At 39.0% G+C, this 71,735-nt stretch overlaps 2 protein-coding genes across 6 annotated transcripts; both read left to right on the top strand.

Moving 5' to 3' along the window:
- Positions 1-20,471: 20,471 nt before the first annotated feature.
- On the top strand, positions 20,472-26,733 carry SULT1C4 (sulfotransferase family 1C member 4). 2 transcript variants are annotated; one of them, XM_018083985.1, is made up of 9 exons: positions 20,472-20,552; positions 20,832-20,910; positions 21,387-21,444; positions 23,238-23,375; positions 23,972-24,069; positions 24,392-24,518; positions 25,775-25,869; positions 26,074-26,254; positions 26,410-26,733. In XM_018083985.1, the coding sequence occupies exons 3-9, from the start codon at positions 21,408-21,410 to the stop codon at positions 26,520-26,522; spliced, it is 789 nt and encodes a 262-aa protein (XP_017939474.1). In that variant the 5' UTR covers positions 20,472-20,552; positions 20,832-20,910; positions 21,387-21,407; the 3' UTR covers positions 26,523-26,733. The 2 variants fall into 2 exon arrangements, with proteins under 2 accessions (XP_017939474.1, XP_008920397.1); XM_008922149.2 differs by having other exon boundaries at positions 21,387-21,564.
- Positions 26,734-34,392: 7,659 nt separating this feature from the next.
- Positions 34,393-64,434, top strand: GCC2 (GRIP and coiled-coil domain containing 2). Of its 4 annotated transcripts, none has more exons than XM_018084170.2 (24): positions 34,393-34,429; positions 37,281-37,343; positions 38,055-38,139; positions 39,464-39,531; positions 40,688-40,792; positions 41,559-44,030; positions 44,689-44,758; positions 45,443-45,543; positions 45,623-45,721; positions 46,710-46,829; positions 48,053-48,217; positions 48,514-48,618; positions 49,217-49,379; positions 49,895-49,995; positions 50,102-50,179; positions 50,853-50,990; positions 52,434-52,555; positions 54,327-54,503; positions 55,953-56,170; positions 56,267-56,317; positions 57,514-57,708; positions 58,517-58,656; positions 59,463-59,664; positions 63,499-64,434. In XM_018084170.2, the coding sequence occupies exons 1-24, from the start codon at positions 34,424-34,426 to the stop codon at positions 63,696-63,698; spliced, it is 5,244 nt and encodes a 1,747-aa protein (XP_017939659.1). In that variant the 5' UTR covers positions 34,393-34,423; the 3' UTR covers positions 63,699-64,434. The 4 variants fall into 4 exon arrangements, with proteins under 4 accessions (XP_017939659.1, XP_017939661.1, XP_017939662.1 ...); XM_018084172.2 differs by lacking the exon at positions 63,499-64,434 and adding an exon at positions 60,753-63,489; XM_018084171.1 differs by lacking the exon at positions 34,393-34,429 and adding an exon at positions 34,881-34,921.
- The last annotated feature ends 7,301 nt before the right edge of the window (positions 64,435-71,735 follow it).

Below are 71,735 nucleotides of genomic sequence, written 5' to 3'. Positions count from 1 at the left end.
GATCTGAGAATGCAGCCAAACACCTAAGAAAGGTGTCTTAAGCAGTCAAAGCTTGTATCTCAAGGCTCACTGATGGCATAATGGTATTTTGGTTACTGCTATCCTATGTGTGCAATAAATCTATACCTGTGCAATTACCCCTGACATACTTATTCAGTTTATTGGCAAGGACTAAGGAAGACAGACATAAGATATGCTTCTGATGTATTTGCACAAGTAACTGCATCCAAGGGTTATAAGACAGGGAAGGTAGAAAGACTTACTTTGATCCTTTGTCATTCCTGTGTGCATGGACTGCATGCAAGTCACAATCTATCAGTTGGAAACTATGAGAATTGACATTTAAGGATGAAAAACAATTCTGTGCATATTTTCATATTCACCACTCAGGATGTATCTAAGACAAAAACAAATTGTGCCTAATTACTACCTGCAGAGCCACAGAAGTGCCTCTTATCTTAGTTAACAGCAGCCACAGATGGACAATCAAGAATAAAATTTGGCCAGCAGTCAGGATGAAAACCTGTGGAGAAGTTATGCTTACCACATCACAGGCAATACAGTAGGGTTAAAAACAGTAACCTTCATCAATAATTTAGCCACCAGGTAGATTCACTTCTGCATCAGAAAACTCCAGCAGGACAAATCAAATTCATACTCTTTAATCTGGCATTCAACAATGTTTACTACTTTATTAGAAATGGCAATAGGAAAGTGTTTCCCCTTTTTCATCTCACACTTTTTCATAAGGAATAAACTGGAACACTCACCAGCTGGTTGCAAATTACTGGTCATTAGTGCTGACTAGGACTGAATTATAAACTACAAATTTTCTAAGCTCCTTTAGTTCCAGCATCATTTTGCAATGTCTGCATCCTATCCAAGAAGGTGAGAGTATGTAGCTCTCTTGGTTGTAATGTTTAAGGGGTTTGTTTATTTTTCATGGAACTATGAATAGTCTGCCTCAGCCAGCTCTGCTAACAAAGTTGTGAAGTGCTTCAGTTTGCTGAGGAAAACCAAACTTCCCTATCAGCACTTTTCAGAGTATCTCAAGTACCTGGCAAATGGCTGAAAGAAACAACAGTCATATAGCCACCAGCTGTTGGTGGATTATCCTGCACAGGCATACACAGTACTGGACACAGTGGCATTCATGGAGACCCTGTGAGCCTGGTGAACACTCCACTGCAGCTACAGTTTGTTCATGTTTCAGTTCTTGCATTTGACTTTTTATTCTTTCCCCTTACACAGTTAAATCTTCTGGTGTTTTGTGCAACAAACCAAGAGCTGGGGTTTTATAAGTGATTCCAGTAAGGATAAGCCAGTGAACCAGTTAGCCATCATTGGTATAACTTTTTGTTTAGAAGAATGCCCAAAGAAAAAGAAAAAAATTCTTTGGGTTTCTATTTTTGTCTTTCCTCCTTTACATAAATCACATGGAGCTGACTATATTATATTCTAAATATTCTTTCCTTATAAATAATACGGCTACTTGCATTGTGTCCTAACTTTAACTCTCTCATTTCAAGGTCCAAAGCAGATGACACGTAATGTCTCCACTCTGCTGGCTGCGAGAACCAGAAAAACAGTAACTAATTCAACTTCTTCCTTCCTCTGAAACTTGCCTGCCAGCAGTGTATGATTCAAGGGCCTTATCCTTGCAGAGTGGCAAAGTCAGGGGAAAGACTTCCATCAAACGTGATTAAAGTCCTTCATGGGCTACTGAAAACTATTCATCAAACAGTCGAGCAGTGATTAACGTGTGACAGTCAGGCTGCTCAGCAGCAGCTTCAGAGGAGCAGCCCATCTTCGAACAGCTTTCCTGATGCTGGTTACTCCTGATTAAGCACCTCACTGGCTCAGCCCCAGTATGAGTTCTCTCTCCCTCTCTCCACCCCTGAACTTTGGCATGTTGTTGCCAGGGCAACTTCTTCTGCAGAGGTTTTTGATTCAAATTCCAATATTTACCTGACCAGTGCACATAACTCCTTGTTATTGTCTCTCCCCTCACTAGGATTTCCTCAGTAAACCCATCTGCTAGGTATTTACCAAACCCCTAGGTAAAAGGAACATGACCATGGGTGAGAAGACTTTTTTTTCTAAACCAGAAGAGAGCTGTGGAAAATTAATGCAGTCAGCCACAAAGCGTCAGGCTGCTCATCTCATGTCTGGTGCTCCGTATCCTCAAACCTACCACTACTGCCCTTACAGCTGGTCCCAACCAAGCTGGGTTATTTTGTGGTTTTCTGGGACAGGACAGTTTGGATACACAATGAATATCAGCACAAACATGGTCATTATATGCATGAAAAATTGAGCTACAAAAGTATACAGGTTATAAAAAAGCATTTGAGCCCTGGATAAAAAGGGCCAAGGCCACCAGTATCCTATTGAACAGATGTGATGTTCTACTTCATGCAAAACCCAGGGAACATGAGGTTATTTTGTAATTTGTACGTTCACAGTGATGTACAACATCAAACCTGAATGTCAGGTGGACTTAACACTGAAGTTTTTTTTCCACTTTTTCAGTCCAGTACCTCAATACCGTATACATTGCTGTCATGACCACACACAGATACTCTATAATATTGTGATTTTTTCTTTATCATTTAGTGTTATTTTCTCATCCACAAACCCTATACTGCCAAAATAATAGATAGACCCAGCTCATCCACACATATCACTTACACTTCCAAGCTGCCTTGCACTGTCTCTACTTGGGGCTGAAATGTATGCCCTGGTTCTTCATACAGCTATCTTAAATGAAGGATCTACTCATTTCAACAAAATTTAACCCGGTCTATAATTATATAACCTACTCTGTCAAGCAATTAACACATTTTGAATGGTCAAATTGCACTTGAAACTTGCTCATTCTAAAGAAGACTGGTTTCTGACCTTAATTAAATAATTCACACCTGCTAGCACAACTATAATTGTAGCCTAGTAGCTCTGAAAGTGCTTGTTCCAGAATGAATATCTGATGCTTGTTCTTAAGCCCAGAGGCAAACACATTTATTACATTTTGCAATTGGCAATCACAGACATAAGAATTAAAGTCTTTTTTGAAGAAAACCCTTTTGAGATTCACCTGTTTGTCTGGGAAATAAAATTTTTAAAGAGGAAGAAAGAAGAATGACAAAAGAAAGACATCTGTGTTAGGCATGTTTTAGAACTACAGTGAAGGAGCACTTAAAATGTATCCTGCTGTTCAATTAAGGAGTAGAAGAAAGTACCTATAGGTTTTAAAATGTCATGACATTCTTGTACAGAAAAAAAGTAAGAACAGGGTGCCCAGAAAGGTCTTTGTTTTCAATTTCAGGCAAAATTGTAGCAGACCTTACAAATTTAGACAAGTAAACATTTAATGAAATTGATGATCAGCATTTCTATCAAATATTGAAAAGGAGTGGAAGGTGGGTTTTGCCTTGCCTCTTTATGATGCATAAATTTCAGCCCTGCATTAAACACATTTTATAAAGTGCATTACATTGTGAGTCTGGTCAATGGAGGCTGAGTCTTGATTGGTAGAGTACTCTATTCCCCAGTGGCACTGGCTGCCTTTTTACATCGAATTTCTAAGCCATCCTTTATTGCAGCATATATCTGTGAAAGCATTCAGTCGTGCAAACAATAAAAAAGCACAAACAAAGGGTGTTTGTATTTTAAGCCACACATTGTAAATACAGAAAAGATGACCTCAAACTACTTACCAGAGTAGAAAATGGCAGTGGACAATATTCACATTTACTTGTCTGAAATTTTGCTTTTAGGGAATTGTTTGCCTGGGGAAAGAGGTGGGGGAGAATCTAGTGTTTCCTGGTCCCTGGCTGGCCTTAGTTTGGGTTTTTTGAAGGGTGACACACAGCACAGTAAACCAGCTGTTTTATGTATTTGGAAAACACCAACTCAAATTCCCACTGAAAGTTTTAAAAATAGAAATGTTGCAGGAACAAAGACTGCCCAGTGAAGCCTATTTCTCCTGAGCTTTTAGAAAGCTCTAGGAAAAAAGTGTCTGGGTTATTTTTTTCCTCATGCTCATGTTTACTTCCCCTACAGCTCAGAGGTAGGGAGGGCATCCAGAGTTACCCTCCCTGGAATCAGAGTAAGGCCAGTTCAATAGCCAAAGCCAGCAGTCAAAAAGTGTTCCCAGATCCAAAAACTGTCCCTGTTTTTCACCAGAAAAGAGTGGTGTGGTTAAAGCACCAAACTTCAGAAAGGAACTTATGAATAAAAATAGGAAATAAAAACAGAAAAGGAGCTTTGTCCATTACAAACATTGACACCAAGTCCAATCTGACACCAAAGTCCTCTCATTCAAGGACAGAGGATTTTTCTAGGCACTAAGATACCTGAAACTTAAATTTTACAATCCCCGAGGTCCTTTGTAAAGAGGGATTTTAGGTCCCTGCTTCCCTTTGTGAAAGTAAAACAGCAGCACATACACACATGAGGGTGGACTCAGCCCTCAGCAAAGACACAGTCTCTCCAAAGCACTTCACAAGGCATCGGAAAGGGACACTTCTTATCGCTGACACTAGCAGCAGATTTTTCTGTAGCTTGACAAAGTGAACGTCGAATTTGCCGAAAACCAAAATGGGGAGAGGGAAGAGACACAACGAAGCGAAGAGGGGGAAAGAGTTACTATGAAGCGAAGCAACAGGTACAAGCAGCAGCCAGCAAATCACAGCAGCGGGAACCGATTATTTTTCCTCGCTAGCAATCTCTTGGAAGGACGCAAACGCCTTCCCCGCCGGCCTGAGGGCGGCTGGGGACGGTTCAGTGCCACCCCCGAGCTCCGCAGCGGGCAGCGCCGCGGGGCCGCGGCAGCAGCAGGAGCCGGAGCATCCCGAGGCGTCGCTGGCGCCGGCTCAAATTATTCAGAGCAGTGCCATCTACCGGAGCCAGCTGAGGGATGAAGCCTTTCCCGGAGGCCTGCTCTTTGTTTTTTTGTTCCTGCCTTTAATTAACTTGCGTGTTTTGATAGGCGAGGCGACGGCTGATGGATGCTGAAGATTTTAGAAGTACCCTTTGTATTTCATTAAAATGCCTCACAAAATGTCTTCTAAAGGTCAAAATTCTCTGTATGGTGCTCGGTTTCTTTAGATGTTTTGAATCATGAGGGAGAAAAGGGACTTTTTTTTTTTGATTGATACTCTCCAGCACAATAAAAGCTCAATCAGTAAAGCACTTAAGCAAATCCTCACCTTTAAGCATCTAAGTGGTTTCTCTGATGGCAGAAGTAAATTGCATGTCCTCAAAGTCCTGTAGAGCAAGGTATGAGATCAGGGTAAAAAAGAATATACTTCTAAGAGTATCTGTCTTTTATCTACCAAGGAAAAAGTATCTGTCTCTTATTTACCAAATAATTATTCAGACATATTCTGGATTCAGAATCGTGCATAAAAAAAAGAAAAAAGAATGACTATGAGAAGAGTATATAAAGTAAAAATTTAGTTCTTGTATGTAGAAAATATGTATATTGTAAAATCACTCCATTGTTTGAATTAGAACTAATATAAAATGGGGTATTTAAAGTCATGAACAAGTTGATATTCACAAGTTCAAAAATTCTTATCTTTTAAAATTATTTGTAGACTTTGCAGAACTGGTGCTTATAACCTCAAATGCTTCCTGGATGTTTTAATATACTAAAAATCTCTCCCTACTTATGTGTCTAAGAGCACCAGGAACAATAACAATTCTAATTTTACAGCCTCTGTATTAGCTCTAGTTTTACACTTGAGAAACTCAGATACAGAGCTAGAATTTAAGCAGTACTAATCAATCTTGAATAACCTACCTGAATTATTGAGGGAGTCTGCAGGAGATATAAAAGATGGTTGCCTTATCACTTTATGGACTATACAAAGAAGCTGATGAGGAAATAATTTTTAGAAGAAAAACAAAGGACCTCTAGTGAAAGTATCCTGGTTATATTTTTAAAGAAAAAATTCTTAGAACAACTTGTAATTAAATTGTGGGCTTCGGTGCTATGTTTTATTATGGATATCAGAAGTATAAAAATATGTTCCTAAAGGATTATTGACATTTATGGATGATAACTCCATCGAAGAGTTATAGTGCTATATCTTTGTTTTCCAGAACTGCCTTTTTATGGTCTTATGGATATTCAAAGCACATTTTCAATCAGCTCCTGCATCAGTTGTGAGCATGTTTAGTACCACCACAAACCTTTCCCTAGATCTTTCACACTGTTCTCCAGGCAATGAGATGCACATCATTAGTGGCCAGCTGTGATCATTTTGTCTTGGAGCTTACTGCCACATCTACAGAAAGGTTTTGAGCACCCATGTGTAGTGTCATGGCCTGTGTTGGCAGCTAGGAAGTCTCCAAAGAGCCAGTCAGATCCTTCAGAGCAGTGGAATCCCTGGAGCTTAAATCCCTTATATGCAATTTTTGCCAGAACACTTGCCTAAACCCTATTGGGATGGGATTTCCTTAAATAATGGTGATCCCTCAAACCTCTAATCCAACAGAGAGAATCAGAGCATGTTTCTAGGAGAAGCTTCAAGCTCAGGGTAAACTGTTGCTTTGGAAGAAAAACAAACTTCTAAAATTAGGTTGGTTGGTTCAGGGCTTGATGAATGGGTATAGCTGTCATGGGAAGCTGTACAAAGTGAGGGAGGTAAGGAGCATCTAATATCTGCCCTGGCTGCAAACAGGCCCACAAACCCCCATATCCAGCCACGTAAGAGTCACCCAAAAGCTCTTGTTATCTGTACCAGATCCAGCAGGTCCTGTTGAAGCATTGCAGTTTTGGGGATTGCAAGCTTTCATTTCTTTATCAAGTTCCTACATCAATTCTCCCAGCATCTTTAGAAGCTCTTATTTAAGAGCTTTTAAAGGAGGAATGTGGGTAAAGTTAAGCTGGCAGCACCTGCATTCAGTCAATTGGAATCAAAAGGGAGTGTTTCGGCCTTGGAGCTGAGAAGGAGTGTGTGAATCAAAACACTGAGTTTGCAAAAAGTCCTGGGAATTCTAATTAGCTGAATGACAACACTAGGTACCGTTTACCAAAGAACCCTAATAAAGGGGAAACGCAGGGAGAGCTCTGTGGAGAATCCTGAAAACCGAATCATGGTGTGTGTGCAGCCTCATTTCGTCATTGTCTGTATTTGGTGACCCCGATGTGGTGTGCGTTACAGGAGTTTTCGACAACCATGACCCAGCAGTGGTAATGGAGTTCGTTCTGCCGGGAAAAAGTCTGTCTCCACTTGAATTCATTCGCCGTAGAGGGAAGCAGAGGCTTGTAAACACAAAAGGCTGAATTTCATGATGAAATAGAAAAGTATTGAAAGCACCTCCATGGTTATGAAAGCATCTAGCATAAGCTAGAAGACTCTGGCAGAAAAGCAGAGAGAGACAGACAAGCTTTGGAGACCAGCCAGTCTTTTTTACTTATATCGCTCCCATACTCCATTTGCACTGGATTTTGAGTGGGCATACAATCAAAATTCAACATAAATGTAGCAAGAAAATCTGCTTATGGATTTAACATCACCTATCCAACTGTGATATACTACAGAATCCTAGTTTCAGCAGCCTGCAGTTGGGTTAGCTTCTTGCAGACACCAGGGATAAAAGGTAGCTGGTGGGTGCCCAGGTCACTGTAGATGAGGTGAGATGGAGTCCTCAGATTTGATGTAGACAGAATGCTTCCTCCTGGAACAGTTGTCCTGAGGGTGTTCCAATCCACTGCTGATATGTGGTAGATACTAGAGACACAGTAGGAATGTTAATAAAGTAGTGCTGTCAGCTTTTACGTGCTAAAAAAGGAAACAAGTAGTATATAATCATAGAATCAGGTTGGAAAGGACCTCTGAGATCATCAAGTCCAACCCTTGATCCACCACCACCATGGTTACTAGATAATGGCACTGAGTGCCACATCCAGTCTCATCTCAAAAACCTCCAGGGATGGAGAATCCACCACTTCCCTGGGCAGCCCATTCCAATGCCTGATTACCCTCTCTGTAAAGAATTTCTTCCTAATATCTAACCCAAACCTCCCCTGGCACAGCCTAATACCATGCCCTCTTGTCCTGCTGCTGGTTGCCTGGGAGAAGAGACCAACCCCACCTGGCTACAACCTCCTCTCAGGTAGTTGTAGAGAGTGATGAGGTCTCCCCTGAGACTCCTCTTTCCCAGGCTGAACAGCCCCAGCCCCCTCAGCCTCTCCTCACAGGACTTGTGTTCAAGTCCCTTCACCAGCCTTGTTGCTCTTCTTTGGACCTGCTCCAGCACCTCAATATCCTTCCTGAACTGAGGGGCCCAGAACTGGACACAGTACTCCAGGTGTGGCCTCACCAGTGCCGAGTACAGGGGAAGAATCACTTCCCTGGACTTGTTGGCCACACTGTTCCTGATCCAGGCCAGGATGCCATTGGCCTTCTTGGCCACCTGGGCACACTGCTGGCTCATGTTCAGCTTCTTGTCAATCCAAACTCCCAGATCCCTTTCTGCCTGGCTGCTCTCCAGCCACTCTGTCCCCAGCCTGTAGCACTGCAGGGGGCTGTTGTGGCCAAAGTGCAGGACTCGGCACTTGGCCTTGTTGAACCTCATCCCGTTGGAGTCAGCCCAACTCTCCAACCTATCCAGGTCCCTCTGCAGAGCCCTCCTGACTTCCAGCTGATCAACATTCCCCCCCAGCTTAGTGTCATTTGCAAATTTGCTAATGGTGGACTCAATCCCTTCATCTAAATCATCAATAAAGATATTAAACAGAACTGGGCCCAACACTACACAGTCCTGCTGTATGGCAACAAATTGCCTATAAAAATGCTGGTGGAAGCCTTGGCAACACCAGTTGCTTAAATAGAGGAGAACGTTGGATTCAAATTTTGAGGGAGTGTTAATACAGGAAAAAAAAAATCTTCATTTCTGACTCACTTCTGCACTTGTATCATGAAATGCTCACAGTTCTGGCAAGGGCGAGAAGGCTCCTCATATGAGTGTTTCCTGACCTGACTTTCTAAGTTAGATTTGCTAAGTGTTGGCTGTCAGCTGGTAAATGAGAAGTGAAACCAGGCATTGGTTCCTGCACTGGCTGTTCTGGGACAGCAGCTTCAGGTACTAAGTCTTGAGATTGGTTCCCTGCAGCTTTTGAAGACAATGGAAGGAGTTTAATATATTTTATGTCTATAACTTTAACACATAATTGCATTTCCTACATGCATTGGGATGTATCCACTGTCTTTGCAGACTAAGGGATCACTGAGTTACTTACACAGAGTCTTTCAAACAAGTCGGGTGCTAATTTAGCATATTTCCAAGACATTTCCCCATGGCTGACAGATATGACCCATAGGAGATTTCTCTCCCTCTGGAGATGCAACGGGGGGACAGATGGAAGTGTCCAAGGTGATTAGATTCCTATTGCTTAGGCAATGAAATCCACATAGCCCTTATGCTATGTGGTCCCAGATTAGCCCATCTCTACACCCCAGGACTACATGATGGTGTACAGCCCCTCCAGAGCTTCACCACCAACCACAAAATTCCCTGAAGCCAGCAGCAGCTGCCTCCTTCAAACAGCAATGCCACCCTTACTGAAACACAGGAAATTCCTTTAAATAAATCTCAGAACTTGCCATTTTGTTACAAAGTTTACAGCATAGACAGCATTAGGAGAGCACAATGAACATGCCAAAAAAAGTAATTCAAGTGATGATAAACAAGATAAAGAGGTAGCTGCAGTTATGTAGAGGTATGTCTTTGTGGTTTACAAAAATGAATACTTTTTAATAGAAAGGTGTGATTATTGGTCATGTTCAGCATGAAAGTTTTATTAAAACTCACAGTTAGGTTATGCAACAAATAAAAAAATGAATAGCTTATTTTGAGGGAAAAAATGAGGTTTAGTCTCAAACTTTTGATCCCAAAACAACAAAACACTTAGACAAATGTTTGACTTCAATCATACGCTGAAGTTCCCAAAATCAGCAAAATAAAATGTAATGGGATTTCAGAGTGTTTTGAATCAGCCACAAACTTAATTTCCCTGAAGAGTTCTGTTTCAGTTATATTTCATCATAAAATCTGAAGGTCATGGGGGGAGAGCTCTTAACTGCTTTTGGTATTTCTAAATATATTTCTGAATCAGCCAACTTGTAAAATATGGGTTTGCAGAATTCCCTAAACTTAGTGGCCAGTAAAAGTCACAAACTTTCTGGTATTACAAAATCACAACTCAGCATGTTGGCAAACTCCAGGTCCAGTTTTTGTATTGTTTATGTTAGGGGGTTTTAATAGTTTACTTGAGCTAAGAGATTCTGCTTTCCTTCGAATAACTTAGAAAATCTGTGTAGCTGACTGTACAGGAAGGGTTAAAAAGGCATAATCAGTCTTACATAAAACCTGGAAATAAGCATAGGAACATGTAAAGAGCAAGTAAATTATTTCACTATTTTAATTCACCAAATTTTAAATTTGGCATATATGTTAGTACTTACCTTGTAACTAGTAGCTAGTAGTACAGTAGAAAGAATAAAATTAATGTTGAACCTGCAGAAAATCACCTTCATAGGGTCGCCATTTAGCCATCAAACCCCAGCAGTGATCATGGCTCATTGGTTAAAAGCCATGTCATTAAGGTTCAACTCAAAAAATGTTTAGAAGCATTCTTACATGTGAAAACAACACACCTGAAGAAACAGTGCTGTCAGGTAGGTTACAGTAACATGAAATGTTCAGAACACCGAGACGTGGGCAGGAACTCCAATCTCAGAGCTCCACTATCACATGATAAAAATGATTGATATTCCACAAGTTGCACTCTGAACATCATGTGCAAAGATGGCCTCAAAAATTCAAAGCTTAGACAAGCGTCTTTGCATGTTGATTGATGGCCTTGTGTCACTCTGGTTTATGGGTTATGACCACTGGAGACTTCAAAATGAACTAAGCCAAACATAACAGCATCCTTGCTCAGTGAAGCAAGGATGCAGGACTCAGAAACCAAACTGTTCTGTCAAAAAAAGAAAATACTTAGCTCAAAAAATCTGTCAAACTTTCAACACTTTTGACAGTTTCCATATTCAATGCATACAAAAGAGAGTATGATGAATGCAGTCAAAGCATCCAGAATGTTTCTTTGACATTAAAATACCTAATCTGGTATACTACCCCTAAATAATTCACACATCTCTTTTATGTAGGTTTCCCTGTCTTGGTTGTTCTATGGAAGAAACATCTTCATTAAAGTAAACAAAAACTACTCTGTTTTAAAGCTGTCCTTACACAGCATGAAAGTATGAAAATACTTTAATATACTGGTGAATAGCATATATTAACTGCAATCCTTCAAGCATACAAATATCAAGTGTATTTATCCTGTATTAGGGCTGTAATTTCTTGTGACAGGAGGAATTTTTCTCAGCATGTAAAATGAAATGTATATAAGTGGCCATGATTACCCAATCGTTCAAATTCAGCCATAGTTGTCATAAGGACATCACTTTCTAAGATATTTGTGGTTAATTTGCTATCTTCTGTTCTTTATTTTGTTAGGAATCCTCACATCTCACATAATTCTTGTTGAAAAAGAAAAATCACATAAAACTGGATTATTAATATATTGCTGAACTTTTCACAATTTAGAAAGCTGCAAACAGGATAGAGTTTATGAACTCTCACCAAATTCAACAGAAGAGTTTTAGATCAGACAAGAGACACTTATCCAAAATGATAAAAGGATGTGGTCATAATTTTCTTAATTTTGTACTGAAGGCACACATGAAAGATTTTAACTGAGATTTAATGCTCGATAGTGACTTTCCAGGAGATATTTTTCGAGACAATTAGAAGACTAAAGACTGAACATTGTTAAAAGATAAGAAATTTCTAACAAACCATGCTCTCACACTTTTGTCATTCATACAGTTTAGATCAAGGACAAGCACCTGATAGGTAATTTTTTATTCTTATAGCATTCTCACTTCATATCTGTTTTGGCCTTAAACTCTACCTTTCTGACAGATAGATGCTGTACTTCTCTCTTGCAGGTGACATGTGCAACTGCATAGTTCAGTATCCCAAAGAACAAGGCTGGAGCTACAGGAATAGAGAGTATGACACAAAGTACACAGAGAACCAGAACCTCATGTGCCTCCTTTACAACCTCTGGACAAGAGGATTGCTCTCTATGAGATACACTTTTAAGCAGAGCAGGAAAAATATCTGTTTAGTACAGAATTTTTAGATGCTTGTAAGATTTTTTAAAGTCTTACAAATTACAATAGTTTTTAAGTCTCCACCATCACAAACTAGCTCTTCTCCCATTAAATTCATAGATACACCACCCTACATTTTTATGGAAGCAGGACTCTAGCCACACACTTTAGAAATGAGGCTATTTATGCAGGGGTTTTTTTTGAGACCTTCTGTTCAACACTTGGAGAACAAAGATTTAGACTAAAGAATTTTCTTTATTTCTATATGTACATATATTTATATATAGGTTACTATTCTTCATATATGGATTTGTGGGTGAGATTACTTAAAGTGTGCAGTTCCAAATCCATTATATTGATAGTCATAGTTGAATCTCTATCTAGCTTGCCTAACTTCAGGAACTTGAAAGGGTGCCTACATCAGAATTCTGGTTGCTTTAGCTGCCACACTTGTCAATGAAGAGAGGTAGACAATTCAATGAAGGCAATTCAGCTGCATCTGAGACTGCGGATATCATGCATGTGGAGTTTTACACACACAAAGGGAGACCTTACACGTGGCAAAGCAACCAGGAGCTACTACTATATGGAGAAAAGTCCTGTCCAACATGTCTTGATCAGTTACTACAAATTATAACTGTGTGATACTCCATCCTGATAGTCCATGATAGCTGTCTCACAGCTGTAATACCCTGATGTGAAAAGACAGCTTGTCAGACTTGACCAATACAAACTGGCTGTCAGAAAAGGTTTTCCTAATCATATTTCCACTATATGAGGGTTACACCAGAAGAAATGCAGCCACGGGCTGTGTAAATATAGCATGCAACACCACAGTTGCCATTGTATCTTGACGGAAAGGTAAGCCCAAAATTTTAAGCCCAAAATTACGTCTTAAAAACATGAGAATTTCTTCCCCCTTAAAGCTGCCACAAGGAATAGCGTAGTCCTTAGCCTGTAGTGTAACACTGAAACACAAGTACTGTGTTTCAGAACTGTGTTAATTCTTCAGAAAATGTGAACACTGCTATTTGTTTCTATGCCAGTGACCTGAAGGAAACAGGTTAACTGATTTGTTGACCTATGGGAAGAAAAATTCATAGCAACCTGAACAGATTCATGAATTCTACGTCAACTACTCTCCTCCTGTTTTATACTGGTGCAATTCCATTGATGTGAATGACGAAGTCCCTAGAAGAGTGCCCATACGAGAGGTGAAACACATCCATTAAACTCTGAGCAGATTTTTATCTATAAGATGAAAAAATCTAAAAGAATATTTAAAAGGGGAGAGGAAAAAATCCCACTTAAATATTCTTACCTGCATCAGTTCCACTAACATCACAACAGGCAAGTTCAGCAGGACAGTGAGGCATCTGGGCTCCAGCAGTCTCTAACATCAGGTGTAAGACCTCAAGTCTTGAGCTATGAGCTCACCAAAGGGTTTTACTTTAAAAATACACGAGGCACCAACAGTATTTGCCTTCCGAATATATTAGGAGAGCCCTCAGTTCTTTTGACACCTTAAGAGAGAGCACAAAGGAGAAGCTGCACACGTTTTGTCAGGAGGTACTTTACTAGTAAACTTTAAGAAATAAGAATACTTGGCAAAAGTTTAAAGGGTAACATTCAACCAAAATAAAGCATTCCCCAAAGCATGGACTTAGCGCATGCCTCAGGAAACTAGCAGGGATTGAGGTATGGGATAGAACATTGCCTCACCTCTGTGAAATTTGACGTATCCCTTCTCCACACACACACACACTTGAGTTGATCTGAGCCAATAATTAATATGATAATCCACACCAGATAACCTCATCCTGGTACTCATCCACAGATTTTGAAGTGGTCTTTTGTGATAGGACTAGGAAGGGGTGCAGATTTCAATCTGTTTCAACTTAAGCTCTGTGAATTTTCAACCCCACAAATGTCTTTGTGATTGAAAATGTGAACAGACTTTTAAAAATAAATACATAAAAGACCTTTAAAATATCAACCATTAAGGATCCACCACTCTAAATTAAAGCTGGCTTCCTGGATCAAAACACGCAGACAAGTGAGACATATAGACTTCTTTACTTCTGAAGAGTGTCAGATTTTATGTTGGTAATTAATGTTTTTCATAAAATGTTGGTGGTAATAATTCAAATTTTATACTCACCAGAAAACCTACTAATAATTTTTACAGCTTTGCTTTCCTTCACTACACTTTGTTTAACTGAGTAGGGTCTTTTTACAACCATGCATAATGACAGACATTGCCAAGAGAGAAATTTTTATAAGCCTTATTGGTAAGAGTTTCTTGTAGCTCAAGTATTTAATATATAGCTCAAGTATTTAATATATAATGTTCTTTCTGCTACCTAATAAGAATTGTGACACAAAGACCTATGGTACTGAAAACAATGATAGAATATACATTTGAATTTTTCTTGTTTGCAGCATCTGGATTCCTTTCTTTAAGTAAAGAAGTAGTCATATAAGGATTTCCTAGAACCAAGCAGCACAAGGCTGAAGAAGTAAGATTGTTGGGCTTACAGAATTTCAGAGAGGAATTTGGTTAATGATCACAAGCTCAACATAACATGAAAATTTCTGAAGCTGCTTTCTGAAGCTTTACATCCAAAGGGATTTTCCTGTCTACAAACAGATGTTTCTAAAAACTAAACTGGAGTTATAATTTGGTTGGATAAGCAAATGGCTTCTGAACTGGGAAAGGCAGTCTTCATGCAATGAAGTCCCAGCTTGAACAGCAGATGCGCCACTTAAACAAAACTCCCTTTAATTGTTCCAGATAAAAGGTCAAGATGTTTTAGTGCCTAAGGTATTACAGGGTAGTACTTGAGCATCCTGCTATACCACCACTAATGCCAAGAATTAAATTTTCCATCTCTAGGCTTCATCTGTAATGAAGAAGTGCATGTTCTTCTCAGGAAATAATTGCAAAAAATAATTGTGCAAGTCTGGTTGTGTTTTGCTCTAACCTACCTTCTTATTTTCATATAGCCTCAGGGTCAGGCTGCAGTTGGCAGTAGCTCCAAGGGATCCACATGAAATAGTAAATCCAAGGCAGTGAAGCTATTTTGTCTCAATCACATCCTTGTCTAAAGGGGTATAGAAGATGTATAGGTGTATAGGGGTCTTAAGAGTAAATGCATTTTCCCTGGCTTACAGGCATTTTGCTCTGCTGTTGAGATTCAAATACTCACTAAATGGTCAAATTGGAGCCTCAGAAAGAAATGCCAGTTGAAAGAGGACAGATATGAAATTATGTCAGTTTACACAGTCCCCTTCAAAGAAGTTTTGATCACATTCTTAAAGAAGGGTCAATAAAGAGATCATGCAAATAGACTGTTGAATAACTTCACTTAATGCGAGTTGAGGTATCCACAAGAAGCTGTCCTACAAAGCAGATGTTCAGCTTGAATGGAAATATTTTCACATCAGTTCATCAAGACAGTTGCTAAAACAACCACCACTATTATTGTGGCATGAAGCTTGCATGTGGATCCTTAAATGCAACACATGACAACTTACTCTGTTTAGGAGAACTAGAATCTTGGATCCAGCTTTAAGAATAAGGGTCATCTGTTGATACAAAGAAATCAACACAGAGCTGTGGACAATGTGTATTATTTTTGTAGTGCGTATTTTAAAAGTATTTCTTTCCTGCTGTAATTTGGCAGTTGCAGGGTGATAGGAAAGGATGGAGAAAACAAATTATATCTCAGTTTAGTGGTGCTCTGAGGAAAAGGACCATAGGTACTCAGTTAGCACTTGTTCATCAATTCATGCATGCCTGAAAACTCGGACACATACCCTTCACCTGCAATCTACAGGCTCTTCAGTTACATTTGCTCTTAGTCCACTTCTGTCTTCACCTCTGGTTGCTCATCAGCATGAACTAAGTGTTGGGGTACCAGTCCCACAAAGCATCTGGCACAAATTCTGTGGTTTCCTTTGGGAAGAAACAAGGACACAGCTGTGCCAAGCACCTAAAACTAAGCAGTGCTCCCAAGTTCTCTAAGGTAGACTTTTGTCACACTGATGTTCAAGTTTAAGTTTGACAACATGAACAGCTTCTACCTCATCTCTGTCGAGTAATGCTGCCTGCACTAGTATTGTCCACACTGAGCTTGCTAGCAAAGAGGAGTCTGCAACCAACTGAATCAGGTATCATCATGTGAATTAATATTTTAAACTACACTCCATAATTTATTATATATAAAAGGCACCAAGCTCCGTAAATGTTTATTGAAAATTTCTGTTTTCCTTCCCCTGGCTCTAAACCAAATCTCATTTACAAGTGGGAACGTATTATGTTACTCTGCATAGTGAATACCTGATATTTTATTTCTACAAAAGAATTTCCAGAAACAATGCCAAAAGCATGCAGTGCCACTGATAGGGTGACACTGCAGTACTTTATATGCATATTTTCTTGGGAAAAGTATTTAGAAAAAGCTGCAGGATTTCAATTAAACTTATTCACCTGACTATGCATGCCCACCATAACAAGATTATATATTAATATGAATTTGACCCCAACACATACAGAGCTGGTCAGAGTTATACACACTGGGGGCTCCAGCACTTCCTCTAGTAGGAAACTGCTGGAGCGAGGATACTTAAAGCAAAGAAATTTCTCAAGTGTGATGGTAATGGAATGGAAGTGCTTTACTGATAGAGACTGTGCTTAAATGTGTCGCTGATTTAAATCCTTAGGACTTTTCATTCCATGTTTACACTTAACATTTCCTTAGTACTTACTTTGCTATTACATAAGTATATCTGTGACAATTATCTCACCTGTACCTGGCTGCAACCCAGACATTCATTAAATAACCATCACAAGATTGGTAGTACTGTTCCTGTTTTACAGATACCTGCAGGATGGTTCTCAACAGCATATGGGCTGTAACAGCCATGAGTCTATGACAGGATATGGTTTGTGATAACTCCAGGTGCATCCCACAGCACAAAAAGCTTTCGTTACTTAAGGTTGCTCACCGACTCATAGTCAGGTCAAGCTTAAATCACTCACAAAGAGATGAATGCAGCTTTAAAATTCAAGAAGCCTCAAAGTGAAACCTAGGTCTTTCCAGAGAGCCTTTTCATTTCTCCTAAGTACGCATTTTTCTGAATGAAGAATACAGGTTAGTATCTAAGGATTTCAATAGCTTTAAAATGTAATGCTAAATTCAAAATATTTTAACATCTTTTGGAATAAAGACTGTGTTTTGTCCAGCAGAGGGAGATTAGAGTTTTAAAGAAATGTAATATAATCATTAAGTATAACAAGGAAAAAAATTCACTCAAATGTATCAGATATAGATTTTAATATAGAGTTTAATTTATAAGACATAGTATTCTATATTATCAAGACAGGTAAATATAGGCAAAATCTGATGAAAATCAGACTTAAAATCATATCATAGGGCTTGATACTGATGTAGGATTTGTAACCTTCATTCCATTTCAAGCCTGATCCTGTGCAAGTAACAAAACACAGCAAAGCTAAAATCAAATCAAATAATAAAATAAAATTAAATAAACACGGTGTGTTTTACATGAGGAAATACCTGCCAGCAGTTTGCACTCAGGAAAAGGTTAATGGAAACCTGGAGGAAGCTTTCTGCAGAGTGCCCGGTCTTTTTTTAAAGGAGCCCTGTAAATCATAATCCCAGACCAGAAATCCAGTCCCTGGCCCAGTGAGTTTAATTCTCATCTCCCTGCGGGTTTTGACCTCACTGTAGCTTATCTGGTAGAGTGCACTGTTCAAAGGCTACTGAGATTCACAGCTGCAATAAAAGAGTCATTCAATAAGCAGTTCTTGGGTTTTCTTTGTTCATACCAGCTGATATGCTTTGGGGATTACTGCATTATCAACATGGTTGCATAACTGAAAGGGTGGTGAATAACATTACAAAAGAGCAAATGAACTGCCAGGTGCAGGTATGAGAAACTCAAATAGAACCAGCATGGGTTTAGCACAGAGAGGAAAATGGCAAATCTTCCCATGACAGAACTTGAAAGTAGAAAGAAGAAATATTAAACCTTAACCATATATTCTCTAGTGGTGTCATCCTTCAGAAGAAAAACCTGATGTCAGAGCCAGAAAAAGATCAAGTGGTTGACCAAAGACCAAAGGCATATTTCATACCACAAGACACCTTCTCAGCAATAAAAGCTAAGAGGAAGGAGAAGGAAGAAGGGCAATCATGATATACAACATTTACCTTTTGGAACAACCACTATATGTGTTGAAGCCCTGCTTCCTAGGAAGTGGCCGGACATCACCTATTGATGGTAAGTAGAGAGTAAAATCTCCTTGGCTGATGTAGTTGCCAAGCCACTCTCCATGATATTTGAAAAGTCATGGCAGTCACATGAAGTCCCAGGTGACTGGAAAAAAAGGAAAAATTGTACCCATCTTTAAAAAAGCGTAGAAAGCAGGACCCTGGGAACTACTGACCTGTCAGCCTCACCTCTGTGCCTGGAAAGACCGTGGAACAGATCCTCCTAGAAGCAATGCTAAGGCACATGGAAGACAGAGAGGTGATTCAGGACAACCAGCACAGCTTCACACAGGGCAAGTCCTGCCTGACCAAACCTAATGGCCTTCTTGATGGAGTGAATATGTCAGGGGACAAGGGAAGTGTTACAGACAATATTTATCTGGACTTCTGTAAAGCCTTTGACATAGTCCCCCACAACATCCTTCTCTCTAAATTGGAGAGAGATGGATTTGGTGGGTGGACTGTTAGATGGTAAAGAAATTGGTTGGATGGTCTGATCCAGAGGGTAGTGATCAATGGCTCAGAATCCTGATGGACAGCAGTGGCAAGGGATCTGTACTGGGACAAGTGTTATTTAATAATCTCCATTAATGACATAGACAAAGGGATCGAGTGCACCCTCAGCAAGTTTGCAGATGGCACCAAGCTGAGTGGTACAATTGTCACACTTGAAAGACAGGATGCCATCCAGAGGGACCCAGACAGGCTCAAGAAGTGGCCCCATGAGAATCTCATGAGGTTTAACAGAACCAAGAGCAAGGTGCTGCACCTGGGCCAGGGAAACTCCAAGCATCAATACAGGTCGGGGGATGAACAGATCAAGACCAACTCTGCCCAGAAGGATTTGGGGGTGCTGGCAGATGAGAGGCAATGAGAGGAGATGAGCTGGCAATGTGCACTTGCAGCCCAGAAAACCAGCTGTATTCTGGGCTGCATCAAAAGCAGTGTGGCCAGCAGATCGAGTGAGGTGAATCTGCCCCTCTGCTCTGGTGAGACCTCACCTGAAGTACTGTTTCCAGCTCTGGGGGCTCCAGGACCGGAACGACATCAGCCTAGTGGAGCAAGTCCAGAGGAGGGCCACAAAGATGGAGAGATGGAGCACTTTTCCTGTAAGGAAAGACTGAGAGAATTGGGATTATTCAACCTGGAGAAGAGAAGGCTTTGAGGTGACCTAATTGTGGCCTTCCAGTACCTGAAGGGAGCCTACAAGAAACATGGAGAGGGTCTTCTTACAAGGGCATGTAGTGGCAGGACAAGGGGGAATGGTTTCCAACTGAAAGAGAGTAGGTTTACACTAGTTGTTAGGAAGAAATTCTTTACTGTGAGGGTAGTGAGACACTGGATAGAACAGATTGTCCAGAGAAGTTGTGAATGCCACATCCACAAGATGGAGATAATTTCCCCTTAAAAGCCCTCACAATGCTAGTAATTATGAGTGCAGTGGGCTTGCATAGAGCAACTCCTATGTGGGCTGAACCCCTGCTTCCTGGGTAGTGGCTGGACATCACCTGATGGTGGGAAGTACAGAATAAAATCTTTTGGGTTTTTTTTCCTTTGCTTGTGCACATGTGACTTTTGCAATTTCGTTAGATATTAGGAAAAAAATTAATTATTCCAAGACTGTTGACAATGACAGAGATGAATTAAAGTAATCTTGCTGGAGCTACTGACCAACATTTAATGTTGTTGCCAGTAATGAATCATACTTTAGATGAGAATTCAAAGTATTTTTCTTTCACAGGATTAGAAAGGATTTCACAAAAAAGGATTTCACTCCAGAAAAACTGCTCAGCTATTGGCTGCTGCTGCACTTCCTCCTTCACTCTCCTCACACTGATAGGAACAATGGAATCTCCACCCACCCAAGCTTTCGTCCTACTTATACCTGAAGATCTAACTTGCTGTGTAGTTGTCCATACAGCCAAGGACTGAAGACACCTAAGCAGAAAAAATTCTCTGCCAAGTTTCTTCCTTTTTTTTTTTTAATTTCTTGATTCATTGCCCAGCCACCAATCAAACATCTTGCTTTGCTCAACCGAATCTCTGTGAAATTGCTGTAAGTAAACAAGAAAATGAAAGGAAATAGTCTAGCAATGTTTGCGATTAGGATGGAAATGTCTTTTCTCTTTTCTGGCTGATATTTTTAATTGAGATTAGTTCTATAGCCTCCCCTTAAGCAGAGCTTTCCTCTGACCAGATTTGGAGCTCTGAAAGTTATGGCTAAGAAGGGGCCTCCTTAAAAGAAATTCAAAAATCAATAACTAGTTACTCTAAAACAGATTGATTTAAGTAATTAAAGCCTAACAACCTTTAGTTAATGATCTATTTATTTCAGGTTATTTATATGCAATAAACTTCAAAATACAGCAGAGAATTCCGTGAGTGAAAAGATCCAGGAACAAAAGACAGAAAAGGTCTGTAAATATTTTCGTGAGTATGAAGCACAAAGGGTATTAGTAGGAATTTCTATTTATTTTCTCTGCAGAGGAAGGGTTGGGTCCTGTATGCTGATTTCATTGCCAAATGTTATGCTCTGCTTTCTTTTGAATCACACCTCTTTTTCTTGCCTTTCAAAGGCTTCATATCTACAGTCACAATTTTACATAAATATGTTTGGTATGGGAATAATAGCTTTTTATTTTTTTTGTATCTGAGTAAACAGAGTGATTTTTAGGGACACAGAGAACTATCGGTAATATACCAAGCATTTCTGAAAATGAGATCCAGCTTTAAGGAGTCTATATATGAATCCAGATAGGCCAAATCATGGCCAAAGAAATCAGAGGACATGAAATTCAGTCAACAAGAGAGACCTCAAGAATGGATGAGTAAATTTAGGGTTTTTTTCAGAGCAACCATGTTAATTCCAAGCCTTTCTTTCTTCATGCAGTGCTCAACAGTCGTGGATAAAATGAAAGATTTGAGTCTGAAAGACACAATTACCCGAAGTGAGTTATTTGACATAGAAGGTGTTCCTCTCATAAAACCAATGGGCATCACATGGGATCAAGTACAAAAGTTCAAAGCCAGACCTGACGATGTGTTCATTGCAACCTATGCAAAAGCAGGTTGGTGCATGTCGGAAAGAGAATAGAAAAGTTTGGGCTGATGTTTATTGTTGAAATTGAAAACTGGTTTTTTTCTGTTGTGACTGATATTTGTATAATTCCAAACCAGACACATTTTAAAGACATGAAGCCTTGTCACCTGTGACTAGTAACTTCTGACTTCTTTGGCAGAAATAACAACAATCTGTTACTACTGAAGTACAGATGGTCAAAGTCGAATGACCTATACTTTAACTGTTTCCTTTAATTGAGATTACATACATTTATATTAATGACAACAATGGAAGTTTTCCACCAATATGTAATGATTTAACAATGCCTAGAAAAATGTCATCATTACTAAGAAGTAATAGAAACGGACTGACATGATTATGGAATGAATAATATTTGGGGAATTACTTGGTGTGTAAACGAAACGAAACCACTTGGTGTGTGGTTTCTGAAAATAGAATAATTATTTTAAGGAAATAACCGAAATCACTTAATAATTTCAGCCAATAAAATTAAATACTCACCATTAATATTAGTTATCTGACATTTTATTCAGTGGCTGGCTGCTATTGCTCCCCTTCATCAGACCCTTTATACTTACTACACAGAAAAACTGAATAACAAGCATCAATATTAATCCCGCATGAATAAAAACATGTACAGTTTAGGAAATTCAGGAACAGATACGGGAACACTTGATGATCATAAAAAAATAATTACTAGAATTAACAACAATGTTTAAGGATGGGTTTGTTGTTTTTTTTTCAGTAGGGGAAAAAACACCAAAAAACCCCCCACCATTAGTTTTGTAGAACCAGAAAGCTTTTAATTTATTGTCTGCATACTGAAAACAAAACCACGCTATTTTAGCCAGTCTGGATTAAAACCTCTCGGTCATTGAACTGAAAAAAAGTTGGCAGTCCATTTGACGTTATGTCATATTTGCCAGAGATGCTCAATTCAAGCATCTCAACAGCTGAATTTCCTGCCCACATTGCTTTCCAAGTTATACCTCAGCCTGTTCTCTAGCTGACCTGCCACGATAGCTCAGAGGAGATGTGGTTAACACAGTGATCACAGCTATAAAAGAAAAGAGGCATAAGATACACAACACTGTGACACAAGATTTTGCAGTTGCTCAGGCAGATGAAGTGTTATGTACTGATCTTCATTAAAGTGGTTCAAACGGAAACTTTGCAAATACTGCCACTGTTTTATATTTTCAAACTGTACGAAATTTTTACTCGCTTGAAGTTCAGCTATTACATTTTTTCACTCAAATTTAGAATAAAAACAAAAGTTGAAATACCTGAATTTTTGTGAGGTATGAAAATTGGAATGAGGGAGTTTCATTTCATCTCTGCAAATAATACAACCTCCAAATAATAGTGAGTTTATCCCAGAGCTTTTTTTCAGTACTGGTGTGGGGTTGGGGGCTATTTCTTTTGGCATGAAGAAGCCTGTTGTAAAATGGAATCCCTGAAACTATGCTTTGGGAATTACCTTTGTATTCCTAATTAGGCATTTTCCCCCCATTATCCTCTCTTTCCACTTTGTCCATTATCTTCTCTGCTGTTCCTTCCTCCTTTAATGTAGAGTCCATCCTTCTGGCTTTCAGTTCCCTAGAAGAAGAGACTCCTGGCTATCCTGGAGAGAAATATCTAAACACTTGACATTTTCAGGTACCACATGGACACAGGAGATAGTGGATATGATTCAAGAAAATGGAGATACTGAGAAATGTAGACGTGAAACGACTTACAAACGCCACCCTTTCCTTGAGTGGTTTGTTGCAGAGCCTCCATCTGAACGTTACTCAGGTGAATATTACATAAATAGGTTTGTATTTTAGACAAAATGAAACAAAACAAGAACTTGATGTTGATGTGGTAAGTTTCCTGAGAAAGATCCCACTTACTTTGTTACTGAACTATACTCATAGCTACTAAAAATCCAGTCATTCCCCTAGTTTCTTTTTACATGCGATCCAGAAAGTCTAGTCAGCTAGTCATACTCCTGTATTCTAGAAAGGAGCAAAAATTTCTTACCTGTACAAGTGGGAGGAGATCACTAAATATTGCAAAGGAAAAGCTTTGGTTGGGTAAATATAAATCAGTATTCATCATTATCCCTTAGAATGCACGAGTCAGATGTGGGCCCAAGAAAGCAAGAAGAAGATATGAACCAGTATTTCCCCTTTTAACTTGAATATATAGGCAAAAACTTCCCTAGAAACACTAAAGATGCTTATGTAATGTTGCTTATGTTACACTGTTATGTAACTGCTTTGGAGATGAATGATTGGTGCAAGATGTACTGCTAAAAATCATGGTCAAAATCACATGTATGAGAATAACAAAGAATTGCTAGTGCAATTGAGAGAACAACTCATATCTCATAATTAAATATCCCACAGGTGTAGAGTTAGCTAATGCCATGCCATCTCCAAGAACAATAAAAATTCATCTGCCTGTGCAGCTGGTGCCTCCCTCCATCTGGGAACAAAACTGTAAGGTAAGGCTGAGGAGGTTGGACTCAACTCTACTTCATGGGCAAAGAAAGTGACATAAACTAGGACAGAATACATTTTCCAGAGTGTCCACAAAACCTAAATGTCCCCACACATATTTTCCCTTTAATGTGCAAAGTCTGTGAAAATCTAAAGAAGTCATGACTAAGTTACCTGAGCTGGATTTTAGAAAATGCCAGCTTCAAAGCAATATCTCCTAAAACACTGTCATCAGGGTCCAAGACAAAACTTTAGGATATGCTCAATATCTATATAATCATGTGCAAGTTAATTTTTTTCTCTCTCTCTCTTTTCAAATCAATAAAGATAATCTATGTGGCAAGAAATGCAAAAGACAATATGGTGTCATACTACCACTTCCACAGAATGAACAAGGCTATGCCTGAGCCAGGAACCTGGGAGGAGTTTGTGGAGAAATTCATGTCTGGACAAGGTGATGAACTGAAATCAATTATATAAGTGATTTTGTTAATTTTAAAAATGCATTGTAATGATTTATTTATTTCAGCTATTGATATCTAGTGCTGATTTCACTCTGTGGAATGATATCTACTGAAGATGTTTCAGTCATAATTTATCTTCATTCACAGGTTTTTATTAGTACCTAAGGGATTATTAAATCTATCTTTACACTCCCATTTGGGGGAAAAAAACACCCAACCACTACTCTTTATTCTGTGATCTTTCAGAAACCTATATGATGATTTTCAGTCTTAATCTCTTCTCTCTGACTTTAAAACAAGTCAGCTGAAAAGGAACGGCGGTTTAATTAGGTTTATTCTAACACGATATACAAGAAACTAAGGGTTAATTTTGTTAGAAATGTGCAGTGGGAATTTTAGATACAGAAGTATTTTTACATAAATTAATCTATCTAAAAATAGGGCATATGAAGAAAAGACAGTTATCTTACTAAGGGCAAGCAACCCCAGAAGCTGATTCTTCCTTTTCTAAAAGAGATGCCCATATCACAGAATATCCAAGAATGGTCAGGTGAGTGGCAGTTTACAGTTTGGGTCATTAAAACTTCCTTAGGTCCTTAATATTTTTGCCACCATGTAGGCCTAGAAATAGCACTGTCTGGACCAGCATGAGAGTTTCATGTCTAAACACAATCACCTTGTGTCTGGTGTTTGACAAGCTCAGCTTGAGAGCCATTTGTCCCAGTGCAGACATCTAGAAGACTGATTAGCTACCTCTGTCCTAGCTGATCATCTTGATACTTGCTGGAGAGAAACAGGCACTTCTGATAGAATACCAAATATTTAAACCAGTTAGAATCACAGAATAATACAAGCTGGAAGGCACTTTCAGTGTCCATCTGGTCCAAACCCTTGCTCAAAGTAGGGCCAGTCAAGACCAGCCTTGTCCAGCTGATGAGATGAATCACTGGAAATGTCTGTTTCTTTCCACTGACTGCAAAGGCAGCCTGGATTTTTCATTCAGGAGTAAGAATCTGCATTTGTTGCCCTCTAAAGTTACACATGGATCCTGCTCTGAGCATCCATACACTAGAGGGATTAATAGCACAAATGCTGTGATAAGCACAGAGCACAGCAGTCATAGCCACAGTAATTTAAAACCAGATGGTAAATTCCCAGGCATTGGTCATAAGGGAACCATGTATGCCACGTATGTTAAAGACAGTTAGGGCATTTATAGCTGCTTTTGATGTTACTTCTTTTTCAGTGCTCTGGGGTTCCTGGTATGACCACGTAAAAGGATGGTGGAAGGCCAAAGATAAGCACCGTATTCTCTACCTCTTCTATGAAGATATGAAGGAGGTAAAAGGCATGTTTATAGAGCTCTGAAATCCAGAAGTCTAGTAGATACTGCCTACAAGATAGTTTTGTATTATAATGACAGCTGTATCAGTAAACCTTATGACGACCTGATCTTTTCAGTCTGAGAATTGCAGCTTTAACACTATGTTTGACTTCTTTTCTTTTCCTGGCTCTATATCTTATCCCACGTCATTGTCTCTGCAGAATCCAAAGCGAGAAATTCAGAAGATTGCGAAGTTCCTGGAGAAGGACTTGAGTCAGGAGGTTCTAAACAAGATAGTCCATAATACCTCGTTTGAGGTAATGAAGGAAAATCCCATGGCAAACTACACTAAAGATTTTCAGGGAATAATGGATCACTCCATTTCCCCATTCATGAGAAAAGGTACTGAGGTTTGTTACTTAAATCAACTCTTTTTGGTTTTCATTCTGTTTTGAAATAAACCTTGAAGTACAAGTATCTAGTGAATTGTGGATAATTGGCTTCAGGAAATACTGGTAAATTAATCATTTTTCTTTTTTTGCTTTGCTGTTTCTTAGGGGTTGTTGCAGACTGGAAGAATCATTTCACTGTGGCACAGAATGAGAAATTTGATGAAGATTATAAGAGGAAAATGTCTGATACCTCTCTTGTTTTCCGCATGGAATTGTGATTATTTGCAATGGGAATTAATGATCTTCAGCCTTTTCCATGTTATATATTTTGCCTTCACAAAATGCCAGTGTCCCTAGGATTTCCATCTCTCTTCACACTCCACTGATTATGCCAAAGTTTAAGTCTCCCTGAAAAAAATAATTCCACTGGATACTTCTTATTCATTCCTCCCACAGTAACTTTCAGCATTAATAAAAATATTTCACACATGCTTTGAACTTCTGTCTTTATAAAACTGCAGCTGAAATTGCTGGCATTTTCAAATCAAACTCTAACAGAAACTAGGAACCAATAGGAAAAAAGGGTGTTAAAAGAGCGCACCAGATTGTACAAACATTAATCAACAAATAAAACCAAACAAATTTAAAGGTGATCACTTATAAAGAGGGCAACAGAACAGCATAAAGTAGAATAAATTTCCTTTTCTCTCATTTTAAGGTGGACATCATAAATGCTGTTGAGATGAAAGCAACGTCTCCAAAAACAGCGAACACCCCTTACTTCCTTTGATCAAATTGGCTAAAGGGCTACATAGAGGCATTTATTTACAACCCAGCTGTAGAGACAGCAGCCCTTACTGCATTAAGAGAAGAGGCTTTTCTCACATTTGCCTTCTCAACTGGATATCATATTCTTCTGCTAACATTCAGAGAATTCTGAAAGTTGGTACAAACCAGGTCAAGAGTCAGTGCTGCATATAACATCTCCATCTTCACTGTTGTATCACATTATTTCCTCCTCCTTTAGTCCACTCTTAATCAAATATAGAAACATCCCATTGAGGGTTCTTAGTTGCAATAGGACCTGATTGATATTAGGAAATAAAAACCAGTTCTCTTTAGCATTAGTACCACCACTATATACATGCTTTGAGCTTGTGCAAAATTAACTAAAGCAGTTCATAACCAGTTAATTATAAACAACTGTTACCAATCCACTTTTGGTTTTAAAGTGCCACCATTGAGCTTGGCACATAAGAAAGGCCCCAAACAGTTCCCGCTTAACTGGGTTTGCACTCTGAATGTCAGAGGGAACACAATGTAGACTACAGAATCTGAAGGAAAATATTCTCTTAGTCTCATTTAGTCTAGTTTAACACAAAAAATGCTTGCTGGGGATATTTTCTCTTTGGCCCATGTCAACATGCACAATCCATTTCAGGCAACCTGCTTAATCCAAATATCTAAAATAAACGCAGTCCTCTAAAGGGCAGCAATAATCTTGCATCAAGTTTGAGAACAAACGAAAGGCTTCACGTTAAATGCGGAAGTTACATTGGCAGTTCCCTCCTCACTGAGTTTCCCCCAAAAATGAAGGAATTACTGAAACCAGAAACACGCATTTAATACATTAGCACAAATTTTACTTCTTTTTTTTAAAAGCCTTTAGGTCAACAGATTCCTGCCCACAAACAAAGGATGTCTCTTTAAAATGACTACATGAGAAAAAAATTACCTGTCAGAGGCACTGCTGTTCATCACAGCAAGGCTAAATACCAGCCTGAGAAGCTTTCTGCTACTTGTTTGTTTTTTGTTTAAGATTAACTTGATTTACTATCTCACTATTGCCAGTATGAGGAAAAGGCGTTGCCTCATGGAGCAATCCAGGAGATATATCCATTCTCCTGGATTGCTCTGTGAAACCACGAGTCAGCACACTTTGTCAATCTAATCCTCATTCAGTGCCACAAGAGATATCAGTAAATGGAAAACATGCTTAACTCAGTATCTTGGTGACATTTTATGAGCAGTTCTGTACAAAAGGTCACACAGAAGACATATTTGTTCCTCCTTTAAAATTTCTGAATCTATCAGAAGTGCAAAATGCTGACAGCAGCTGAAGCCTGATCTGAAAGGGAGCTGCACAGCCACCACAAGGGTAGAGGTACCATATAATAAGGGCTTTGTATCACATTGGAAAGTCACCTTTGCTCCCTCACTTGCTTAGGTGACTCTTGACCCAGCTGCAATTCAGCTGCTATGAACAATAGATAAAAAGTAACACAGGTCAGAGTGCAGTCCTAGAATAAAAAAGGGGGGAAACAAACACTTGATGCGTGGCTACATGAAAACTGGCTTTTCTTATGGTACTAATATTCTCCTTCTATATATTCAAAGACAGAAATGTTAACTTTCTTGACAAAATATAGCTGGCAGGGGGATAGAAAACTGGGGTGTTTCTGCTTTTTATGCCGTCTCAAGCCACCACAGCTGATAGAGATCAACTTAAGGGTTCAGCCATGAGTTGCAAAATGTTCTTCATTGTATCAGTGTAAAACAACAGGGAATAGTGAATTGTTACCAGGGAAAATTATTTGATCTGTAGTTACCAGGAAAATTTGGAAAAGAGATTAATGGGCTGTATGCATTCCCCAAATGGGCCTAGAGACTACTGTGGTTTGGTGTCTATTTTGACAGTATGTCAGTAGGGATGTGCACGTGCTTCTGGAGGGTGCCCTCACCTAGAGTGCCTTTAACTTCCATATGTTTAGGTCTGTCAGTTGTTATGTACAGAAGAGCTTTAAATTATGTGTTGGTATATGGAGATTGTTTACTAATACCAACAAAAGTTGGTAAGAGATTTAATGTACTTTTACATAAGATACTGTAAATCAATCAAGATATTGTAAACCTTCAGAAGGAGATTTCAGGTGTTCAGTCAAATTACTTGAAATCAATTAAACTATTGTCAAGCTTCTGGTGCAAACAAAGGACTGTGGAGATAGAACTCTGTACAGAACTATGTTAGACATATGTCCTGAATATACATCTACACTTTATATTCATCCAGTTACCTAGATGCACAATTTTACTAACCTTCTCAGGTGCAACATCATCTATGTCAGTTTAGCTAATGCAATCCCTCAGCAACTTCTTCAATGCTGCTTGTGTCTTCTTTTATAAGAGAGTGTACATGCAGAGTTTTGATAGTGAAGAAACCATTTGCAAAACAGAATGGAAGAAGCACCAAGCTTCAAAAAATTAAAGAAAGAAACGAGCTGCCACAGACCCGCCAAGGTAAGCGCTATGTGCTCACCATGGTGGAAGCAACCACTGGATGGTTAGAGACTTTTCTGGTGTCTCACACAACTGCCCAAAACATCATTCTGGGTCTTGAAAACAAGTACTCTGGCGACACAGCACCCCAGAGCTAATTGAGTCAGACAATGGGACTCATTTCAAAAACAGTTTAGTTACTACTTGGGAAAGGGAACATGGCATTGAGTGGGTATATCACATCCCATATCATGCACCAGCTGCTGGAAAAGTTGAGCGGTGTAACGGATTGCTGAAAACTACTCTGAAGGCATTGGGTGGGGGAACTTTCAAAAATTGGGATCAGCACCTAGCAAAGGCTACATGGCTAGTCAACACTAAAGGCTCCATCAATTGAGCTGGCCCTGCCCAATCAGAGTCCCTTCACACTGTGGATGGAGACAGTCCCAGTAACTCGAGAGGTATGTTAGGTAAAGCAGTTTGGGTTAACCCTCCCTCGAGCAAAGGGGCAAACCCATTCATCGGATTGTCTTTGCTCAAGGACCAGGATGTATCTGGTGGATAGTGAGAGAAGATGGAGAAACCCAGTGTGTACGTCAAAGAGATTTAACCTTGGGGAAAAACTAATTTGTATTCTGAGTTGTATGTTGCAGGAAATGAGTAACCAGACGAGGAAGACCCGAACTAAGCTGAAGGGAGCTGTTTTATCTTCCTAGCTAGCATTGAAAGACAGAGGAACACAGCTTTCCTTTCCACTAATTTAACTGTAGATAATCTGTTTCACGCTTGGATTGAAAGTCACTGTTTGTCCAGTTAGGAAAACAGACTGTGTACAGGAAGAAGCTTTTATTTAATTTGTCCTATCTGTATAGGATATGGCTATATACCCTATAACGTATACTTTGTAAGTTTTTTATAATGATTTGTGACAATATTTTCACAAAAAGTGTTATCTTTACAACAAAGTTAATTATTAATTCTGCCATTTTCCAGAGGTACATTAACATATTTTAAGCCTGGACTGAATCTTCCATATTCCCTCACATCCTCAATGAACGTTGCAAGGTCTGTCTCACTGTAGGTGAGCCCGGAGGCACACTGAAAATGAAAGTTAAGGCCTTCATACTGATAGGTTGCAACCAAACTGTGCTGCCAGACTGGAAGTCATGGGCTTAGGCTTGGATAACAAGGCTCTGTGCCCTCCAGACCAAGAACGGACTTAGGCACTGTGTAGCTAGATCAGGAATGCTGTCATGCAGCAATATCCCATGGTTAATGTTGAAGAGGTAAATTATTCATGGACTATTTTGCAGAAGGGCTTTGGCATAGTCTGCTGCAAGGGCAGTTGATACTTATCTGCAGTGCGAGCTCACACTGCCTTTAGAACTGTGTGAAGGCTCACAGTTGAAGTTGAAGCCATCTACCATGACATGGAGACAGAGGGATTATGTCAAAAGCAAGCTACACTGCGTCCTGCTCTGGTACAGTCCCTATAGGTAGAGTCTTAGGTTAGGCACCTAAAAATGAAGGTAACTAATTTTTTTTTTAATTGTTAAAATTGGGCCTCTTGATTCACAGTAATTTTTGTACCAATAACCTTCACTCATTGTCTAATTGCTACTACCTCTGTGTGCAGTTAAAAGGGCTTTTGTGTTCTATTAACAACTGAACAGGCTTTCACAGCCAGACCCAACCCCAAGTGCATGAAAAAAATTATTCCTTGTTTCAGTTTCACTCTAATTATTCAACAGGCTTTTGCTGATAAGAACACCAAACTACTCACCTGTTTCCTATTGCAGTTTAAGACCAGAATTAAGGCCTCTGTATACAATTTTGATTTTTTAACACCTAATCAAATCCTTCACACACAAATTAGTACTGAGATTAATAACTTTTAACTTTTTTCACTTTACCATTACACCAATCCAACCCAACAAAATGGCCATAGTCAGCCAAATAATATACAGTCCATTTGCACAGAGTAGGGGGAATACTTTAAGTTTCCAAACAGAGAAGAATAGTTAACATACTGCAAATTCATGTTGCTTTCCTTTATACTAATGTGGCATATAAAAAAGCCACAGAAGTAGCTCAAAGCAAGAACTCTGGCCCAGCATGGTTCACAAGCAGGAGTTTGCAATCTTCACAATCTGTTGCAAAGGCAGATTCTACAGTGGCAAGTATTTAAAGTATCAGCTCTTGTATGCTGAAAACACATTCCTCAGCTGCAAAATTACAGTAATTTTCTCATTCTGTGCTCTTTAGAAAATTCTTGCAGGTCTAATAATTCCAATGATAGTGAACAAGCATTTGCACCCTGCCTTGATGTAAGGGCTAATCACAGCCTCGTGGGACTTAGCTTCCCAACGAAAGCAGGATTGAAAGTTTGTTATGCTCTGCCCCAACACATCTCATAAATGTCCTGACAATCTTGTTTCACATAAACGATGCTATTTTAAAAGATTAACTAATTCTCTTTTACAAAGATAATAAAATCACAGGATATAGGGAGCATGTAAATTATTCAAATTATTCTAGTTTTTCTCACTTATCTTGTTTCAAATTAGATGCATGAATTATTATGTATCAACTTACTGGCTCCTTCTAGATATGTAAGACATGCAATTCATAAACTGTTTAAGAAAACTATGTAAGACTATTGCAGGTACGAATTGACACTTTTTTCCCACAAAATATGGAGCAATGTACAGTTTATTGTAACAAACCAAAACAATCAAAGTCAAAATTCTTAATCTTTTTTCTTCTAGTTATTCTAGAAACTTTTTTTAATTTTTGTACCATTCCCTAATCAGGATGCTTTGCACTTGCTTTTGCAATTCAGGACCAGAACAAAAGACTGTCAAGACAATCTCAAACATTAAATATACATAAATTTTATTGCACAAAATGGAGGGGGGTGGGAGGGGAGAACTGGCCTGTCTCTGTCAAGTACTTGTCTCACAGGAACAGGGAATGGTGGGGATGAGTAGTGCCCAGTCAGAATCCCCAAAAAGCCTGGGATGAGTGAGCCAGTCTTCAGTACAAATACATCTGAAAACTCTTTTCTCTCTGCCTTGGATTGTCTCCAAAATCAATTTCTTTATAGGCTAAGACATGAGATGACCCAAGAGCTGGATTATAATACATATTTTCTGAGGACAGATGGAAGGAGCAAATTTGCATGAAACATTGTTTTCTCTAGGGTTTTCCATAGTTTGGTAGAAAAGCTTTAGCTAAGAATGGGTTTGGAAGGACTGGATCTAGAAACGGTCTTCTTGAAATTGTGTCAAACAGCCATGTTAGATCATGGCAGCACAGGTGTAGGTACTCGGTTCAGAGTATCCCAAAGGGGAAGGGGAAAGGAAGAATTAACCTGTTCAGTGCCCTATGAAGCTTCTAAAAAGTGTAACAGAAGTAATGAAAAAACAGCTTCTTGCTGTTTGGTTAGGGACACCTGTTCCTCGCAAGCAACCTGTGTGACCATGGAACCATATGTTCCTGGCACAGTTGTGTACCTGCATAGATTACAATACACAGTAAATATATATAATGTACAGTGAATGCATTGGAGGGGGAAAAGAAAAAAGGAAACAATTTCTGAGGTATATGTGAAAAACCTTTCTGTCTTTTGGCATTAGTTGCCATTTGAAATTTAAAAGAATGACTGTAAGCGGACTTGGAAAAATGTAAATTCTTCTTCTGAGAGCAGCACTTTGACTAACATGACTCTCATTTTTTAAATTAAAATAGATATTCTCTCATGACATTATAATTAATTTGGTGATATTCAGTATTTATCCAGTGAACCATAAATATGCCTAAATTGTTTCTCTCAGGCAACTTCTCATTAAAAATCAATTACTTATCATGAAATGTGAAAAATAATTCAGGCACTACCAAAGTGCATGCATGATTACAATGAAAAATGTGCACCCTTTAAAGTAGTTATCAATTCCCTCAAATACCTACCAAAACTGGCATAAGAAATGTCTCTTAAAAAACACTTAACTACAAGCCATAATATCTGGCTTCTGCTAATTGCTCTGGAAGTCCTTCACCTTCGTTTTTAAATTTACAGAATGACAGAACACAGTGTTGGAAGGGACCTCTGGGGATCATCTAATCTAACCTTCCTGCAAAGGCAGGGTCACCTAGAGCAGGTTATACAGGAACGCATCCCAGTGGGTTTGGAATGCCTTCAAAGGAGGAGACTCCACAACCTCCCTGGGCAGCCTATTCCAGTGCTCTGCCACCCTCAGTGTAAAGTTCTTCCTCATGTTGAGGTGAAACTTCTTGTATTTTAGTTTCTGGCCATTGCTCCTCGTCCTGTGGCTGGGCACCACCGAAAAGAGTCTGGTACCATCCTCTTGTCACCCGCCGCATTTACTTGATAAACAACTTAATCACTCTGTGCTTCCATCAAGATATTAAAAACAGGGTCTTGAATCGTCAAGCTTCTGCCTGAGCACTTCGCTCTTCACGTCACGTTCTCCCGACGGTGACAGCGAGAGACACTCCCGCCTGCAGCACCGTGTTCCCCTCAGGAGCCCTTCAGGAACAGGGAAGGGCGGGTTACAGTGGTGGTGTAGCCGTATCCCTGTGCCGCTTTTATGATACGGAGAACATGATCTCGCCAGCGTTACCTGCGCTTCCCAGTTCACGTCCGGCTGCCAGGGGTACCCAGCCATCGCACAGCCGTGCCCCGGCACAGCCCCAGCCCCAGCTCGGGCCCCCGCCGCCCCGGGGCGGTGCTCGGTGACGGACGCGCGGAGCGCAGCGGGCCGGGAGCCCGCGTTCCCGGCGTGCCGGGATGACGGAGGCGGAAGCGGCCGGGGAGGATGTAGCGCGGCTGACAGCGGCTGCAGGCCGCGACCTGCCGCCCCTGCCGCCGGCCGGCCCCGCCATGGAGGTAACGCGGCTGGGGAGAGGGGGCGGCGGCCTTCGGGGGGACGGGAGCCGGAGCGGGTGGGGAGGGGGCCGTGTGTGACCTTGGGGTGCAGCGCGGCGGGGCCGGGGAGGGTGAGGACCAGCCCCTTCTCCTTCCGCCTCCCCCTCCACGGGGTCCCTGCCCGAGGGGCCCTTGCTTCGCTTCCTCGCTGCCCCCGCGGGCGGCGCAGCCCCAGTGGGCGGCAGCTGTGCGGGGCCCGCCCGGGCCAGGGTGGGAAGGGGCGCTCCGGCCCTGCCCTGCGGAAATGCGAGCGCCGGTGCGGGCTACAAGGGGTTGCTCAGTGCCCCTCCTGCTTGCGGGGTGGGGACGTCGCGCTGTTGTCCGGGTCGGGGGAGCGCAGGCTGTGCTGGCTCCAGGGCAGTGACGCTCAGTGACACGGCGGGTGCGCCGAGTGCTTACTCTGTGAGAGCACCCGCGGGCCAACAGGGGCTCCTGTTCCACTGCGGTGACCCGGTGTGTTAACACTACGTCAGCGGTGAAATACCTACCAACACAAGCAAATAAATCACTGAAGCGTCTGTATCTAGTGTAGCTTTCATAAACACCAAGGCAAATCCAAGTACAGCGTAGAAGAGTTTAAAGTTCATGCATTAAATTGACTCTACTGGTAATTACTCTTGGTAATATCCAAGCTGCTCACGTTCTAATGGAGGTTCAGTGCCGCTGTTGAAGCAATCACAATTCAAAAAGTGTTTCGATGTGACTTGGTATGCTTAAGAGTTGGTGATGCTTAGTATTTGTACACTGCTCAGAAAATTGCTGTTTGTAATGGTCATTAGTGCCACAGTTCACAGCAAAGACTAATATATAGCATTGGTTAGGCTTTCTAAGGCTTTTTTTCTGTGTTAAGCTATTGTAAAAGTGAGGGACAGATAGCAGTTAAAATACATAGAACATGTTGAAGTGTGGCATGGAAACAGCTTAGAGTAGATCAAGTAGGCTTGAAATAAAAAAAAAAGAATGTAGATAGATAGATAGATATCAGTAAAGTATGGAAGCATACCCTGGTTTCAGAATAGTGGACTAAAAACTTAAAAATCCTTGCAGGATTCAGTGTTGGGCTTAAAAGAGTACTTACTGTCTGCTGACTTGCAGCTTGGATGCACCTAATCAATGAGAAGTTTAGGGTCTTCTAGCAGTTCATCTTCCTTGTTGTTCTTCTGTTTCAAATGGGTGAAGCCCTTTACGTGAACTGCTTCTGGGTTCTGTTACCAGAACAGCAAAACTGGATGTGTTGTTTTACACAATATATGGTTCTGCCTCTGTATGTATTAGCTTAAAGAAGAGTAAAAATATTGTGAGAAAAAATTCATCTGACCTTGCTGTAGTATGGAGAGACATGAGCTGTTATTTTCTAAACAGCACATGTGGTTTGCTATACTTAATTATGCTGTCTAGTGACAGTGACTGCTTGTAGTGACAGTGTTTTGCTAATTGCACTGCTGAAATATTGAGTGTAACTATTAACAAAGTTTTATATACCAAGAGAATATGAAACTTAAACCTTATAGCTTTTTTTAGTGCTGTATTTATATTTAATGGGCACATTATTTTTTAATAAGTTTGCTTTTGCCATCTGAAAAAAAAACCCCTTTTGGCCCATGTGATACATACATCACATGTATAACTGCCTTTGTCCTTGGCCTCTACTTGAACTTATATTTCTAATGATGATCCTTTTTATTATCTGTATCACCTCTTCCCCCTAAATTGTTAGTGATTCTCCATTCTCATAGTGTTCAGATCCAGTTTAGTTTTTCCTTAGTTTCTACTATAAGGGTTTTGGTTTTTTTGGCAGAATAAAGAAAATAGCAAAATAAAAGTGAAGGTGTGTGTGTACACGTACATACACACACAAACATGTAGATATGTAAAAATACAAATATTTATATATATACATATGCCTCTTCACTTTCATACTCATGCACATATGATAGTATGAAGGAAGAAGCAGGGTAAAGATCAAAACTTGGAAATGCTACCCTTAATATATTGGAAGTGTCTGTTCCATTTTCCTTTGCACCATCATGGCTATATATGTTTCTTCATGTTGTTGATCATATACAAACATATCTCATATAAATCACAGTAAAATAACAGAGTCCTACAGATTAGATCTGTGGAAGTTTACAGTAGAAGGCATTATGAATTTGTTAGGAATAGGGACCCAGAATTTGCGAGCTTTTTCAGATACATTTGTCAGGCCAGCAATTCTAGCAGTAACTAGTATGTTTAAAAACAAAAACAAAAGGGGGAGTTATAATTTGGGGTTTAAAAGAGTCCTAACTTTGCAGAGTCATTTAAAATATAATTTGTTAGGCCAACAATTTTAGCAATAACCAATGTGTTTAAGAAACAAAAAAAAATATTAGGACTTTATGTGGTTCAAAACTTCCCAAAGTCTGATTTAACTGCAGCCCCTCTACAAGTTTTTTTTTTGTTCATGCCTTTTTTCTAATGTCTCTTTTAAGAATGAGATAGTGAGTCACACTTTTTAAGCTACTTGTAAATAAAATTATTTTTCAGTGCTGTATCAACTCTAGATGTCAATTCAGTAATGGAATCATTAGATCATACCGGTTTGCACATCGAGATTTTTCTATTCTGCTGTTCTAGTAATCGTGGTATCTCTTTTCCATTATGCTTCTGACTAGTCCTACAAATATATATTGGTTTTAAATTTTATTTTAATTTTTTTCTTGTGCTCTCACTATATTCAGTTATTCTCAGTGTTTGAAGACTTTCAATTAGCTCCTTAAGTAATTTTACATTAAAAAGTTAGTTACTGCAGATTGTACTTTATTTTTTATAGGTTCAAGATGCTGGGCCGGAGATGGTGGCGTCTTCTGGCACACCAGGATCAGGCAAATCAAAGGTAATCAGTCCTCAAAAATTTAATTTATTTGGATAGCAATAGTTGAAAGAGTTACAGCTTAGCATGCAAGCTGTGACTCACGAAGACATAAAGGTATTTTTAACGTTTCCTGTCTTCTAGACAGGAAAAATTGATTTATAAACACTAGGATAAGGTGTCTTGGAAAACACGAGGAAAAAAATCTCTTCTTTATATGTTCCTGTCATGGTTTGAGATAGCCCCAAAATCCAATCCCCTAGCTCCATTCCCTAGCTCCCTTCTGTTATATTTGATAAATTATTAATAACATCCAGTTTTGGCAGTAGTCTGTTTCACAATGGTCACACACATCTTAGCATATGTTGGAAGTAAATTTAAAAAATGGCAATATTAGGACAGCATGCTATTTTCAAAACATTATTCAAATTATATTACTGAATTGTAATCCTTCCCAACTGAGTTTTCCTCTCTAACTGATGCTGCCCGATTCTGTGCTCCAGAATTATTTCAGAAAAGTATACAATTAGGAATAGTTTCTGTTATTGCACTTGGAATAACAGAATTGGATGACAGAACGGCAGTAACTTGGACTGTTACTCTTCTTGCATATGCATGGTAAGAGTTTCTTGCCCTAAAATTCAGCTTCTTGGAAGTCAAATGTTAAAATGCCCTGTTTCTGTTAATGTCTGGGTTAGAGAAAACTGATTTCTCTAATATGTACTTTTTTTACAGCTGGACACATTGCCCAAAGAAGACCTCATTAAGTTTGCAAAAAAGCAGATGATGCTTATGCAGAAAGTGAAGTCAAGATGTACAGGTACCTTACTGGAAAGAGAACAATTTCTGCCTTAATGCTTAGTACTATCTTACCTTTTCTAATATCACTGCATATTTTTATAGGTAGATTTAAATTCTAGACAAATATCCTAGTGTTTTTTTTCTGCAGTTTCACTGTTTATTGTGGATGAGTAGAGTCTGAAGTCCTTTGAGTAAGAATGGGAAGAAAAAGAAGCATTGCTTTTGTCAGATATTAAATTAATTTTGATCTGGCAGTATGGACATGATGGAACAGTGTAGCTTGTGTAAAAGTTGCAGTAGGACATGTCATTGTCTGTTTCCCATATTGGTTCAGGGATAAATAGCTGTTGCTTTTCAGGAAGCACATGGAAGGGGAAATGTCTGTGATAGTTTTTTGCATAATTAGTACTGTTGTAGAGCACAATGGCTTCTTTAAGATAGTTAGCTACTTTATATTTAATCAGGTTTAGGTTAGATATTAGGAAGAAATTTTTTACAGAGAGAGTAATCAGGCACTGGAGTGGGCTGCCCAGGGAAGTGGTGGATTCTCTGTCCCTGGAGGTTTATAAGATAAGACTGGATGTGGCACTTAGTGCCATGGTCTAGTAACCACAGTGGTAGTGGATCAAGGGTTGGACTTGATGATCTCAGAGGTCCTTTCCAACCTGGCTGATTCTATGATTCTATGATCTGCTGCTATAACAAGAAATTGTAAACTACACAAAACAAAATATTATGTTAACCACCTAAAAGTATCCTGTGTAAATCTGTGCTGTCATGTGCTACCCTTCTCTGCTCTGCTGTCCCCTTTCCTCCAGTGGTCCATTACTGAGACTTGTGTCACTTCCCCTCGTTTGGAATTACAATTAATTAATTATGCTGACTGCTGGTAGCTGCCCAGTGAAACAATAAGGATATAGGGATGGGCTATACCAGGCTTTTCCTCAGTGGGGTTACTCATAAGATCTTGTTTTTCTGCCTGCTGCCATGTTCAGAGAACCAGTAGGTACTGAGTATCTTTCCTCTGGCTTAAATTGATCATGAAATAGAAGGTAAGATGAAGAAAAAGAATTTCTGTCTGTTGTCCCTCTGTCCAAACAAGGAAGTTTCACTTCCTCAGAAAACAATGCTCAGTGTCAGAACTGGAGAAGTAATACTGAATATTTGTTCTCTTTCCATTAGTCCTTTCTATCACTCAGTAACAAATAAAAATTGATGAAGTAAAAGATATCTCTGATTTGAATAGAAGTGTTGTTAGGCACTAGATTTACTAGGATTTCCTAGAGATTTGCTACTGTGATGGAGCATCCATTCATGCTGTGAAATTTCTTTGCTTTTTTGAGAACTGGAGAAAGAGATTGAAGAACTCAGATCTAAAGCAGCTACTGCAGGAGCTGATGATATTATTCAGGTAGGAATATGTAATGGGTTTCTACTGTATTACATAAAGTTAGCTGAAATAAATCCACATAAATAATTTGGTAAATAGCTTTAAAACTGTTATTTAAATTGCATGGAATCAATTTTCAGGAATATAAGACACTTCCTAAAACCTTTTTTTTTTTTTCCCTCCTCCCCCCAAGTCCTTCCTCCACTTGTCATAAATCCTATTGGCTCTGTGAGGAATTATACAGAATAGTACAATTTCCAGGGAGAACTTATCATGGCCCTTCAGTACTTGAAGGGGGCTTATAAGATGGGGACAAACTTTTCAGCAGGGCCTTTTGTGATAGGACAAGAGGCAATGGTTTTAAACAAAAGGAGGGTCAATTTAGATTAGATACAAGGAAGAAGCTTTTTGCAGGGAGGGTGGTGAAACACTGGAAAAGGTTGCCCAGAGAGGTGGCAGATGCCCCATCTCTGGAAACATTCAAAGTCAGGTTGGACAAAGCTCTGAGCAACCTGATGGAGTTGAAGATACTCCCTGCTTATTGCAGCGGGTTTGAACTGGATCACCTTTGAAGGTCCCTTCCCACCCAAACAATTCTGTAAATGTCCCCAGCAAGACTTTTTCCTTGTGTAGCTGGTTAGACAGGCTTTTGTTTATTTTGGAGTGGTCATTGCAGAAAGACTTCAGCCATTTAGAAAACTTCTGGGCCAGTCATTTGATGAGATTAGAAATACATAATTAAAGTTGCATGTCACAAGAAGTACTTTTAGGAAAGTAACTCGAATAGTTTTGATGTGGCAAGAACATGTCATTTTCAATGTAAGGGTCATAGCTTACAAAAGTAAAAATTGGTAGTGAGGAGGACTTTATCAGTTGGAGAATCGTTTTGAATAATTTGGAGGGACATTTCTACAGAAGGCAAACTTCCCCACCACCACCTGGTGATTAAAAATTAGCTGATCATAAGTAGGATTTTTAACAGAACCAACATCATTGTTTTAGTCTACCTATTTCATATCAGTCTTATTTGGGCTGAAAGTAATTTTTAAAATCAGACTGATGTGTTTAACTGACAAAAGGGGTCATAATCAATATGTGAGTTCCTACATTTTTCAGAAATCATTGTTTCCATTGTTAACAAACCCCTCTTTCAGTGATGTTTCTCTTTTAATATTAGGCTCTCACAGAAAGACTGGACGTTGTACTTCTGGAAAAAGCTGAAAGTCAGCAGCAGTGCATTGCTCTGAGAAAAGAAAATATTCAAATAAAGCAAGAAGGGGAGGTACTGAAATGAGCCATGGAATATTACAAAAATATTTCAGAATTCTGTTTATTTTCTAGGTTTGCTTGTTGCGTTTTTTTTAATTTTGACCTTTTTCTTCACTTACCTGTGTTCGATCTTTTAAAAAATCTAAAAAGATCTAAAGGCTTCGTATATTAAAGCATATTTTCTCTGTACCCCCTAATCCATAGTAATAAATATGAAATTCATATATACATCGTCTAGATCCACACCTGCAAAAAGAATTCAGTCTCTGCATTAGCAGCCTACATATGTTATGGCTTCAATCATTCAGCTCTGTCTTTTCATGGGAGATATAAGGTTTACATTTAGATATTCATGAGAAGGAGCCTGTCAGCCAAGGCACCTATCTTATATCAATAATCTCAATTAGTAATAAAATGAAGAGTGAATTGCATGCGATTGATGAAGAATATTATATTCCAGATACTTGAATTTGATGTACTAAAAGTAATTTGATCTTTAATATGTTATCAGGATAATTGCTAAAGCTGAAGTCTGTTCTGAACATTTTGTGAAATTATTCTGGTAAACATGATTTAGGATGTAGTTTTCCTTTCTCATTCTGCAAATGTTCTTGTACTCTGTAGTGTTTGAATTGTCTTAATATAGTTAGATATTTAAAAACTATAGCAATTTTTAAGACTAAGGACTCCTATATTTTCTAATTTGTTATTGTAAACAGTTCATTTGAAAATTCTGTATGCTAAATAACCAGTATTTAATAACTTCTTTGTTTGTTCAGGCTGCAGTGGCTAAGACAGAAGAATTGCAGAAAATACTGGAACAATCAAGTATTGACTCTCTGGAAGAAATAAAAGCTTTGAAGTGTGAATTAGCAAATGCACAATGCAAGCACAATGAGGATTTAAAAAAGCTGAAAATGGAATTAGATGAACAAGTGAAAAAACAAATGGAGCTGATGGAACAGGTTGAACGTCATAGTGACAGTCAAAAAGAAGTTACAAGATTACAAGATGATGTCCAGAGAATGAAATCTACCTATGAGGAGCAAATTTTGTGTCTGAGCAAGCAGTTGGAAACTGTGACCGAAGACAAAACCAAAGAAGTGACAAGTCTGCAAGAAACTATTAAAAACAACTCTCAATGTTACCATAATGAAATAAAAAATCTGAATGAAGAGCTTAAAAAATTAAAAATTGCCCATCAGGAAGAGGTGTCAGAATTGATGCATCGGATTGAAATATCATCTAAAGAAAATGAAGAAAAGCAAAATCAAATAAATGAGTTACAGCACAATTTGGCAGAGAAAAATGCAAAGGATGAAATGCATTGTCATACTGACCAGCGCGAATACGACTTGGAGCAGCTGAGAGAAGTCTTAAATAAAAATGTAGAAAACAAGATAGATATTGCAGATACACCAGAAGAACCTTACATAGAAGCAAAAATGGAAGCAAAGGTTAGGTACCTGGAGCATAGTTTAGAAGAACTCCAGTCCCAACATAGTATATTAAAGGATGAGTTAACTTACATGAGCAATGTCAAACTAAAGCTGGAGGAGGAAATCCATCGCATAAAGGATGAGTACTTTCATGAGCGGGAAGATTTGGACTTTAAGATAAATGAATTGCAGCTTGCTAAAGAAGATTACTGCTGTGTAATTGAAAAACTAAAATTGGAGCTTAAAGCAGCAAGACAGCACTATGAAGCTGATTTAGAAGAGCATAAATTAGAGATTCAAACTCTGAAAGAGCAACACAAGACAGAAATTTCTGAATTAAATGAAACTTTATTATCTAGTTCTGAAAAAGAAAAGATGGTATTAGTTTTTGAAATACAGGAACTTAGAGAACAACTTGAAAAGCTAACTCAGGAGAAAGAAGAAGCAGTGTCCAATTACAATAGCCTGAGAGAAACAATGGAAACTCTCCAGGCTGAGCTAGGCGAATCTGCTGGAAAGATCAGCCAGGAGTTTGAATCAATGAAACAACAGCAAGCTTCTGATGTCAGTCAACTGCAACAGAAACTCCGAGCTGCTTTCAATGAAAGGGATGTTCTTCTTGAAACTGTAAATCGCCTCCAGGAAGAAATAGAAAAATTGCCATCTAATCAGCTAGAGATAGAAGAACTTAAATGCAAAATTGTTAGTCTTCAGGAGGACAATAACGCAATAAGAAGCTCCATCAACCAAAAAGAGATTACTGTAAAAGAACTGGAAGAGAAGATAGTTGCTCTTACTGATCAAAACAAGGATATTTTAAATGATGTAAAATGTTTGGGTGAAGAGAGAGAAACCCTTCAGGAAAGGTGCAAGCAAGAACAAGTTAAAATTCAGGAACTTCAGCAAGAAGTAGATGTTGCTAACCAGAACAATAATGACCTGACGAAAAAGGTAGAGGAATTAACAGAGAGACTGAATGAAGCTTTAACTACAAAGACTGAAAATGCTCAAATGCTAGAGCAACTGGAAAAACAGATTGAATCTCTGGTACATGATAGAGAGCAGCTTTCATCTGAAGTGTATACTCTTCATGAGGAAAATAAGAAAATCATTCAGGAAAAAGGTGAATTAAGTGAAGAGCTGGGAAAGATTACATCTGAAAAAGATGGTTGGTTAGTGTTGAAAGAGCAGTCTGAAAACTTAGAAAAGAAACTACAAACGATGACTGCAGAAAAAGACCATGTATCAACATTACTCGAAAATGAACAAAGGCACACGTCCCTTGTAAGAACTCAACTGTACCACCTAGTTGAGAAAATGGGGTCCGACATTTCAGAGTCTAATGAAGAATATGATTCTGTTAACTTGTTAAAAATTGCAAATGAATGCCTGTCAAAAATTAAAGAAAAGCAGTGCCTTGCTCTACAAAATGAGGAGGAAGTAATTCATTTGCAGCGGGAAGTTGAGAGACTAGAGGAAGAACATGCTGCTCAATATAGAGAACATAGATCCCTGATTCAGGATTTTGAAAAAGAAAAGGCTCTCTTGAGAGAGGAACTGGAAGGAGTGTTGTCTGAAAAGGAAGCTCTTCAGCATGATATTCAGGAGCTGAAGAATGCCAGTGAGAAAACAAGGATTGAAAATCAAGATCTTTTAGCTAATATTGAAGAGATCACTCAAAAACTTGCTTTTTATGAAAGTCCAATGCAAGAACAGGAAAAAGGATCAGAAAAAAAAGACGACTTAAGTTGCATTCTGGAACAAAAGGAAACTGAACTTAGAAATGTGAAAGACGAACTGAGTTCTCTAAAGGTTATATTTTGTTATTGAAGTATACAGACTAAACCTCTAAAGTCTTCAGAATTAAGGTTCAAAAAATACTTTCAATTCTCTCTTTTCTTCTTTTATTTTTTTTCCCCTTGGCCTGAAAGTGAGTTCCCCTTCTGGAAAGCCCATCTAGCACCTCAAAGTCACCTCCCTCCCCCTGAAAAAAAAAAAAAGAAACAAAACCAATCATAATTTTTTTTTGACAAAAGTTACTTGTACTTGAACCTTTGTTCCTATCAATAGCCCTCAAAGCGATCATTTGACTAGATGGACTAACTGACTTCATCATTTTTCACCTCTTACTTTCTATGACTCCATCTCAAACAAAACTTCTGCTTGATCTGCATTAGATACTCCTAACTTCAGGTCATGGGAATTGCTGGCTGTGTAAAACTGACAGCTGCAGAATTAATGGTCTCCCATTTTTTGTCCTTGGACAGAATGGAAAGCAGCTGTTAAAATGTTGGAATGTTTTGCTTTCAAGTAACTATGCTTTCAACAAAATTTCTCTTAAAGACTTTCTTGGTAGTATGAATGTAGACAGTTTTAGCTGTAGCTGGAACTTCTGATGGCTTGTTAGGGAAAAAAGAGATATCACAAAGAAATTTTTGTAATACTTTTTATGTCTTTGTTTATAATACAGAATTTAATGGAGACAATGACTGAGAAAACTGATCAGCAGTCTTCAGTAGCAGAACTTCAAGAAAAAATTGGTATCTTTCTCACTGTTCTCTTTTATATAAATGGTCTGGGTTCTTTGGATTGTTAGTTTTTCTTTTCATAATTGTCCTGTATTTCCTACAAGCCAAGGAAGATGGGGAAGTACATATCAGTGCAACTTCCTACTAGGAAGCTATTCCTTCCACTAGAGATTTAAAATATTGTTAGCAATTTTAAGTTGGATATGATATGATATTTCTTAAGGCTTTTTCTTCCTGTGTACGTCTGGCTATAAACAGTGTAGTGGATTTAATCTTTATTTTTTAAATATGGGAAGTGCGTGAATAAGAATTCCTAAGGCTGCCAAGAGGAGAAGGAAACAATACTTCACGAAAACTACTCTTGCCTCATTGCAGTTATCCCAACACATTAGCAAGAAAATGGTTCTGAGTTGTTAAAATTTATGTAGAAGTAGACAGGAATATGGCTCTTAATGTTAACTGTGATGGAAAGCCTCTGAAACAGGGAAAGATTGTCCCTAAGCTGTCTGTGTCCATGTTTTAGCTTGAAATTAAATTTAAATGTTTAACTGAATTAAACACTTGAATATCTCCCCTTTATATTTTGTTTGCTTTTAAATTCATGCTGATATTTGTGTTCTAATTGAATTTCATTTCATTTCATTTCTTGGGAAGAAATAGGTGTATTTTTTTAATTTTCTTATTTATTTATTTTAGGGAGGCTGGAAAAAGAATCTGCAGAAAAAGGAGAGAAGCTAAATAAAATTAAGGTGGTTGCTGTGAAAGCAAAAAAGGAATTAGATGCCAGCCGAAAAGAGGTACCCTAACTGTTTCCTAATATGAAGAACATTCTGCATGTGGGGTTCTGTTTTAATGACACAACTTCTTTTTAATAAGATGCAAGCTCTGAACGAAGAATTGGAGTTGGTTCGATCAGAAAAAGATCAGTTGTCTGCTTCAATGAAAGACGTTATTCAAGGAGCTGAAAGCTATAAGGTAAGAATAGTACTGCATTTGCAAGACAGTTAACTGTAAGAAAATACTTTTGGTGTTGAAGCCTAGCCTGGATATTTATTGCTATTTATTTGCACAACTATGTTTGGCAAAAGAAATTGTGTCAGTGCAGTTGGATACCAAAATCAAGAAATGTAAGGTTCTAGTAATGGACTTGACTGCTGTCAGAAGAAAAGAAGGCACTTGCTTTCTACTGGAATGCTGTTTCTAAACCTTTTGAATCTAGCATCATACATCAGACATCAGACATTAAGCAATGTGTTGCTGAGGCAAAACATAAATCCTGACAAATTCTTCAAAGTACATAAAGTTGAAGGTCAGTTTGAAAATCCTTAAGTGATAAAGACATGAACTAATGTTTCTCTGGGAGCATATCTCTGGGCACATGAAGCAGAAGCAGGTGACAGTCAGCATTGCTTCAACAAGAGAAAGCTGTTCCTCGTAAGACTTATGAGGAGGAACATAATAGGAGCCTTCCAGTACCTCCAAAGACATTATCAAGGACAGAGAATCAGGTTATAAATGGTAGTGCAGGATAAGACAGTAGTCCTAAATTGAAATGAGAGCTGGATACATGGATAAACATTTTTAGCCTGTGAGATGCTTGAGCTTTAGAACAAGTTGCCCAGAGGACTGATGCCATCTCCATCCTTGGAAAGACCTGATTGGACTAAAGTCTGAGTTACAGGTTTGATCTCACTGCTGACCCTACTTTAAGCAGAAGGTCAAATGTAGACCTGCTGAGGTCTCTTCCAACCTGAACTATTCCAGAATTTCATTGCCTGAAAAGGGTTTTTCCCAGAGTTTGTAGTGGAATAATAGCATTAATTTCATTGTGATGTTTCTGGTGTTGCAGTAAGACGACTCATACACTGAAATATCAGGAAGATGAGTAGGCCTCTGAGATGAATGTGCTTATGCAATATGTGTATTGTAAAAAATATTTGATTTTGTGTTTGTATGTGTTAAGAATCTTTTGATGGAATATGATAAGCAAGGAGAACAGCTGGATTCTGAAAAAGGCAGAGCAAATAATCTTGAACGTCAGATAGATGACCTCACAAGACAGCTACAGGTGTCATCCCAGCAGGTCAGTTCTGTATGTGGGTCTGATCCATTGATGATTACTGTAAAAATCCTATCTACTGAGTGTAATTTTTAATCATGTCCTTGTTAGCACTGTTTCATAGCCTAAGTCCGTTTTGAATAGTGACTTGTAATTCAGGGTGGTTTGTTTGTTCTTTTTCAACATCTGATATCTTACCTGGGCCATGACAAAGGTAAATATATCTAGGGTGTTTGGCTTTGTCAGTAGAAAGAGTTTAATCTGCTCCAGGTCAACTTACAGGAAAGAGCAAGTGTTTATCTCTGGGTTTGTTTAAGAATACAACTCTTCTGCAAGTATCAAACTTGCACTATTTCTCTGATTGCATAGCTACACTTCTCATGAAGTGCAGTAACCTTTATCTGAGAAATGTTTTTCTTCTGTTTCTTCAACAAAATGTGGGTTTGGGTATTTTTTCTCTTTTTTTTTATTTATTTAATCAACAGAATATTTGAACATACTAAATTAATTATGGTGTTTTGCATTTTTCACAAGGATGAGACTTTAGGATGCATTGTAGAGTACCATAGTATCATTCAGAAGAGTCTAACATGGTAATTAAGCAGCTGTGAGACACATTTTTGCAAGGGTGGCTGCAATGGGTTTAGTGTTTAGGATTTAAATTCCAGGTCCCATACACTGAAGATTTAACTAGGCCACCATTTCCTTATAAATACAAACCAGTAGTGAGAAACATAGGAAGATATAAGAAATTATATTCTGCCTGATTATGCAGGCATTGAATTTTTCAAGTTTGTTAAGAAGTAACAGTTCTTACTATGTACTGATATGATCTCTTGGAAGACTTGGTGGTTCAATCAAGGCTTGCAGTTCAATCTTTTTAGGTGTTAGTAGTATGATCATTTGTTTATAAATACAGCACCTGCATCTGGAGTGGGACAATAAGTATTGAAACGCTGTATTATTGCGAGAGGAAGGTGATTCTTGCAGAAAGCATAAATTTGGGGATATTTTTTTCTGATTTCTTTTAATTCTAGCCATCATACAGAAAGCTGGGCAAATTAACTCTGAACAAAATAATCAAAATGTGCCAGTGACTTTAATTTAGCCTAGTTTTAGCCTGTTTCTTAATCTGATTTAACACAATTAAGCTGGACAAGACTCATCTGTAGGAGTGTATATCTTATCTGACAAAATCACACACAAATTCAGCTATGTTTTTTATCTTTTCATGATTACAATTTCAGCATGATCAATTACGCTCTGCTAATGAAGACCTCCTGGCTCGTGTTGAAACACTGCAAAATAATGCTAAGCTGCTGGAAACTCAGATATTGGAGATGCAAAGAGCCAAGGCAAAGGCTGACAAAGAACTAGAAGCTGAAAGGCTTTTAAGAGAACAGAAAACAAAGGTAGTACTTTGTCGAGATAGTGAATGGGCTGAAGCGTTACTTTCACTGGATGTGATTTCTGTTAGACCTTGGTAACTTGTGTTTTCATATATCAAGTTCCATGCTTTCTCTTTGTGTTCCTTGACTGTGTTTATTGAAAACTATTTTGTGTTTTTCTCTGGTTCCTAGTAATTTCCTAAAAAAAGGAAGAATTATCTTTATACAACCTAAGTGTGTATGTGTGTCTATAAGTATAAACAGATGCTGACATGTATTTTGAAATTGGACTGCATAACTGAGAAGTATTTAAATTTCAGGAACATAGTGGTGCTCTCCGAGAAATGGAGGAGCTTCAGATGCAACTTCAGAAGGAAAAGAAACATCTGCAGAAAACTATGTTAGAACTAGAGCTGGCCAGAAAGGTAGGGCTGGTGTTTTTGTTAGTGCTTAGTGGACTACCAAAGATTTTGGCCTATCTTGCTGTGTTGAATGTCCTCCCGTTCTGTTCAGAGGATTTTAAAGCCTGAGGTGTGTAAAAGGGAAAACGTGAGAGCTTTTGCCCCTGGTTTTGTACTGGAGAGCTGACGTGTACTTTTGGGTTTGGTTTTGATGGGTTTATTTTTTATTTTTGTTTGTTTGTTTTAACTTGGGTTATGTGACCTGTCTTGGGTAGAAATAGGAAGCGAATTTAGATGTCTGGGGTACATGTATAGTGCTTTATTCAGAAACTGCCCTTGTTTTAATGACTGACACTGACAGAAACTAATATCTACAAAATACCTACTGATAAAACTTAAAAGATAGAAACAGGTTTTTCAAAGCTTCTGGTTACTGTCTGAAAACAGATTATTTGCTGAGGATATGGAAACACGATGGATGGGTGGTGTTGCTTGTGGATATGGATAGTGAAAAAATTTTTGTGAAAAAATATAGATGTGCAATATAGTTTTTTATATAATTAAAAAGCCTTAGCAGACAAAGCAAGTTGTAAGCTCTACCTTCATCATGTGTAACTTGCAGGATGCTCAAAAGAGTACACTAATGGATATGGAAATAGCTGATTATGAAAGGCTGGTAAAAGAACTTAATCAGAAGATTACTGATAAAGACAGTAAAATAGAAGATCTTGAGCAAGAAACGAGTATTCAGAAACAGAAGCAAGAGACCCTACAGGAAGAAATAAGTGAGTAAACTATAAACAGCAAGAGTCACTATGGTACAGTAATGGTAAAAAATGAAATTCAGAAACAACTTTTCAAGTCAATGAGTGAGTTAGGTTTGCAGGGAATACTAAACAGTTATACTGGAAAAGTAATTTTGACTTTAAGGAAACTTTACTAGCTTATCATCCAGTATTCAGCAGTTAAAAGCCAATTTGCCTGCCTGATATACTGTTTCCTACCTGATTAAGTTAATCATAAGTTCTGAATGTTGGTGATGGGTTTCATCCTAATATATCACATTCATAAAACTTGACTAGAAATTAAGATTTAATTTCTTCCTATCCTTAAATATAAGTCTTAGAACCATTTCATTTATTTGAAGATCTTTATGATAACTTAGACAAAGCTTACTGTAAGCTACTTGTTTGCAGCTCTTAAGGAATCTGTCAGAATTTGCTTAAATATTTTTCAGTATTTTTAAGGAAATGCAGGAGGGGAAGTTTCCTTTGCATAAAACTGTTGTTTTCTGCATTAGAATTCCTTCAGTCAACTATGCAACAGGATGAGGAAAGAAATGCCAAGATAAAACAACTCCTAGTAAAAACCAAAAAAGAACTGGCTGATTCAAAACAAGCTGTAAGTCCCGATGTTCATGACTGTGTGTTCCATTTTTAAACTAACTTTAAAAAACAGGCTGGTAGCTGAATTAAGTTGCTGAGGTTTGTGTAATTTTATCTTGCAGGAAAATGATCATCTAATGTTGCAGGAATCCTTGAAAGGGGAATTGGAAGCCACTCAACAGCAAGTGGAAGCCTATAAGGCAAGAAACTTCACTTTTTTTTAGTGTAAGGTTTTCTCATTTAAGTAATAAGTGTGTGATTTTTACAGGCACATGGAATATAGGCTGAAGAACAAAAAGGTGTTATTTTTACTACTAGGTTATCATTTCTTAAATTAGTTTTGTCTCTTTGTTGCTTTCCCCAGATATTTTCCCTGTGGCTTTCTTTAAACAGATTTGCAGTCTTTTTCCTCTTTCCCTTTCCAGCAAAGGAGAGGACTATAGAGTTTGAAGCTTGCAACTGGGATATGTTTTAAAATGATTCTTTAAAAATGGAAGTTATTCAGTTTAAAAACAAAATAACATAACATATAGCAAAAATCTCAAGTGTTGTCTGACTGTATAAATTTTGTCAGTTGGGCAGAATAGGAATTGAATGTAATGAAAGTAGCAGGGAAGTGAGAGAGGCTGGCTTTCTTAAATGCTGCCACACCACCATCGTAATTTTATCTTGAATTGTCTCTTTAAGCGACATAATTTTATTAAAAATTATTACATGGTAAGCCATGTCTATTTTTTATTCTATTTTTATTGGATTTTAATTTTCACCAATTCTGTGCAGGAATTACTGTAGTAGATCCTATGGTCTTAGTGGCATGTCCCCTTGGAGAAGAAAACTTTTTGTTACAGTTCAGTTTGCAATTGACTTTTTCAGATTCAAGTGGCTGTGCTGACATCAGAAAAGCATAAAGTTCAGGAACAGCTGCGAACGTCTTCGGAGCAACACCAGCGTATGATGAGTGCTTGCCAGCAAAAAATTGCAACCCTGCAAGAAGAGTGCAGAGCAGCCCAGGTACTCTAGTGGGAGAAGTAATCTTAGAGGCTTTAGAAGGGAGTTTTACTGCACTCACTGTCTGCTTCTCTAAAAATACTTTGCAGACCTTACTCTTCTCCTTTTGTCTGTCAAGAATTGGGAATTATCCCACTGCTTAAGGTATTGAGTGGTGGTATAAAGGACTGTGTCCTGGTTGTCATGTATCACTTGTGGAACATCTGGACTGCACATGTATATTTCCAGTAGGGAAAACCTTGTAGTCATAGTGAGGAGTTGAAGTTTATTTAAGATGATCAGCAAGTACATGTTCAGGGAAAAGAGAAGTCTTTAAAGAAAAGGGGAGAACAAAAAAAAAGGAATATAATTTGCTTCATATAAGACCAGCTAACACAGATACTACTTCAAGAAATAAAAAAAAAGCTGTGAAAAATGTATTTGCCAGCACCTTTTAATATGCTGAAATCTGAGCAGCTTCTTAATTGGCAGCTGAACTACATGCAAAACTTACACTATTGCTGAGGGTTTTTTATTATTTATGGGGGGGTTTGTACATATGGCATTGTGTTAAATGTTCCTAGAATGTAGTGTTTGCGTTGGAGACAGATTCAAAATACAGTAGGACTGCTATGTTCAGACTTCCTTTATGGAGATTACTGTACTACTTTATGGTCTCTGGTGTATGGTAGGTGTGCAACCTGCAGGTCAGTAATAGCTGAACTTTCCAAAATCCTCCTTTTGAAGGTGAGAGCATTTTAGTTATCTTGGGGATGACTACTGAATCCATGAGCTTGTCCTAAGATCCAAGAAAGAAAATGTGCATCTGTGGCCTTTCTAGATTAATACAACATGAGTACTTGAAAGATGGGAATAATTCTTGCTGTATAGTGTACAGTCAAGAATAAAGCTACTATGTTGTGACTCAATTTTCTGAAACTCATGTATCAGCTGAATTTAGAAGACAAGACAGACCAAACACCTTTACAATCAACTAAAATATTATATCTTGTGCTTTGTAATACCACTGCAAGACTGATTTAACTCCTCAGAATTATGCAAAACTTTAAAGCATATTAGATTTTTGTCACCTCAGCAGTATAAGAGGGAAACGGAATTATCTGCCCTTTTTTTCCTTCACATTTGCCTTCATTTAAAGCTGTTGATAGAACCCTTCCTTTGAATCTCTCAGTTGAATGCAGTTTTTGAATGTCCAGGTATTCTTTCTTTTCTTTAATACTAGTATGTTGAAAATTAGTGTCTCTAGTTTCACATTTTGTGATACTCAAAGTCTAAAGAAACATGATCTGTTATGGTAGTCACCGTTTTAATTATCCATTTAAAAGAAGAAAATGCAGCACGTGGTTTTAATTTTTTTTCCCCATGTGAAATGCATTTCGTTTTACAGAAATAAGGGAGCAATACTCAAAAGCATAACTGGTTAAGAGTTTGTTTTCTATGTGATAGGCTGAACAAGCATCTGTTACGTCAGAATTTGAGAGCTACAAAGTCCGTGTTCATAATGTTCTAAAACAGCAAAAGAATAAATCTGCTGCTCGGACAGAGTCTGAAGGAGCCAAACAAGAGAGGTAAAACTAAAATTTCTATATGCCTACAGAAAAATACGGACACTCAAAGTTATTGAGCTTGCCTTTGCTAATTTCTGACCTACAAGGGAATTCCACTGATTAGCTCTTTGCTTCAATATGGAAAATATCAGAAGGGTGGCAGTGTGCTTCCCCAGTTACTTTGGTTTGAATTTTTTTGTTTGGTTGGTTTGGGGCTTTTTTTTTTAATCTAACTGTGGCTCTACCAAGCTGAACAGAAGAAATATCATCCATTTCTACCATGGTGGTACTCTGTTAGTTTCTAATGCCTGGATTTATCTTTTTAACCATTACTTTTGTGTAACCTGTCATTACAGCCAGAGGGGAAGTAAGGTGTTAGGAAGTTTCATAGGAATCTCATGAGCAGAAATTAGCCAGCATATTCTGTGGAGACTTGACATGTCATTTTCTCAGTCATGAAGTATTGTAGCCAAGTGCCATTTGCAACTAAGAAGGAAAGAGCAGGTTGGTACAGTTCAGCTGAGTTCACTTTGAACTTTTTCAGGAATGAATGGTTTAGTGTAGGTAAAGTTCTGGCTGCCAATTCAGTCATCAGTTCTAGCAGATTTATGAAATACTGTTGTCGAATCAGCTGCTGCATGAGGAAAGACTTGGAGGAAAAAGTTACACTTCCAAAAGGTCTCTGAAAATCCTTTTAATTATAGTAATAAGACAGGTAAATTCAAATTAATTTTGGAAAGTGTCTCAATTGACTGTAAAATTCGATCAATTTCTGTAAGTTACTAAGTCATTGATGGCTGCCCTTGGTGACAGACTGGGCGTTTCTTTGTGAGATGCCAAAATTCGTTTCTGACCATCTTCAAACAGTACCTACAATTGCAGCCAAAAATCCACCAGAGGGCGACTTGTGCTTTGTTAGAGGACTTTGGTTTTGCAGTTGGTTTGGGGTTTTTAAAAAAAACTTCCTGTCTTTGAAGCAAGTAAACTGCAACAGTTGCATTTCTGTGTGTCTCCTTTCTGAAGAATTTTAATAAGTTTTAATATTGTTATTTTTTTGTGAGAGAGAGTCACCTTGGAAACAAATTGGTCAAGCAATAAACAGATGAGAAATGGTTCCAAAGAAATTATTTATAAGTATCAACTCTAAGATTAATGAGATATACAATTTATAAGATAATGCAGATGTCTGCATATATAAATACAGAAAGCATAAAAAGAGAATGTATGTCACTTAAGACTCTTTCTTCCTTGTGTATCTAATTTTGATTTGTTTCTGACCAACTGAGTTTATCTGTTTTTATAAATTTGATCTTGCTTCCTAGTACTTTGCTCAAAATATACTCCAACCATTTGTCCCCTGTATTTGGTCTCATTGAACTGATGTGCATTTACTAAACAAACAAAAAAAAAGCCTCTACCACTTCTAAGAAGAAATCTTTTCTCCCAGCTGAATCCCACATATTATTGTCCTTCTGTCTTGTCCCCCCAAATCAGCTTGAAGTAGAAAGTGATATCAGTCACTCTTTCTACCCCAATAGTTGCATTCCCAGCGGTTCAGATGGGATGTGGTAAACCTATTTGTTCCTATATTGAGACAGGATCAGAACTTTGCTAATTGCTTCTTCCATAGTCACATTCTAAGATATTTTGGTCATGGTGCTGTATTGATTTAATTAATAAATAAGCAATTGGGATCAGCTATCTATTATGTTGTTTCTATAGTATAGGTTCTTAATTATTCTGTAATTATTTTAAAATGTATGTCGTGTATTTCTTTTTTTTCCACGTGCAGAGAACAGTTGGAAATGGTGATAGATGAACTTAAAGTTAAGCTGCAAGATGCTCAGCATAACTCACAGATGAATGCATCTGAACTCCAGGCACTGCAGTCTGAACACGACACCCTGCTGGAAAGACATAATAAGATGCTGCAAGAGACTGTTGCAAAAGAAGCAGAACTCCGTGAAAAGTATGTTCTGCTGATGAATAGACACAGATATTTTATTTTGTGTGAACTTTAAGAACTGGACATGTGTGTAACTGTATTTCTCCAAGAAAGGGCATATTATTGAGAAAGTTAAAGGAATTTTCAAAAGGATTGTTTGCTATTTTTCATGAGCCATCAGAAGTTTCAATAATGAAAATGAAATAGTAGCAGGGAATTTGAGACTTCTGCAAGCTTTCTACCTCTTAACTATCAGATTTAAAAATTAACATTTTTTTAAGCACATTGACTATTTTAAAGTCCAGTGCTCAGCACTACATTTGTGTTGTACTGCTCAACTAAATTACAGGGATGTTTCCTATTAAAAAAATAGGCAGAGCAAACAATTTCACTGACAAAATACCCAGTCCTGTGTTCACCAACTGCCTTTCTTGCAGAAAGTATTAGATTTTAAGTCTGTGCTTGCCACAGTCTTAATTTGCTGTTTCTTTCAAAATGAAAGGAATCTGTTTAATCTGTATGACATCACATGAGTACCTAGTACTTGAGCTCCTCACAAAGGGTCTTTCCCTTGTCTGTAGAGGGTACAAAGAAGTTTACATGAAATATTCATTAAAAATTACAGCTTGGTATTAGGAACTGTTGACTTCTTGTCACCATCTTTGTACAGTTTTATCTGTTCCTGGTAGCCAGATGATGGCTCACTATAATCAACCAAATTACGTCCTGCATTTTTCTGGAAACAACCCACTTTACCATAGGTTCCCTTTATACCTAGAGAGACTGCTCTTTGACATGCTGGCTCTATTTAAGTCTTTAGGCTTACAAGGGCAAGTCCTGTGCTTAGTCTTTCCATACATGCACTTGTTTAATTGCTTGTGACAATTTTGTTGTGCTTCTGGAGTACCTCCAAACCAGAAAAAAAACCCAACAATTGGCGAGTTACTGACATTTTTCTTGCTAACAGCTACACTTTTCTGCCCTCTTCTGCACTGAAAGTTGAGGCTTAAAAAATTAAACTTAGCTTCTTAGAAACCTGGGATTTCAGAAGCTCTGCATAAGTATTTCGTAAATAAATGTTATAAGAAGTGAAGTAGAAGGTAAGTGACATGCCCTGTATGACACTATAAACACAGTCATGTTGCAATTCTAGAATTTAAGAAGGTTTACAGCACCATGTCTCTAATACTTTTTTTTTTTTTCCGCAAAGATGTCTGAATTTTGTGTTCTAAAATAGAAATCGAGAGTTTATATAGCACAGTGCATCCAAATGATAGGTAATCAGCATAATGTCTTCAGTCTTAGATTTTCCCTGTAGAAAGAGGAATTTAAATGGAAAAAACTTGCGTGGTCATTCTAAGATAATCATACACATAAAAATTGAAAGCTGCTTCAAACTCTAAAAATTTTGAAATTAAAAATTACAGAGTTTTGCTGTGTGTTTCTTACTGTTTGTGTGTATGCTGTTTTCAGACTCTGCACAATACAGTCTGAGAACATGGTCATGAAAACAGAGCACGCCCAGATGTTGAGTCAGCTGACAGCCCAGAATGAAGCTCTTCGGAACAGTTTCAGAGATCAAGTCAGGAACCTGCAAGAAGAGCACAGGAAAACAGTAGAGACACTTCAGCAGCAACTCTCCAGAGTAGAAGCTCAGCTCTTCCAACTCAAGAGTGAACCAAGTACTAGAGGTAACAGTACCAGGGTTTCTTGAGTTAGTTACAAATTTGTGCACCTGAGTCTGAATCTAAAACCTGCTTACACTGTGTGATTCTGTAAATTACCAGAAACCTTTTCTGGAGACACTGCAGCGTGCTGTATCAGTCCACAGATACCAAGTAAGGAACGTGTCTTTGTTATTACTTACTGTCCCTTCAGAATCTTAAGGTCCTTGAATACATCCACGGGAGGGCAGCAAAGCTGCTGAAAGAGATGGAAAGACTGTCTTGTGAAGAGTGGTAAAGAACTCTGGGTTTGTCTAGTCTGGAGAAAAGGAGGGAGGGGCAACCTCATCACTATCTTAGAGATTCCCGAGGAGGGGAAGCGAAGAGGCAAATGCTGAGCTCTTCTCACTGGTACCCACTGATAGGATGTGTGGGAATGGTTCAGATCTGCCTGGGGGAGATTCAGACTGGACGTTAGGAAGTATCTCCTTACTAAGAGAGTGGTCAAACCCTAAAACAGCCTTCCTAGCAAGGTGGTTGATGCCCCAAGCCTGTCAATGTCTAAGAGGCATTTGAACAATGCTCTTGATACCTTTTGGTCAGCCCTAAAGTGGTCAGGCGGTTGGACTAGATGATCATTGTAGGTGCCTTCCAGTCTGCATCCCTGTTATCTATTCTGCAGTGTCTGCATTGTCAGACAGATGAAGGGAAATTACTTAGGTTGTCTCAGGTTTTGGAGTATACCAGACATCCGCCTCAAGTACGAGAGGTGAAGCTAAAGAAAAGTGTATTGAAAGCTGTTTCAAGAATGTTTGTTACTGGTATACTTGCCATTTGATCCCTCTTCTAATTTAAGATTTTACTGTCTTCAGGCTCAAGTGTTATTTTTGTATCTGTAAAGTTACTAACCAGGATGTAGTTGGACATTTGCCAAGCAGCAGTAACAGTTTAAGAAGTTAGTCTATTACTGAAGCAGAAGGGTCCTGCACACAGTATTAAAACAGAAGACTTTATGCCTCCCACAGGACTGGTTGAAATAAAAGCTGATTCTGTTACGCCTTAAAAATATTTGTCACTCTGATCATAGCTACAACCTATTTTCAGGGAGAGTTGCATGAAGATTTCATAGTCACTGAAATAAAAATTGCCAATAAATTTTAGGTTTAGAAACAGGCTTTGATTGTAATGATCATTTGGAGGTGAAAGGCTGTATTTTTCTATTATAAATGTTATGTATCTGGCTTTCTCTTTTTTCTTCACCTGCATTTTGAAGACTAGTTTGTGTACTGTCCTCAGTCTGAGACAGTCACATCTGTGAAACAGCCCTCCTGATTTCATGCTGATGACAAACATCAGGAAGTATCTTTCAGGTCCAGCTGTTTCAAATCCAGGAACGAAGAACTTGAGAGAACGGCGAAACACTGACCTTCCTGTTCTCGATGTGCACACTGTAGCTAGGGAAGAGGGAGAAGGTATGGAAACAACAGACACAGAGTCTGTCTCTTCAGCCAGCACCTATGTACAATCCTTGGAACAACTTCTGAACTCATCAGAAGCAAAACCTGGTAGGTAGAACGTGGCTTTTAGAAGCACTTGCCTACATAAGTTGCAGAAGTTTCTTCCCTCATATTTTCATGCTTTTAGGTGCAAGACACAAGTCTCCTTAGGTGTCACTGAGTTTACACTGTCCTGAATTTCTGTAGGAGTTTTATTCTTGAATAAGGACTAAACTTGCTACTGTAAAATAAAACATTACTACTGGTTTTAGTAATTTAAAAATGTCATATTTCTGAGTTTCTAAAGGGAAAAGACTGGATGAGCAAGCAAGTGAATAGTTGGCAGAATTTTTGTATTCTGAATGAGTCTATACTAGGGACAATTAAGTGCTGATTTAAGCTGATTAATGAAAGGATAAAATTTCTGTTCTTCTCAATGAGGCTAATTAGAGCAGGAATTTATTCATAGGTTTCTTTCTAGGAAAATGAAAGCCATCATGAAGAACAATGTTCTAAAAATACCCCCAAAGCCAGAAAAATACATGGTAGCATTTAATCATGATTTAAAAATCTACTGAACACTTTGTAGATAACTGTTGAAAATCTCTATCTAGGGGTAGGAAACAACAGATAATTAAAACTATATATCTTGATGTATTCTAGAACTGTTTTGCCAGTCCCCTTCTAATATATAAACAAAAATAGATTAGAAAATAAGCATGCAGCAGCAGTATTGATGCCTGTTAAGTCTGCAGTCTGACTTTGCATGAATTCTGTTTATAAGGAACTACATTAATCAAGTCCTGACGTTAAGTTAGTATGAGGTAGATGCAAGTGCTTTTTCCTTCTCTTAGTTTTCTTTTCCAATTAATTGCAGAACCATCTCAGTGGCAAGCAGAACTGACCAAGGATGAACTGATTCAGAAACTAAACACAACAGCGAAGAGTGCTGATCACTTAAATGAATTACTTCGTGAATCAGAAGCAACCAATGCAATCCTAATGGAACAAATAAAGGTTAGCAGACATGCAAGACATGTGAGGACAGCTCTAATTTCCACGGTCTGTTTCTTAGACCAAATGTTTAACACCCAATACGTTTCAGAAAATCCCAGTCTGCAAAATTTCGGTGATGCATAATTTAATTCTGGAGGAGCTTTTATTGCACAGGTCTAATTAGTGCTTCCAGAGTTGACTTCAGTTTTTTGGTTTGGATGGCTTTTTTTTTCACCACAGTTTCTACTTGGGTGGGAAGGCGGGGTAGGGGGAGAGGAGTGTGGAGTAAAACTTTCTACAAAAAAACCTGAAGAGTTTGTAAGTTTAATGTTTAGTAAAGGGTCTCTACTGTTTTCACTTAGAGAAAAGCAGTAAACCCCAAGGGAAGCATTGTCTGGTTTCTCTTCCTGTAACCCCTTTTAGCTGTCTTACGTTAAAAGAAGATATGTGTACTATTGTATGAGTTTGGTTTGATTTGATTGCACCTCCCTGAGGCTTTCTTTTCTAAAATGTTTCCTAATGAATGATAGCATCAGTTCTCTTGATATATTTAACTGTTCCACTCTTACTACTCTTTATCACTGAAATTGTTACAACTACTGCACAAATTTTATCAAAAAAGGTTATTTTTGATCAATAATAAGTTATTTCTGTACAATATTATCACATGTTCAATTTTCACTGGATTCTTGTTCTGAATACATTGTATGCACACATTCTTTTTGAAGCAATATGTGCAATTAATTTATTAGGTCTTCAGAAGACCTTTGTTCAGTTGCTCGTTGTATGAAGCAAACAATATTGCATATTTTTCCCCTCATCTGCAGCTTCTTAAGAATGAAATAAGAAGACTGGAAAGAAATCAAGAGAGAGAAAAGTCTGTGGCTAATTTAGAATACTTGAAGAATGTTCTACTGCAGTTCATATTTCTAAAATCAGGAAGCGAGAAAGAGCGGCTGCTCCCAGTAATAGACACCATGTTGCAGCTCAGCCCTGAAGAGAAGGGGAAGCTGGTTGCAATTGCCCAAGGTATGTGGTGTTCAAAATATTGTCACAAAAAAAGGACAAGTGGATATAAAGGCAACTGGAGTTGTATGCTTTCTGTTGTGTAGACCTTTGAGGGAAAACAAAACTTAGCAAGGTATGCTAGCAAGCTAGTCATAAAACCATTTTGCTTTGTTGGGAAATCACTATTCAGTGTTCAGGAAACAGAACAAATACCCTAAAATATAAATAAAATTAAGGTGAAATATCATTTCTTCTGAAATATGCACATTTTAGGAAGAATATATAGTATGTTCTATAAATTTAATGTGTTCATGTTTTGAGTAGAGTTAAAAAAATTTTTGTCAAAATAGAGGTTAATATAATTGAAATACTTTCTTGGCAGATGTTCCAAACAGGTAACTAAAGTGGTCCTCTCAAGGCAGTACTGCAGATCTAATATTAGTTTCTATATATTAACTGTAAAAATAACTTAAAGAAAATATGGTTTTTGTTCAAGAAATTAAGGAACTAGGGAAGGAAATAAAAAGAGTTAAGCATTTGCAAGAAATAAACCCAGGAACTATGTGTATAATAATGTTCTGGCTCTGCTTCAAATACTCCCCTTAAAACGCTCTTTAAAGTATTGTTTGTCACTTCTCAAAAGCGATAACTGTAGCTTCCTGTACATCATTAACAACAGACCTATACTTTATTTAAAAATTAATATAAAGAGTAAGCACCATGTGTCTATATTACTTTAAGCACTTACAAGTTATGAACAAAATCACATTAAAAAGAGAAGCGTTTCATGCATTCCGTGATAGGCTGTGCATTTGGAAAAATTAGATGTTTTGATGTTGTTCTGGCCCTCTAATGAAGACTGATTGAATTTTTGTGGAGAAAGGTGATATGGCCTTTTTTCAAACATCCTTAAGTACCCAAAGTGGACTTGGTGATAAATCTATGAACATATCTGTGGCAGCCCAAGAGCGAGTTCCCTCCTCAACAAGTTTGAGGACAGCATTTGAAAAAGGATTGAGGTGGGGAGGGGGGGCAAGGTCATGTAACCAAATAATGCAATGTTGCAATGTCTAACATAATAAACTGAAATGTTTTTCTTCCTCCTTCAGGTGAGGAAGAGAGTACCTCACGGCCCTCTGGGTGGGCTTCGTACCTCCACAGCTGGTCAGGACTTCGATAAAACAGTGGAAACACTGAATCTTTAAACACATTCCACAACTGCAAAAAAGAGAAATCTTATTGTAGAAAATCTGTTGGTGTTGTAGCGTTGAACTAAAGGGTTTTATTTTTGTGTGTAACTTTCAGTTTTCTAGGCTCTTCTAAGAAAGAAGCCTGCAGTAGCCCTGAAAGATGGTTCTACATTATGCTCTGGCAACAGTGAACTATTTTTCTTGTAAATGTTAAAGGTGATGATAAGAACTATGAGAAATGACAAATTAATTGCAAATTGCCTGGCAACAGAATTTAACAAAACTGTAATGGCTCTTTTGATATAAATTCAAAAACTTGATCTAATATATGAACTGGAATAACTAGACTTTAGAATTAAAGCATTTAAAAGGATTTACAGTTGCTTTCACGTATTGTTGTCAGTTAGCTAATCTATATGGTTAGTGTTATACTCTGCATGTTTTAGAAATTTGAAATTATTTCCTCACTGGTGATGGTTACAAAATATAAGATAATTAAGAAACAGAAAGGGCATTTTCTGAACTAAAGTTTTAGTCTTTGTTAAATTATTTTTTTTTTGCAAAAGCTAGATTGAAATATCAAGGCGATGGTTCACAAAATGTAGCGGGTGCATAAATCTCTATGAAATACAATGCTTGGCTCATCTGGGCATGGTACTGTAGTAGAGATTAATGACATTTATGGAGGTCTTAGGATATACTCCAAGATCAGAGGTCTTAAGTGAGCTGAAGCTTTTGGAGAAAGGGCTTAAGCTATGGCTTTTTAACCTGAAGTCGGAAGTTTGTGGAAAAGACTAGGAAGAAATGTTCCATTACTATAGCGATGTCCATACTTAGATGAAAAGACTACCCATACTGACTATTTGAAGACACTAAAGAAAGAATCTGAGTCCATAGGTCAGACTTCTAGCATTAACTTCTAAGAGAACAGGATGGAGCTTTTCTCAATAGGTGCATTTTTTTAAATGGTCTGATGACTGAAGGTATTACACCTTTCTCTCACTTATCTGTGTGTGCACATGTTATTCACACAGATCTTTTGCACAGATGAGATAATCTCTGTTCTGGATTACTCAACAGAATGTTATGGTTTTTTCTGAGAAAAATAAATCTTTACCATCTCTACTTCTTTTATCAACACAGCACCTTTTTTTACTTTCAATTCTCTTCTCCCCTTTACAGTCCATACTACCTTTCACCATCTTAATTTATTTGTAAGTTATTAAAATGCATACATATATGTTTATATCCTGTTTATGTTTCAACTAGAGTCTTTCCATACTTTTCACTCATATTTTCATGCTCTCTGTGCTATTTTGCAGAGAATCATTCTGCAGTACACATACCAATACTAAATAGCATTCTTCCTTTCCTACCTCTCTTGGTTGAGGCTCTGAGGAAATGATGCTTGTTCCTTTAATATTGCCTTATTTAGGGCTGAGATTAATCTGGACATATGAACAGCAGAAAGTCAACACATTGAGAATAAACTGTTCAGTTAGTGTACTTTTGGTTTAATTTTTTGTTTCTTGTATATATTTCAGTACACAATCAACAAAGCTAATGGGCTTTATTTAGGTATTTTAATTCCTTTCCATCTTAGGCATTTTTTTTTTTTTACTTCCCCTCCAATATGTGTTTTAACTGGAACCCTTGTGGTTTGTGCTACCGGGGAAAACATTCTCTGTGGACTTTCAGATCACAGAACTGATGGTAAGTAGTAGTGTGAGGGATGAGTCTTTTAGATGTCTGTAAGTATCAAACATGAGGTTACATTTAGTCTTTCTTGCATTGGCCTTCGGAAGGATTTACCATCTTTAGCATTCACAATTTGCACCAGATCTCAGATGTTGAGTTCTAACGCTGTTCATAGCTGGGTTTGGTTAATGTCACTCAAAGGAATGCCAAAACACAGTGACGGGAGAGATTTGAAGTATGTATAAAAATAAGTGCAAGTCATTCTCCTGCTGTGATTTCAACAATGGAAGCACATAAGTAGAAGAGTACAGCTTTTTCTTACTTAGTTCACACTCCATTTGCAGCTGATCTGATTTAGTCTCTGCTATTGCTGAAGAGCTGTGACAAGTTCCTCTTAAAATGCACATATTTCAGAACTGTAAATTATTTAACATTGTAAGCTGTGAATAAATGTATGCAAGTAACATATATCACTGGTTGTATTAAATACCGGTTGCTTATTGACTTCTTTCAAGTCTGAGTTGCATGCTCACTGTTTTTAGTAAAACTTGAGTACTGTACTTATGAATGTAGTGAACAACTTGCATTACTTTTTTTTTTTTTTTTTACAATGGAAGATTGAAATCTTAATTAATGTAAAAGTATTTTAATAACAGTTACTAAACTGTGTTCTGTTGCTGAGATTGCCAGGACTTACCTTTGTGGTAAGCAAATAAATCAGAGTTTAATAGACATTTGCAGTAAATGGCATAGAAGAATGTGAACTGGAAGCAGGATTATTTTGCATAGAAAACTTTTTATATGTCATATATTTGCATTTGTAATGTACAGCATTGTAGCTGTGATTTGCTTTCAAAAAGCAGTTTGAAGTAACTAGTACTGCTGCTTCTTGATATTCTGTGGTGCTCATCTTTTGGAAGAGCACTGTGCTAACTCTGCTTTCTGGTTCTTTTTGTTTTCTTTACAGTGCCGTGTTTGTTAGAATGTTTCCTAGAAAATGTCACCCTTGCCCAAAGAGTTTATAAGCTTAGGACCAATTTTTATCTTCTATCAGCCTGCCTTCAGCCCAAGCCTAAGGAGGGCATAATAATAATAATAATAATAATAAAGATTCTGCTGTCACTATGCAGAGTATATTTATTAATTAAAAACCAAAAATGGGAGTAATTCAGAATTCCCAGACCTACGTGTGCACTGCGGCTGAATTTTTAACTACCTAATGCTGACTTAGAAACAGGTTGTATACCCTTCATGTTCCCTTTACCCTAGAGAGAGACTCATCTGTGCAAGCAAAAGTGCTCCAGCTGAAAGACAGGAAGACCAGAGCTTGTCAGGCTGTTGTGTAGATGTGGCCAGTTGTAGTTGGGGTTCATGATGGCCAAAGGGAACCCATGGTAGAAATGATACACGGAAAAGTAGAGTTGCTTTTTTCTTTCGTGACCCTCCCTCCCCAAAGTACAACTGAGAATACAGGGTTAGATAATTTTCTAAACTTACATTTTCCCTTGGCTATCTCCCTCCATCCCTTTGCTTTGATAGGAGATGATATATCATGAAATTGTGGAGGAATGCTTAAAAACTCTCCTTAGTTTGTACTAAGTGGCTTTGAACCACCTATGCTTCATTTGACTTATGCCTTGGCTTCACCCAGTGCACCAATACTTCCTCAACTACCTGCTACTTCCATTATTACTGGTACTGTAAAAATATCTCCCTTAGGAGCCTTGTGAATAGCAGTCTCCACCCACAAGCTGAGAAACCAAATGTATGAAGAGGTTAAAATATATTTGTTGTAGTAATTTCAGAACTGGTAGTCTGGATAGATAAGTGTTTTGGTTGGAAATAATGTTTTTGATGGTCTTTTCATGTGGCCATCACTTCAATAAAATTCATCTTTACTCAACAGAGTGCCTTTCTTTTTACCTGAATACCTATTCTTACCTGAGAAAATGTTACAGGTGCAAGGTAGAAAACAAGGGGATGATTACCAATGTATTAAAGATACTTTATGGATCTAGTATAGTATCCACAGCTTTTACTTTAGAAGATTAGAAGAGCAATGAAGTCATCTGGATGAATGGAAAAGAAATTGTTTTGTTATGGGTGGGGGTTTTTTAGAATTTTTTTTTTTTTAAAAAAGGTTCATTTAAATTACTTCAAATGTGTTGCTAGATTGTTACCAGCAATCTGACAATATCTGACATGAAGGAGAGGAGGGATGCAGAAGCTAATAATGTCTGTGTTAAAAGGATTGCACTTAGTATGTTTATTTTAAGTACGAGAGACCTAATAAATCAGCACCCCCTTCTAATAGCAGTCAACTTTGAATGACCTCTTCCCTAATTCCCTGTGATAATTTTTCTTGATCTGCATAGTTGTCCTAGTGCAAAGATTAGATCTTCTATGGATGAAGAAGGAGGTGGTTGGTTTGTTTGCTTGATTTAAGGGAGTTTGGTGTGTTTATCTTCTTACCAACCATTTTTCTTAAGTTGTACATATTATACAAATACATGGTCAGGGAGGGGGATCATAAGCTGCAAAAAGAAAACATAATAAATGGATATAAGAGTCAAAAAGAAGCCTGATACAGTCAACTTCTAGCAGCTTTCACATAAATATATATGCTACAGGGAAGGGAAATAATAATCTGATTGCTTTTAAAACTGAATTTGATTAAAATTTGTCATATGGTTGTGCAAGGTTGAGAAGGTATGTCTTAGATTCAAGAGATTTCTTACTGTCCTGTGTTCTTCAGGCTCATCCTGAGGATCAAGGCTGGCTTGAATAATTAAAACTGAGGATAGTAAAACAAAGAGTGGAAATGTGCATCAGTTACTGCTCCAACAATTCAGTTCACCTTGGTATTAGCAAATCGTTTATTTTTTGCTGTCAGTTAAATGCCTGAAGGCTTCTTACGAATCCAAGGTGAATGTAATCAGTGTAAAAAACAGTATGCTCTTTTGGGCCTGGGCACACTCCCCGTCCTCTTAAAATGGCCTTTGAAAGTGTTTTAAATTCACAGACATTGGATAGCAGCTGTATATGAGTATAGGATTTAAGCCCAGTTTATTGTTTCATTGCTTGAAAATCGAAGCTTGTTCTGAGAGCATTCAGACTGTTTCCGGAGGGGAGGTACATATCAGCTCTTGGATCTCGCCCTTTGCACCATGCAGAGCATCTCAAATATAAAAACCATAGAAACCGTTACAGAGCTCCAGACAAAAGCTTTTACTTAAATACTGCTTTACTGTTGTTATTGCCGTTTGTGGAGTTACATTGCTGATGCTCAGTGTTACTCTCGCCAAGGGAGAATGCCAATCCTATCAGTTTGGCTTTAGCACCCAAATATTTATACAGACTCGGTAAATCCCCTCTCACTAGTAGTCACAGCATTTACTTAGCCCTGCAGCTGCAGCAATCCCGGTGAAGCTGCCTTTGCAGGGGGACAGGTGGGTGGTCCCTTCACTCCACGGGCAGAGGGCTACAGCCTATGGAACAGTGGGAAGAAAAGCAGCTGGTGGTGATAAACACTTAAAACAGCTCATGTTGTTGATGTGGCGGCTTTCTGTCCCTGCCCGAACATTCCCCACCAACCTTTCTCTTGGAAACCGGTTAAACCAGTTGTTTGCAGAGTGGTGGGAGATTGTGGATATATGAAATGTATCTTGCAGGTGGGGGATTTTCAGAAAACACAGAAAAGCTAACAACAGTTTTTATAACGTTCTGAGAAGGATAGGAATTGCAGTGACAAAAAGCTTAAAATAGAAAAATGACACACTTAAATGAAAAATATGAGAATAATACCATGATAGCCAAAAGTCATTAAGTTATTTCTTAAGGGACATGTTTTGTGGTGCTGCTATCAGCTTTTCCTTTAGCCATTATTGTGCCTGTCCAATTACTGACCTTGTCACAAAGCAGAAATTTATGCTGCTAACTATGGAATTTTAATGATCAATTTTGCAGGGGGTTGAGATTGGTCTATAAAAGTAATATCCCTGTTCTTGCACAGTCTCCTTCCCTCTTTCAAGAAATGGTGACAACAAATATACTATGTGTGTCTAAAATGCATGAAGCAGAAATCTAACTGCTTTTATAAAAATAATTTGTTACTTGTGAATTCCTTAACAGCTTTGCTAGGAATATTTAGCTGGACACCCTGTGTTCAAAAATTATTCATACTTACCCGGTCAAAGTTTCCTTCATTGCTGCTTTAACTTCATATCTTTGGAGGTGTGACATGAAGAACACTGACCCAGTTTACAATTTAATTCCATTGATTGTACTAAGATAAACAACCATGGGACTGCTCTGCTAATAGGCACTCGGAGTCAGGGTAGGCTTAAGATTGAATATTAGAAAGAAATTCTTAACTGTGAGGGTAGTGAGGTACAGGAACAGGTTGCTGTCATTTGTAGTCACAGAATCAATTGTTTTGGAGAAGACCTCAAAGATCATTGAGTCCCACTGTTAACCTGGCATTGCCAAGTCTACCTCTAAACCATGTCCCTAAGTGCCACTGCCAGCTGCCATACAATAAGTTTGGAATTTCAACAGTGATGGAAGATGTAAACATGTTCTGGAAACAGAACATCAAAAGCATATGGCTACTTAAAATTGCATTTTATGCTAGTCTAGCAGGGAGAGATGGAAGGCAAAAAAAAGATGGATTAATTTTGTGATTAATGTGCTGGTCGGGAGACATGGAGTCCAAATTCTCTGCTTTGCCACATGCTTCCTTTGTGAATTTAATTTCGGTTTGTCTGTCTCTGTATCCTGGCTTGTCTGCTGGGGATAATGGCACTTCTCCACCTGATGCCAAGTAAATTAGCAGCATAAAGTTAAACTTTGTGAGGGCTTTGTAAGCAGAAATAAGGAGGCAGATTACCATTTTTTTTTAAACTGCGTAGGAAGAAAATGGTCGTAGCCTTCATTATACTAGAATGGAAGGGGTTATCTTTTTCTTTTAAGTTTGTGGTGTGTGTTTGTGAATCCTATTAACCTATTTGCCTGAGTATTCTGGACTGAATTTTACAAGATAATTAGAATGCCAGCATGCTCTAATACTAGGTAATGGACAATTAATAACAATTAAGAATTGTTATTTCTGTTGTACAGCAAGACACAACAAAAATTTAAATCAGACCCCAAGGTGCAAACTTGCTACAAAGTGCACAGAGCCTGGGGCAGCAATCTATGAAACTGAATTCCTGGTTTTTCTTCGTACAGTGTTTCCGAAAGCTGCTGCTACTTAGTGTTTGGCATAAGTACATGTTTGGGGGATGCTCTCCAGCTCTCTATAGAATGCCTTTGCTACTTTAAGATTATATTACTAGCAGACTGGGCTCTAGGGATTTCATTTTTAAAAGCTCTGGAAAACTGCACATGGTGCAATTCGCTTGCCGTTAAATCTATTAATGTGCTCTCCAAAGGAAGTGCCGTAACGGCTGCAGTAGTTGGCTGGCACTGCCTGTTAATTATTTCCAGAATTTACTGTTTTGGAGTTTGCTGCCCTGGTAGTCATATGCCTGCCCAGCCACCTCCCCCCCAGTTTCAGGCTGTGCTGGTCAGAGGTGCTGCTCCTCAGCTGGGCTCAGCAGCCAGGGACAACCGTCTTGTCCAGCTCCCCAGGAGGACTTGCAATGGGAGAGGCCCTGAAATCCTTGCAGAAGAACTGAGGTTAATTAAAGACATTCATAGAAGCTGTCTACAAGTAATGGCAGACTGCCCAAAGCTGATTAGAAAAAAACCAAAAGGGTTGTATTACTTTCATCTGGCACAGAATGAGTACTTACTTATTTAGATGCTATAAGAAAGCTCTGCTGACAGACTCATTAAAATGAGTGGGTGGTTTGGGTTTGTTTTTGGTTTGGTTTTTTTGGGTTGAGGGGTTTTTTTTGAGGGGGGGGGTTGTTTTTTAATATAATTACAGAATGGTTGAGGTTTGTAGGTACCTCTGGAGGTCACTTGTCCAACCTCCCTGCTCAAGCAGGGCCTCCTACAGCCAGATTCCCAGGACAGTGTCCAGACAGCTACGGGATATCTTCAAGGATGGAAACTCCACAGCCTCCACAAGCAACCTGTGCTGGTGCTCAGTCACTCTCACAGTGAAAATTTTCTCCCTGATATTCAGAGAGAATCTCCTGTGTTGCAGTTTCTGCCCATTGCCTCTGGTCCTGTCAGTGGGCACCACTGAAAAGAGACTGGTTCTGTCCTCTGTGTACCCTCCCTTTTCCGGTATTTTTATTAATTTATAAGATCCCTCTAAGCCTTTCTTCTCTAGGTAGAGCAGTCCCAGCTCTTTCGGTCTCCTCATAGTAGAGGTGCTCCAGTCCCTTAGTCGTCTTAGTAGCCATTCATTGGACTCTTTCCAGTATGTCCACGTATCTCTCGCACCTGGAAGTTCAGAACTGGACCCAGCCCTCCAGGTGTGGCTTCACCAGTGCTGAGTAAAGAGGAGGGGATCACCTCCCTCTCTTTTGGCATACTATCCCTTCCCTTTCCAGCTGTGTACTTTATTTCCCTCTTTGTGCAGAAATGTATTCTCTGTGATGCTAAAGTTTTGCTATGTTTGATTCCTAAAGTTGGCAAGCAAAACTGAACCCTGCCAAGAAGCAAAATAACAAATAAACAAACAACAGTCCTCCAGACTGTCTGATGTTTTTGTGTTTTTACAGTGGTAGTTCTCTCTAGAACCATGCTCGTGGCCCAGCCATCAAATATCTTTTCTGCATTATAGTCCTCAAAATTTACATTCTTTTCCTGGTTCTAATGGATGTACTTCATGTACACGTATTTTGAATTATTCTTTCTGATGCATGCTTACTCATACCTGTCCATGCTGATTTTGACTGGATTAACATATTCCCTGAGTTATCGTCTTCTTGGAGCCATATAGAGACTTCCTCAATCCTGGCAAGCAAATATTTGCATTTTTCATTCCACCACACCACTTCCTTCTTCTGATATTAAAGATGGCAATGAGTGGTGATACAGACACCTTAATAAATCCCACATTTTCTATTATGCTCCTCTCAATTGTTCATTTGTCCATACATCCCTGAAACTGGTATGGTTTGGAACGAGATAGTTTCTCTCCAAGAAAAGCAGGAGGTTTGGCCCCAGGTTTGGCAGCGCTGGTGTTGAAGGTAACTTTCATTTACTTTCTAAACACGGGGTAGCTGAGCCTAACCAACGTGCTGGCCTTTCCCCACGCCATTGCTTATTGGTACTGTTACATTTTTAAATAATATTGATTAAAAACGTACTCTTGCTCCAGCAAACTCTCACCTAACCATATCTGGTGCCCTAAGGTGAGGCGACAGCTCTTTTGCTACAAATAATTCTGTACTATGCAACCACACACAGGAAACAGTGAAAATATTTGGAATTGTTTTGACAGCAATTTTCTGTTCTGGAAAACAAATAATTAAAATAACAGCAGCAGACGCTCCCAGGAGGCACCTACTTCACGTAACTCTGCGGGGCGTTCTGGCCGCCGCCGCGCCTCCGGCTGGGCTGGCACAGGAGGCGAGCGATCCGACGCCGCGGGGATGTTGGGAAGCCTCTGGGGGCGGCGGGACCCTAAGTTTTGTCGGGGACGTCCCTCCCTTCCCGGTGCGGGGGCGCTGAGGGCGGTGAAGGCGGTGAGGGCGGTGAGGGCGGTGAGGGCGCCGCGGACGCGAGCGGGGCCGGGGCACGGCGGGCGGGTCCGCGGCGCAGCGCGGTCGGAGCGCGCCCCCGGCGCGGGCGGGGGGGTGCCGGCGGGGCGGGCGCCCAGCGCCATTACGCGCCGCCGCGCTGGCTCCTCCCGCCGCCGCGGAGAGCGCTTGGCGGGAGCGGCGGGATGCTGGGGGTGGCGCGGCGGCTGCGGCGGCCGGGCATGAACTGTAACAGGTAGGAGAGCCGCGGGGGCCGCCGCCCCGTCCGTCCCGCCTCCGCGGCGGGCGGCTGCCGAGGGGGTGCTTTGTCTCGGCCGGGCGCTGTCACCGGCTGCGCCCGGGAAAGGCGCTTCCCGCTGCTCCGCCGGGCAGAGGGCGGCGGCGGGCGGCGGCGCCGGGCCGGGCTGGGATCCCGCCAGGGAGGCTGGGCGTCCGCAGCCGTGCACGTGTGCCTGCTGCTCGCCCCGGGAAACTCCCCTTCCACGGGGAAACTTTCCCCTCTCCCACGGCGTTCCCAGGAGCAGCAGCGGGGGGCACTGCAGGAATCCCTTCTCCCCACGATTCCCCCTTCGGCGTTACGCGCACGGACGGAGCAATGGGGTGGCTCCGGTGTCCTTGTTACAGAGAACTGGGAATAACCCCCAAAACTCTGGGATCGCACGTCCCGACCGTGCCGTGAGCGGGGTTTGATGCCCAGTGCGCTAAAACGCGCCCTGTGCTGGGAGGGAGGTCGTTTTAAAAGCATCGTACTGAATAACCTCGATGTCGTGCGATTGGTACAGTTTTATGCATATCCCGCAATTACTGGGCAGTACTATCTTAGGGACAGGTTTATAGTGATGGATTACGGAAGGCAAAGGCTGCTCTACTCGTCGCTCAGCTTTTCAAAGACTCGCCTGGTGCAGTTGTTTCTTGGGAAGAAATGACCGTAATTAAAGTGCTTAATTAAGTGACCCTAATTAAAGGGAAGTGTTGTGCTAATATGTCAAAAGCTGGAGCTGAAAAAAGGAAAAGGAGTGATTTTATAGCTGCCTTGGGCTGCAGGTTCAGGATGGCTGCTGGCACACAGACTTTAGCCTGGTAAAGACTGCCTTATCTTTTCCTTGTCCGACTTCTACTGCAAACTCCTCCAGCTCTGCACCACACCTTTGCAGAAAAGCTGTGGCAGCTACAAAGTCAGGCAGAGCTGGGGCTACCGTGATGGCATGTGGTATCCTGGTGAGCCAGCTCTGCTCCCAGGGTCAGTACCCTGATGCCCTGGGCAAGATCTCTCCAGCTTTGACCAGCCTTCTCTCTAGCTGCCATGCAGCCACATGCTTAGAAAAACGCGATAATGTGATTCAGATGTCTGTATGTATTGAGGTAACTATTTTTTCTTCAGTCGTTCCAGAAGTCACTTGATTTTGTAGTGGGTGGTGGATGCTTCCAGGCCAGGCTTCTTTCTGCATTCCTGAAAATGGCTGAGTATTTGTGCTGCCAGTGTCAGACTTGCAACTGCGAGTAGCTGTGTATCACTCAGCCCCACACAGGTGTTTCGGCTCTG

This window comes from Manacus vitellinus, unplaced genomic scaffold (assembly GCF_001715985.3).
Source record: "Manacus vitellinus isolate BGI_N305 unplaced genomic scaffold, ASM171598v3 scaffold_7_pilon, whole genome shotgun sequence".
Lineage (NCBI taxonomy): Eukaryota > Metazoa > Chordata > Aves > Passeriformes > Pipridae > Manacus > Manacus vitellinus.
Note: the sequence above shows the minus strand (reverse complement) of the source record. Positions and strands in the feature narration are given on the sequence as shown.

What these genes read in the sequence shown, in the direction of transcription:
- SULT1C4 (XM_008922149.2), top strand. Translation starts at nt 21,408, where the DNA reads ATGAAAGATTTGAGTCTGAAAGACACAATTACCCGAAGTGAGTTATTT. An exon ending in TCTGGGAACAAAACTGTAAG is followed by an intron (nt 24,070 to 24,391) that starts GTAAGGCTGAGG and finishes AAATCAATAAAG; the next exon opens with ATAATCTATGTGGCAAGAAA. An exon ending in TCTATGAAGATATGAAGGAG is followed by an intron (nt 25,870 to 26,073) that starts GTAAAAGGCATG and finishes TTGTCTCTGCAG; the next exon opens with AATCCAAAGCGAGAAATTCA.
- GCC2 (XM_018084170.2), top strand. An exon ending in CAGGATCAGGCAAATCAAAG is followed by an intron (nt 37,344 to 38,054) that starts GTAATCAGTCCT and finishes CTTTTTTTACAG; the next exon opens with CTGGACACATTGCCCAAAGA. An exon ending in TACAGGTGTCATCCCAGCAG is followed by an intron (nt 46,830 to 48,052) that starts GTCAGTTCTGTA and finishes TTACAATTTCAG; the next exon opens with CATGATCAATTACGCTCTGC.